Source organism: Leptosomus discolor, chromosome 7 (assembly GCF_034619465.1).
Source record: "Leptosomus discolor isolate bLepDis1 chromosome 7, bLepDis1.hap2, whole genome shotgun sequence".
Taxonomy (NCBI): Eukaryota; Metazoa; Chordata; class Aves; order Leptosomiformes; family Leptosomidae; genus Leptosomus; species Leptosomus discolor.
The window spans coordinates 7,525,852-7,597,940 of record NC_141397.1 but is presented as its reverse complement, the minus strand read 5'-3'; the positions used below and the strand labels follow the sequence as shown (position 1 = coordinate 7,597,940).

General features: G+C 40.1%; 1 protein-coding gene across 1 annotated transcript; it reads left to right on the top strand.

Annotated features, from left to right (window-relative positions):
* Nucleotides 1-41,850: 41,850 nt before the first annotated feature.
* TMEM196 (transmembrane protein 196) lies at nt 41,851-59,297 on the top strand. The gene is made up of 4 exons (XM_009947173.2): nt 41,851-41,997; nt 53,345-53,401; nt 54,764-55,018; nt 59,235-59,297. Exons 1-4 carry the CDS (start codon nt 41,851-41,853, stop codon nt 59,295-59,297), a joined length of 522 nt encoding a protein of 173 aa, XP_009945475.1.
* The last annotated feature ends 12,792 nt before the right edge of the window (nt 59,298-72,089 follow it).

Genomic DNA, 72,089 nt, shown 5'->3' with positions numbered 1-72,089 from the left:
TTTATGTGTTGTTAATTTGGAAACAAAGCTATTATACTTCAGCTGGTGCTATGGGTTTGATAAAGGAAGCAACATGATAGATTAAAATACCCTCCTTTCAGGCATTGCAAATTGCCAAAGCAGTTGTATTTGGGCTCAGTGGGTCATTTATCTTCAAACTACACAGCTGACGCGGCACTTGGGTGGGTTTAGAAGTAAGTGGTTTTGACATTTAGCAGCCCAAGGCTTCTTTTCTCCTTGAGAGGCTTGCATGTCAGCTATGTTAGGTTTTGTCTGCTGCTACTTTTTTGAAGCAGATGGTAAAACCTCACCTCAGCTGGGTGGTTGAGACCCTTGCAGCATTTAGCAAGGCTAACCAATTGAATTATAACTGATTGTGCCTGCGGGTATTGAGTAGCATATGATTTATGATTATGGTGTTTTAAATATAGTCTGTGGAAGGTACCAGAATGTAGCACTGAATATATTTTAATAAATCCAGGGGAAAAAAACCCCAATCATTCACAGAAAACCAAAAAGAATTGTTTAGAATGAGATATGATCCCTTCCATTACGAACAGCTCCATCACAAGCATTTTGTCTACTGTAGATGTGCTCCTGCATATATTTAGTCTGTATGTTTAGTCTTCATTATATCTTGAAATTATTTAAACATAAGATTTGCACAGAATGTAGCTCTTTGCTGTAATAAGTGTGGTTTAGGAAATGCAGATTTCAAAGCTGGAGTCTGCATAGATGCTGAAGTGATAAGCCTGAAATAGCAGAGTACATTCAATGAGGCTATTGCATCGGCACCTCAGCAAGCACTTCTGTTCAGTTAGACATAAAGCCTGAGGGTAAAGTAACGACCATTGTGGGATCAGCAGTTCTATTTTTAGACGGCTCTTTTCCAAACCTCATCCTCTTACAACACAATATTTGCTAAATTGGAAGTCATACAACCCAAGCAATCTGAACAACTAGAGATCATGAGTATTCATGCTGCAACATAACAGCAATATATATGCATTTTTTAAAAAGAACATCCCTTAAAATGAAGTAAAAATGTGTTTATTCATAATGAATGTCTCCAGATAAATGCCTAGCAAGCGATATCTTATTTTCAGCTGTTTGGTAATCCTGCTTAATTATGACCCTGCTGAAACTGGGAAATGTTGTAGAGAAGTGATTAGGAGAAGCTGAGCATTTGCTGCAAGGTACTACTGTGAATACAATAAAAAAAGCTGCCAGTTCCTCAATAAAGGCTGTTTAGTAATACACAAAATTTAATCCAAAGTGTACCTTGCAAATGGCATTTTTAGCTGCATGATCTACATTTGCTTTGCACTGGCAGAAGACAGATGAGGTCTGCAACCTTACAAGAAGAATATAGTGAATGTTTTACTGAAAATAACATAGAGGACAAGTGTAGCCATTTTTAGTTCACAAACCATCAGTGAATGTGTTGAAATACGTGTTTGTTTTTTCTGAACACTCTGATGAAATGTTCTTGTTAGGTAGTGAGCTGCTTAGGAGGGGAGCATGCTGCATGTGCTCGCATAGCATATGACAAGCATTACCAAAAATTTGTCTGCAATCCAGTACTTTTGTTATTCATGAGTGTTCACTACTGGTGCCATGGGTTTAATCATGTATGTTATCTTATTGTTTCTGTTTCCTGCTGAGATAACCAAAGCTTCAAAAATCTGAAATTTCTAAGAATGTTTTGGGAATATGGAGATCTTCAACTGTATTTCGTGAAATCTGCTATCAATTTAGATTCGTTTGTGAATATTTGCTCACATTAAGATTTATGAGTAAGCATGCAACCAAGTGTTAAGAAAACTGTGTGGTTTGCAGGTGTAAGCAAAGCAAACTGAATAAAGTGTCAACAATATTTTTGGTAATATTTTCCCTTAATTCCTACATGTATTCTGCTTTGACAACCTGCTCAAATGTGTTTTGTTTTCCTCAGGGTAAAGAAAGCAGGCGGATGCACATACCTTGCTTAGCATGCTATTCACACTCTCTGAACACGTATACATACCTTATGGGGGCACTTATATTTCTTTTCTTGGAACAGACAGCAAAAATCTCACTATTGAAAATGAGGTCTCAAAAATTGTATGTACCACAAGCAGAGCAGAGGACAGACTAGAAAGGCAGCCTTTCCTCCCCCACCAGCCTCCCTCAAAAATTCTCTGTCTATCTGATCAGGCAAAAATTCCTTCCTGAACACAGCTTAGCACTCAGTTTGACCCTGAATGTGTGAGGAACGTGCTCCACCAGGCAACCAATTTCTTGCTACTGGGAGAAGCATAGGTGCCTCCAGCCAAAATGTCATCTGTAGTTATGCCCTGCCTGCAATGCTTTGCAGCCAGAGCTGGCCTGAGATGCGTATGCAGACCTGGAGTCCTCATTGCAGTTCAGTTTTTGGTTTTGATCTTCCAAAAATATTACGGAAAAGTCAAACAGAAAGATTACTAAAGAATGTGCTGCACTACAGCATCCTACTAGCCATGCTAAAGCTTAAATCACATTATATAAACAAAATTCAGCTATTTACTGTGATCAAAGAAACACATTTTGTGATTGCATCTAACCAAATGTTTTCTCTCAAAGGCGAATGGTTTACTTGTTAAAGGACAGAGCAGAGACTGTTTAAATGAAACAGAACATACTTGCTGATATTTCTAGAATGCTAAACAGCCCTTCCTGTGAAGTGCCATTTGAGAACTGAGATAGTGAACTGTTCTTCTTATTCCTCCAATTTGTTGGTTTTGGAGCAATGTTACAAATGCCATTGCAAGGGACAACTTTAAAAATGAAAAAATTCAGAGAAGCTGAAACACCATTGAAACTGGGAATTTCTCTGAACTTTCAACAGGTGGGGACATACAAGACTTCGGAGTTTCTTTTGTAGCAACCAAAGGAATCACAGAATATTCTGAATTTAAGAAAGGATCTTAAAGATCTAGATTTATACAAGTCATGGGTGTTATGGGCCTCTGGAGGACAGAGAATTTGTTATATTGTGCCACGGTGCTCTTCATCAAGGTTGAGATAACACTATGGTAATGATATAAAGCTTTTTTTATTTTAGGCACCAATTCAATAAACTGTATATACACACACATATATATAAAGCTTATTGAGCCACAAAGTTTTTTTGATTCCTTCCATTTTATCAGTTATGCTTCTCCAAAGACTTGATTAGTTTCAAAGGATAAACAGCACCATAGTCAAATATTTTTCTCATTTCCTCCAGGAAGTTAAACGTTGGCATTTCTGGTTTGGGTGTTTTTGCTTTTTTACTCAATTCAATAAAGCTGGATCTACTGCAAGCTTCCAGACATGAAAAAAACTACCCTGAAGTCACAGAGGCTATAGGTACACTGCCCTTGGTAGGGTCTTGTCTGTGATGTCAAACCCTTAAGGCTTTTGAGGTGGATAAGTCTCGTTTTCCTGCAGGTAGAGGTACAGGTGGCTGCTGTATGGTGTGTCCTTTGTCCCATACCTTCACCTTGACCCATAACTATATTATACCTTGTGTGCAAGCGTTCTGTCTCCCTGGTTGTGCGTGCCCACATCAGCGTGCTGTGAAGTCTAAACCTGAGCTAAGCCCTCTTTGCACTCATGGCTCTGGGGCAAATTAGAACAGATAAACTCTCTCACGGCCATCATCACCCCATGGAATACGGCAAGCCTTGGCAGAGCTTGGCCCTCAGGGATGGAGAGGGAGGTGATGTCCTGCTGTGACCTGCTGCTCTTAACCTCTTGCAAATGTAACTGAAAATTTGACTCATTCCAGTCTCTCCTTCACTAAGCTGTGGTTTTGGCAGCGTGAGATGAGTACCTGTCACATCCTGGGGGAGCAAAGTACAGTGGCTGTGACACTTACAGGAGATGTTCAGAAAGGATAATGGACAATGATTGACACCTCGTCTAGTGCTAGATAAGGATCCACAGGAAAAAACACACAACAACCAAAAACCCCTATTCATCTTGTCAGGGAAAAAAACATGTCTCAAGATATCAGGGAAAATGATTCTTACAAGAATTTGACCACTGAAACTAAAACGAGACTCATTTTGTATTAATCAAACCATTTAGGGAATGAGTCCTGCTAACTCTTCTTTCCTATGTACGTTACACCAGAATATAGTCTACAAGAAAGAAGTAATACTTTTATTAATTGCAAGGCATTCTGCAATCAGGTAGTGCATTATGTAATAATTACAATGTTAAGTGTTAAAGCACATAATTTCTTATGGCTTCTATAAATCATCTAGAGATTTACTTTTTTTTTTTCCTCCTTCAGCTCCCAAAATAAGTTTTAAACTTTCAGTTAAACTGTCTGTGTTCTGTACCTCTTTCTTTTGTGTTACTGTCTTCTATCACATTTTCTTTTTCTGTACTTCACTGGCACAGGTTCATGCTGTTTGCCAGCCCTGCTCAGACATTTGGCTTGACAAAACAGACTTGCTTAAGTGTAACTCAATGGGCTTGACTGGGCTCTGTAAAGTCTTCTGGAGGATACTGTGACCAAAGTATCTATTTTAGTGTGACAATTGAGTAATAGAGACATTTGTATTTTAATTGAAACACACATTTCTCATTTAAAGAGTGTGAACAAATAGATGTGAACGTCCTTAAGAATAGAAGTGCAGCAGACTTATTATGCTAGTGAAGGTACAAATTTTGTCCCTTTAAAGCATTTCAGAGTTTGAGTCCGACTGGTATCTAATTAATACAAAGCATAGATGCAAAACCAAGATGCAATGAAGAAGTATCGGAACTGTTTTGTGCTTGCTACTTATAAAGAAACCAGCTGGATCATTCAGACCTGGAGCTTGCCTGGGAGACAGCGCTGTTCACTGCAGGAGTCCAGAGGTGGTCTGCTCCTCAGTCTTGTGGGAAAGACAGATTTCTGCTTAGCTGTAGTAGTTCTCTCTTGTATTACCTGGCTTTGCTATTTAGATACAAATCACAGAAAATAAAGTTAAGAGGGATTATGAGACCTCCTTTTCATGAGCAAGACAGTGTCTGTTGTTTTCCTGCATAGACTCTTACCACTTTTTCCCTCCACCAGTAAAAGAGAGACAAGAGCATCATCTCAAGAATCTGTTTTGATAATTAGCTATTCAAAGCACGGAAAAGCTTTCTTAGTGTCTAACCAAAATCTTCCCTGCTCCACTTGAATCCAGTGCTTATTTGTTTTATTTGTAGCTTATTCCTTTTCTTTTTACAGCTACCTTTTATTCTTTTGAAAACTGTTACCTTGCTAATAGAGCCACGGTAGATAGAGGAGGTATGGTAAGGTATTCTCCACACGCAGACAGGGTTCCTAAGGAAGAGAGAGAAAGGACAAGCGGAATACAAGGGGGTGCTCCTGTGGTACATGTAGCCAGTTTCTATCTTTAAACCTTTTCTTGACAGAAGCGGTATCTGCTAGGACATGACAGCTGCTCTTGGTTGGCAGCGGGGTTATCTGAAGGATCTGGACAGGTATGCTAGGAGCTGGCAGACTATGCTCAGCATTCTGCTTGAAGGAATCACTTACTAAAAGCAAGCCTTCTCTCTGTACTTGTCCACTACACTCATTTAAGCCCCAGTAGAACCAGACACAAAGTCAGGTTACCATAGCCCTTCTGATCTCAGTATTGCCCACAACTCCTAGCTCCCTTTATTTCCAAGCACCCACCTAGCCCTAGTTTGCACCTTAAAAAATATGGCATTGCCAGCTAAAAGTCAGCATTTTCCCCTAGTTCTCTAAGGAATTAGCTCTGACTCTAGACTGGTAAACCTGTTTAAATTTAGCTCCTTTATTAACTCTAGTTCACAAGCCTGTTTTGAAGCTCAAACCTTAACCTTCCTATTAACCCCAGCCTCAATCTTACGTTTAACTGCAGAACACTGACCAAAACTCAGCATGTTCCTTCTAATCCTGTCATAAATTTAGGTCAGCTAACTTCTACCAAATCACGATTAAGCATGGATCATGAGGCCCTCCTGTTCAAACTCCTAACTCTTAACAATATTTCCAACCCTACTTTCCACTACAGACTCCAGCCAGGAATCTTTCTTTTCTAAAAATACTAGTTTCAGAACCCAAAAATAAATGCTGTATATTTAGCCCTTGTTCTGCTTATTCTGTTTCCAGTCCTATACAAATTCTCTTCACATATTTTACAATCAAGATACTCCTCTGATTCCCTTGAAAAGCTAGTCTGTTCTTTGTGCATCACTATTTGGGCTTGTGCCTATTTGCACAAGTACCCTTTCAGATCTGAAGTAATCGTGTTCCCCATTAAGCAAAGAGAAGGAGCAGCAGTCCCAGTCAGACAGTGAGAGCTGCAGAGCTATGGGCCCTTTGACTGCATCCAGTGCTGGAGGTACATTGTACTGGCCAGTGGGCAAAGATGTCAGATTGGCATCTTTATTTCTGCTAGTAAATATGCACCTGAGGGCTTAATTGTATGGAGCATTTCTGCATGCATAGCTGGGGAGATAGTAATAACCCTGTGCTGGAAAACAGGTGCATTTGTATGGAAAGGGAGTCCCTTTGAGAACTCTTTCCCTCCATGCTCAAAACAGATCATGCTCAAAAACAGACCAAAAAGATAATAAGAGGTTAAACCATGCTATGGTTCTCTATATAGAACACATCAAACCAGTAAATAAAGGCTTTTTTTTCCAAAGCAATACTAATTTCTCTCTGATTGTGATCCTTAATAGAAAAAAGGTAACCTGTATGTGTACTGGCCAAAATGGAGTTGATTTTATTCATAGCAGGCCACGTGGCAATGTGTTTTGGATTTGTGGCTAAAATGGTGTTGATAACGCAGCAATATTTTGGCCACTGCTGGTCAGTGCCTGCACTGCACCAAGGCTGTCTCTTTTTACCACTCTACACTCCCTCCCTCCCCCAGCCCACTCAAGCAGGCTGGGGATGGGCAAGAAGGTGAGAGAGGACATAGCCAGGACAGCTTACCCAAGCTGGCCAAAGGGTTAATCTGTACCATACAGCACCATGAACAGCAGCAAAACTGAGGTGGAGGAAGAAAGGAGGCAGTTGCCTTCCAGCATGGTCATTGCTCATGGCTGGGCATTAGTCTCACTGTGGAAGACATTGAGTGATTCCTTTTGCAGACTTTGTTGTTGTTCTTGTTCCCCTCTTTCCTTCACCTATCGAACATTCTTTACCTTGACCCACAAGTGCTTGGTTTTTCTATTCTCTCCCCTGTCCTGCTAGAGGAAGGAGGAGTGAGCGAGCAGGTGCTTGGTTGATGGCTGGGGCCAACCCACCACAGTACCGGAAGGGCAGGCTGATAATGTGATCAGCTGAGCATGAAGTAATGACTCCTTAAGTTAGTAAACTGAAGTATTGCCATTTCAGATTACCCTTGTAGACCTACGCTGCGGCTTGCCTCTATTTCACAAACCTCTTAATAAACGCATGGGTACCTGTCTCTGGCATTAGCATCTTTTGCAAAACTTATATGCTAGCATGAATATTTCTAGCAAAAGTTACCTGGCAGCTGGACAATTCTTGCAGTCCAGGAGACTAAGCCACGATGAGCACAAAGTACAATTGGTTTTCATAGTAAAACTTAGTATGGATTCTTACTGACTGGATCTGCTTTTCACATGAATTCAACTATATGTGCTTATTTCAGGGCTGCAGATAAAGTGCTACTGGATTAACCTCCAGGGCTATGCAAAAACAAATGTGTGGGTATTATATATTCATATAGCTCAGGATCTCAGATAGAAGAATTTAGAATTAGACTAATTCCACAATGCTTCAGTGACATTCATTCCTAGTAACAGTGAAACTGAGAAAGAGAAACTGGTGGATAGCAATCATAAGGATCAAAAATATTAACGCTTTATTCTTTTTCATTTCAACATTCAGTACTTTATCACTAAGCCTGCCTCTTTTCTGCCTTCCTCTCCCCCCTTAGGCTACTTGACAAACAAAGGTGAGGAATTTTAATGGCATCTACCTTGTCTTATTATTCCATTCAAACCATGCTTTCTGTTAAGTCATTAATACAATAGATACATGATTTCATGCCTCCACATAAGTGGAAAATCATATACAAAATGATTTTTTAACAAACTCAACAGGATGAGTTACTAGCACATCAATGACTTAATCTTGACATTTAACATTATTTGTCAAAGAATGAATGCTTCTGTATAGCTTTTTAAATTTCTCAGGAATAGATGGCTGGGCTACGTGTTAATCTCACACTGAATCTTAAGAAAGTGCTCAGCAATTGTGTTCATAGGATTACAGCTCTGAACTCATTTTTTGAATGGTAGTGAATGGTCCATAAAATTTGCAAAATTGCCAACCTTGTAATTACAAACCTTTCAGCACAGAAATAAGCCAAAAGGTAGAATTTACAGATAACCTCACTGTATCACTGGATTGTGCGGGAGGAGTTCCAGTTCTAAAAGCTTTTATTTTATCTTTAAATTCAACTAATCCTTTAAATTATGCTCCAGGAAGGGAAGTTTACAAACTGTCAAGGACAGGATAACATCATCATAGGTACAATAAGGTGTAATCAGGCAGTGAGAGGACAGTGCCGCTCCTGAAAATATTAATACTTGCTAATGAGGAGCCTGTTGCATGATTTCAAGCTTTGTAGAAGTAATGTAAAATTAACTTCCCCTTATATTGAAAGGACTGCAATCATGAAAGCATTGTAGGTGTATCTTCGTTTTATTATTTGTCAGGGTAAAACAACGTACCCTTCCCTGAGCTTTGTCTGAGTGGAAGATATTCCTTTAATATGACTTTGCTATCAATGTCACAGCTAAGCACCAGCTGCAGTTTTAAGCATGAAGCTCTACATTTAAACATGTAGTCAACATTGAGATATGCTTTCATACCTCAGTCTTTCTACCTGCACAGTTAGACTGCTTAAATGAGCTTTTGTATAAACCAGAAATTGATGTCCTCATTGCCATGAAAGACTTCCCTAATACATAGCAAATCATCAACATGCTTTGATTTGAAATACTGGTTACCAAAGAGCCAATTCCTCTCAAAGCACAGATTACCAGCAGATTAAATTAATTTAAGTGTGACAAGCACACACAACATCTTGGTTTGGTCCTCTGTCACTGCCCCAGGTACCTACCGCACCTGATGTCAGTCAGATGAAAGCTAGGAACAACATCATTCAAAATGAAGCTGAAGCAGGTGCTCCCTCTTTGTGGATAGTAGCTACCATGACCCTGATCTTCTCAACAGCTCCATACAGCACATGATCATGGGCGGGTTACATGTATACAGAATGTATCAGCACTCATTTGTCCAGGGGTACAAGAATAGTTTCAGGAACACTGAAACTAGCACCAAATGTCTGACTTCCAATCTATACACATCACACCATCATCTCTGCTTAGAAAAACTGCAATGCTGTGAAAATACAAGCATGTGGTCATTTTTTGTATGCATCAAGACTTCCGAAACCTATAGAAAGGCCAACTCTAAGGCAATACTTTGAACTATTTAGGGAGAGATGCTAGCTCAAAGAGAAAACATCATCACAGACCTGACAAAATAAACCCTGAAAGATTAGGTCACTGTGGTTTTTGAATTGCCCTAAATTGCATCAAACCATGACACAGGCAGTGCATTCACCCACTATGCAAATGGGAAAATGAAAGACAAGTTCGAGACAACACCGATATAAAAGACTGTGTAAGTAAACCAAAGCTCCTGAAACCAGCTGTGCTTAATTCTGTCAAACAGTAAACTGCAAAACTGCTTGCTTGACATATTTCTCTTAATATGCATATCCTTTAATTTTAATTTTTCTTTTACTTTTAGCTCATGTATTAAATGAGGATGAGGAAGAAAATGACAATGTTTTACTGCTGTCTGTGTGCTCTGCTCTAGTTCATCTATTCTTCTCTGCATATAAAAGACAGCAAAACAACAGACAGATAGTTATTAACAAGACCAGAAAAAGCACTCGATATCTCTTCAAATGTTTGTAAAGAGAACTTACTTACATACATGGTAACTTTATGGCTATCTCTTCTAAAAAGCAAGTGAATTCTGTGTTTACAGAAGTGAAAGACATCCTTCAAAAGGCTGACTGAACTCAGGTCCAGAGAAAGTAAGTAACCTGTGAGATTTGGTAGGCCCATTGGTCCTAAGACACCTGCTCTCTAATCTTTTTTTTTTTCTGGCTTATCCTGTGTAGAAATCATGATCCATGCCAGGTTGCCTTAGTTTGTGAGTTGCATGCACAGGATTGGAACACTACCAGTATCTTGCAAGTTTATAATTTGAAACAGAGTTTACAGAAGAGAGTGGAAACGTGTAGCCAAAAACATGACATGCAGATCATCCCACAGGTTCAAAGCGATTGACTGTGCAGTTTTCTGATATTTTGGCATGAATGAGTTAATTTTTCTGGTGTATTTTGCCCCAGGTGCATATATTTCCTGGAGCAGAACCCAGTTCCAGTTGCTCTCAGAAATCTGTACCACCTGCTTTCAGATATTTTACTTGCATTTCCCTTTTTTTCTGAGGCAGGTCTATGGACTTCATGAATTACGTGGAGAAATGACCTCTGCTATTGCCCTTAGAGAATGCTAGGAAAAATTTCCAGGAAAGGTTTGTTTTGACATACAGAATGAGCTCTTCATTATGTATTCATCATTAATCATCTCTCTTTGTGTGAAATTTCTTGCTAAACTCAAAGCAAGTACATATTCAAAATATGTCTGTTGCACTGATTTAATTTTTCTGTCTTCTGTAGTAAAGTTCAAGTGCCCAAGATACATAACTTGCTTTTAGATTCTAACAAGTGCTTTTTATATTTGCTTCTGCTATTCCCCAGCTTTACAGACTTTTGTCACTCTTCTGATACAACCGGCAACTTGAAGAAAGCACGAAGTTCCTATTGTTTTTAGAAATAAATCAAACCACTCATGAAAGCTGTGAGGAAAAAATACACTTAAATTTGAATCCTGGCTTCACAAGTGCAACTGTGATTGATACAAACACTTACAGTGAAACTGATACACACCCAAAACCACAGGTATTCAAAGATTTGATTGGGATTACATGTTTTATGCTTGTCTTCCTTTTTTTTTTTCTTTTTGCTGGATCATAGCATCATAGATGGAATAATTCAGAGTGCTAGTGTTCCTGTCAGAGCTGTAACCAGTTTGCAAATGCTTATAGTTATGCTGGGCTCCTTGTGATGAAATGTCAAACAAGTCTCAACAATAGTTCTCACAATGGAGAAACATTCCTCACCCAAGCTTTTAAACAAATATTCTTTCAGTCTTTCCTGAATCTTCATTGCTTAAAACCCTGTGTCATTTTGAAGCTTGCTCTGCAATGTGTCAGTTTGTTTTAAAGAGTTTATTCTTTGAGTTCCGCATTGGGTGAAAATTTGCTTGCATCTCTGGAAATGTGAAACCAAAGTAACGAACCTTTTTTTCACAGCTTTCACTGAACTTAATTGGAAAATTATGTCATTTGCTTAATTGGAAATGGCAATGAAAAATTTACAAAGGCAATCCAAAGAAATTAAGCACAAAATCACCACATTAAAATGCTAGCTTGTAGGTGTGTTGTCAGCTGCCCTACTACCATGGAAATTAATGTAGAAGTGCTAAAGAAAAAGATAGCTAACTTTCTACCTTACATAATTTAGTATTTAAATAAACTCTGTTGGCCAAAATCGATTATCACATACATCATTTTAGATGAAAATAGAGGGAAAATTTGATTTGCACAGCACACATTTAGCAGGTCAACATTTAGCTCTGTGTTGGTCTCTAAACACAATGCCACAAACAGCTTGTTTAAAATTTAGAATATCTTCCCCTCTCTTCTCTCCTTTACTCCTGTCACATCCTCTCTATCACTTGGCACAGTGATACACGTTTACCTTTTCTGTGCCTCTCTTGAAAGAACTTCTTTTTTGTCACATGCTTCTCACACGACTCTTTTTTTCCGGACTTAAATTTGCAATTTGTTTCACCAGCCCTTAAAGTTCCCTCAATCTAGTTGAATCAAGCATTTATGAGAAAAATTAAATACAAAAGGGAAAAGGACTTTCAAAATTTTCAAGGTCAGATGCCAGCTTGTGCTGCTTCAGAAGTGCTTCTTCTGAATGGCTAACACAATTAACTTTTGATGTGTGACATCATTTTTATATTTTTCTTTTGGTTTTCAACTTCTGCTCTCATGTAATTTTTATGAAATGGTTCATAGAACTCCTTGAAAACTAGTTCTTTTGCCACTTCTCTGAAATCCTAGCCATATGTCTCAGTAGCTAGTAGTATTTCGATCACATGAGACTCATATATTTTACCCCATCCTGCATAATTCATATTGTCCTAGGTACATGAAGCAAAAGGTTTTTGGGGCAATAATAGAAGTGTTGATAAAAAGATTTTGGTTTCCATCCTTTTATGTATATAGAGAACCAAATTCCACTGGAGTTCACTAGTGAACCATTAACGTAAATGCTTACACAGAGTAGCAGGAAAAAAATATGCTCCTCATTGAACAGAAGTACTAACAGCATCCTCGATAAGAAAGTCAAGTATGCAATTATTTACCACCCCAATATGTGCATCTGTGAAGAAAATAACAATATAAAATTGCTCTTTTTGTGCTATGCTGAAGGCCTGGATTACTCCAAATTCTTGTTTAGCAGAAGGTCCTTCTCTAGAGGCCCACATCTGTTGGCTGCAGACAGCAAGCTGACTGCCTCCAACATTCTGCTAGTCTCTAAAGGCATTTAAAGAAATTGTACACTTTGGTGTTAAATAAGTAGAGCCAGGCAGATATCTCAGGATGAAGGTACTAGATGAACAGAAGAAAAATGGGCATGTCTATACGGCATTGTATACCAAACAACAGCAGTTTTTGGCAGTTGTATAACTACAGTGATAGCCAGATCCCGCAGCACAATAGCGAGAGGATATTAGCTTTAAACTATAATTTAATGCAGAAGCTCAGTAATTTTCCAGAAAACTTCCACAAAACAGAAGCTGGATTACATAATTTTTTACACCGTTACAGCAGAGTTGCATTTATTTCAAGGATATTTTTTTTTTGGTGCAAGAAAGAATGAAATCTGGGAAAAGCTGAAGCCTATATTCCTTCAATGGTGCAAAGCACTGGGAAATTGAATATTTCTAACAGTAGTCTGAAAACAAAAGTTCCCCATAAGTCCGAAATAATTAACGAGACGATACTATAGTTAGACAACGAGGAGTCTTGAGTAAGAGAACCAGTTTACTGTAATCTACATGGCTGATTCTACTGCAGGTCTAAAAAATGTAGCGACATATAAGATATTTAAGAAGAATTACATGAATTAGTCTACCTAAAGGTCTGGTTATTCATAAATTTTTCTCCCTGTAGCTATTTGTCTCCATGAAGAGGGATTGTCAAATGGAATTTGTGATGACAGAGCCAGCAGGTATTAATTTAATAATATTTTATATTTATTGTGCATAGGAAACACACTTTTGCTGGCAATTCAGTGCAGCTGTTCTTAAGGTTTCTGTCCAAAAATCAAGATATCATGATAGCAATTATTCTTGCTTTTTTCAGGATTTTATTTCTGACTTTTGCTAGTAAAGGCTGAGGACCGAAATTTCATTCTGCTTTAGGAGTTGACAAGGAAGTAGGATTCAACTTTTGTCTTAAAATTATTCCCTGCTTTCCTGAGAAGAAGCCAAAACGATCAGGCTCTTTTGAACTGCTTGTCATATTGATTCAATTATCACTTCCTGGGCCATGCCGTGGACTGAACAATGGAGCTATACAGTTTGGATTTTCACCAGCTCGGCTGGTTGAATGTTTTCACTGACTTTGGCACCGTGATGGACAAGTCCCCAAGTAAATTGAAGTGTTGTTCTAGCTTTCCTAAGAACGTTCTTCTGCCCAGAACTATTGCAGTATATTGTGCAACAGCTTTGTCCTTTCTTATGCCATCTGGGGATTCCCTAATGCTGACTAAACTAGCAGCTGCCTACATACAGCAGATGTAAAATCTTTCTATACCAATCTAGTAGGAAAAGGGAATTTAACTGGAACCAAGAATTTTACATCTTTTATTTGTTTGTTCTTGCGAATATTGACTGGTTGGTTCAGCTCAGGTCACGCTTTGGAAAAACAAACCAAATTTCCTGGGTTATATTAAGGCCACAATTGTACTTCAGATATTTTGAATTGGTGTTTTTTTGTCTCTTGGGCCAGATTATCTGACCACTTTCCAACAAAACAGCCAATTTGGGCTGGCCCTGTTGATTAGCCCAGAAAAGCTGTTTGTTTTCTTTCCTCTGGCTGGATACCACTGGCTAAACTATATTTATACCTGATAAAGATGGGAAGCAGAAGGGAGCTCTAATACACTATTTTGGGCTCTTAAAAAATCCTTCTAAATTAGAGCAGCCCTAAGGCTGCCTTAGGTTATGTTCAGGCCAGGTTTAAGCAGCAAACTAAACCACATGCAGTATAGCGTATATACAGTTCACTTTCAGTGATCGCTAACTTCTTCTGCAACAAGTGGATTTAGGCTGAGGAGAGAATCTGACTCAGAGTACTGTACATTATAGGAGTCAAGCATGGGATGGATTCTGCTGGGTAGCCACAGCCCTTCAAGCCCATTATCTTTTCTGTCTTTAACATCTGACTTCTATATTGAATCGCTTGAATGTTGGTGGGTTGGATTTCCTCACTCCAATACGATTTTGCAGTCAAATGCTTTGTCCTCACTTCATTATGTTTGAAACTCTACTGCTTTTAATTTGTGGACAGTAACCACATTCTAAACAGCCCCACCACACTACAAAAATCTGCTGAGGAACTGGCATCTGGTTCAAGTGTTAATGAAGATGCAGAACTAGCAGATGAGGACTCTGGCAGTAACCGTGCTGGCCCGTCCCTGACCAACCCTCGGATCCTTTCCTATCTTTTTATACACTTAGTCAACTCATCATGCCACTTTAGCAATATTTTAACTCTCTTTTTCTCTCCTCTTGCTGCCTCTTTTTTTATTTTATAGTTGGAATACCTGTTTTGATGTTTCCAGTCCTTTCAGATTGTCTTCTGTGGCTTAAGTGCCACAGCAAACAGGTTGCTGGCAAGAAGAAAACCCTCAAACCCTGGAACTCACACAGCACTGCATTTAGGAAAGAGTGACTTTGACACTCGTAGTTTAGGCTAACTGAAGCATTATAAATGGTATGTGAATCTTTTACAACGATAGCCTTAAATTTCCACTTTCAAATATTCATTGCAATGGATTACTCTCCTACATATGAAATTCTCTGGAGTAGCTCTTCACGTTTTCAAGTTGTACTTAAATTATACTACTTTGAAATTAGTAATACTTATATTTCCTCGTGGTAACAGTTTCTGGATATTCAGTAACCTTAGGAAGAAATTATTATAGGAAAATTACATAAGCGTATACCCTTGAGAGCTTGAAACGATTGGGATGATTAACATGGAAATAAAGGCTACAGAAGAAACCTCAAAAAAATAGCTGATACTGATCAGGGTTTTCTACATAAATTATTTTAATTTATTCTTATCCAGAGATTTCTTTAACAGTAAACATTGTTAAAAGACTAAGCCATTCATCATGAGTTTTGTCTTTATTTTTCTTCTGGTGAGATATATAGATATATAGAGATATATAGAGATATATATAGAGAGATATATATATAAAAGTGATAATAAGGCAAATAAAAGCAGCCTACTAACTATATTTGTCTTCATAGTTCCCTCCTTGTCTGCACCATGACCTTCTGAGCTAGAAGAGCAATGAGCTTTGACTCTCCTGCCGTGTGTACAGGTTAGCAGTCATTGAACAACAGCTAAAACTTCTGAAATGAGAAAATTGGACCTCTTAAATGCGAATATGCTGAGGGACTTTAAGAAACCTTCCAACTACAGTGTTTACATTTGTGTCACTTTTTTGCAAATGTTCTGATAAATCAATCTAGTTTCAGGAAAATTTACCAGAACAGTGACTTCCAAGAACTACAAAATACTATTTTAAATGGAAGTTTATCCTTCAAAACTGTAATTATTCATGCCTGACTGATTAATGTACTCATTCAGGAACGGGGCAGAATCATACCATGTGATCTATGTGCTGAATCATCTCAGATTAGACTATTCCAGGGTGAATATTTGTATAATTATATAAAATACTGACTTGGATCTGTTTAAAATACTAAGTGAATCATTTCTAACGCAGTTTGAGGAACTCATGCAGTATGCTTGAGGTTGACAGTTTTCTTTCTAAGGTTTGCTTCCTGTGTGGCGGAACTGTCCTTAGGAAAAAACACATCATGGTAGACCAGAGACCTTTGTGTTGATAAGCGAGAATCTGGAATGAGAAACATTTGCTTACTCATTCTATGAATACATAGTGAACGCTGTCCGAGAATCATAGGACATAGTCTTAGGACTTCAGGAGGTCTCTTGTCGAACCTCTGGCCCAGCTCGGAGATCAGATCATGCTGTTCTAGGGCTTTGTCCAGCCTGGTATTGAAAACTTCCAGCGTGATCAATCTTTTTCTTGTTGTGTGTTATATCCAGTCTGAATAGCTCTCTGAAGTCTCTCATCTTATGCCCATTGATTTTCATCATCCCACTACGACAACTGTACACATAACTGTGAAGAGCCTCACTCTGTCTTTTCAGTAACTTCTCCAAAGGCACTACCAGGCTGCTGCCAGGCCCACTGGTGCCATCTCTTCCCTGAGGTTTACAAGGCCAGTTCTGTCAGCCCCTCCTCAAAGGGCAAATGCTGCAGCTCTCAAGCATCTTGCTGGCCCTCCACTGAGCTCAGTCTGATTTATCAACATCTTTCTTGCAGTGAGGATCCCAACACTGGATGCAATACCTAGATGTGGTCTAATGAGTGCCAGGTAAAGGGGAATAATCACTTCTCTCCATCCACTGACTTTGCTCTTGCTAATACAGCCCCTGCTGACTTTCTTTGCTGCCAAGGGAATGCTCCTGGCTCACGTTCACTGTCTACCAGTATCCCCAGAATTGCTCTGGAGCCTGGCAGTCCCCAGCCATGGTTGGTGCAAGGAGTTAATCCAACCCAGTACATGGCTTTGGCATTTGTCCTTGTTGAGTTTCATGATATTCATGTCATTCCTCCAGCCCACCTAGGTCCCTCTGGATGGCAGTCCTGCCCTCCAGCATGTCAGCTGCAACCCCCAACTTGGTCTCGTCTGTAAGCTTGGTGAGCAGGCAGCACTGTCACCTTCTCCAGGTCACTAATAAGGATGTTAAACAGGACTAGTCCCAGAACAGAAGGCTGCAATACTGCACTTGTTACCAGCCTCCAGGTAGTATATGGCTCAGTAACCACTGCTCTTGGAGCCCAGATGTCCAACCAGTTTTTCACCTACTTAGTCTTTACTCATCTGTAATGAAATGTCCCAGGTTGGATACAGGAATATTGTATCCAAGAGACAATATTCTTGTACTGACAGACAGTGCCAAAAGCCTTGCTAAAGTTGAGGCAAGAGACATCCACTGCTCTTCCTTCATCTGCAAATCCAGTCTTATCTACTCTAAGATGTACATGTTAGCTCAGTTCTGTGACATGCCTTAATAAAAAGCAGAGTAGAATCAACCTTATACACTTAAATTAGAAGTAAATCTGTTGAAATGTTTTTGGGCATCAATGACAAATAAAAATGCAGGTCCGTAAGTGGTGTAAATTGATTGTCAGCTGAAGCATGAGTTCAAATTATTTAGCATTCCATTGTTAGCTATAGACATTAATAGGATATTGGTTGTGTCTTCCTCTTTCTCTATTAGTCTAATTAGATACATACAGGTTTAACACATCTGCATATTTAGTTCTTAAGCTCTCAGTGAATTAGACATTGTGTTATATTAATTTCTGCTGTAACTGAATTGAGATGAATATCACCAAGTGGTACGATTTCATAGACAATAATGGTGTTAATTAACTGTGAATTTCATGCATATTTTTCCCTCACTTCATTTTACCATGTTAGACATAATTCCTTGTCAATATTTTTATGTGTGCTACATATAAAAGACTTACCATGCACAAATGTATGTGTACATATATAGGAGGAACACCTCTCCAGAGTCAAGCTATATTATAAAACTCCATCTGGAGTTCAGCCTAGTCTCAGATGAAGCTACTACACACACAAGACTGCACAAAAATGTATGTGATGGTTTTGGGTAGTGACCCTTGGAGAGATGATACCAGCAATGCTTTCTGAAGTGTGCTCTGCTGTAGTTCAAGATTGATGCATTTAAATATTATTTTATTAGATAATATTTTATTCAGAGACTTGTTCTGCTGTTCAGACCTTTGCATTCATCAGTAAGTTATGATACCAGGAATTCTGCTAGAAACTACAACCTCCTCCTTTTCTCCCACCCTCTTTAAAATTAGGAGCCTTCCATTGTTTAATTTTCCTTCTCCAAAGTGTAAAATCCTGTGCTTTGTAGCTTCGTTGACAGATTTACTGAGTTGGAAGATGTCCTTGGTCATCAAAGTAATGCTGCAAGTTTTTCACTTTAACATTTTTTTTGTAGTTTTGGAAAGCATAGCCCCGCTCATATTGTACACTCAGTATCCCTCACTCAGGTTATCTATTGATTCTTTTGTGACACCAAATAAAATAAAAATTAAGATATATTGACTGCTCTAGGCTGAATGTTATTTATTTTTCTTTAATTCATCTTGAAATGAAGAAATTTCTCGATTTTTTTTTTTCTTCTTAGATATATTCCTCCTTCTGTTTGGGAGATTATGCTACAAACAAATATTTTCTTCCCACTTTTTAAACATGATTAGGACTTCTCAAGGCAAGTACCTTAAAAGCTGAGGCTGGTTTGTTGCATAACATGGTCAGTATGGCCTTGCACACACCATGTACAGAATCTTCCTAGCCAGGACGTATTTGAGAGGGAGGAATTGAGGAAAGTCCCATCATCAGTCAGCATTTTATTCTCTCTTCTTCATCAATAAAAGGTGTTGACCTTAGAAGATCATTCAAAATCCATCCTTTTGCAAGTCTGTTGTGGCAGGTGGAAATCGATGTGGCAGGATATTAAGAAAGCAAGTTCAAATATTTTCTTCAGGATTGAATTTTAGAATTTCTCGGAACTGACTTGACTATTAGAGTTATTCTTCCGCTACAGACAGTGATTAATTTGCACTGCTACCTGGGCTCATAATAGACGGTGACTCTTGGGGTAATGATAAATACCTTGATGATCCACAAAGGAAGAAGGAGCTAGTAGGAAAGTTCTAACAACATAGCTTTATTTTTCCGCCATTTGAGAGAGCTATCTGCTCTCTGCAAATGTTTACAGAATAGATTTTGTTAGCTTGCTGTGAAGCATCACAGAGAACTGATTGTTTCTCAGGCCAGCCTACAATACCCAATCCCTCTGGCTTGTCTCCAGTACTATCTAGAAAGATTTCTTCCTCAGGCAAGAAGACTTCTCAATGTGATTTAAAGCCCAATCTGGCTACCCAGACAGATATTCAGTCTCCTGAGTAATACAGAAAAAACCCTGTCGCCTTTACTCAACTAACCTCCTTTTTGCAGAGGGAACTTTTGTAGGAGTACTATTAGACTGTGTCTAAAACTTTTTATGGTTCCTCAGCTGGGGATGCCAAAACACTCAGCACTGATCAAATGGTCCTTCACCACAGCCAACGGGATCACAGAGAGCCTCTGAAAGAACAGCTCCTGAAAAATCACATATCCTGTTACCCATTTCAGTGCTCTCGGTTAGAACAGTAGGTACTGTAGACAGGTATCAATGTTTATTATTTGCATTCTGATAGCAACCAAAACGTGTCCTGCTGTGTTCACAACCCCATAAAGTCACGGTCCAAGGACTTCTTTCCCATTTTGGTATAGTCTTAATATCATCAGAATTTCACACTGAGTCCTTGACTCAAAGCATTTATTTATGCTACAACAGTAGATTTGCCTGTGCTCAGTACGTATAACAAGCCTATCTTGGGTTGACACTTGGAATTGTGAATTTCACTTGTCTGATTTTTTTTTTAATTATTATTTTATGCATTGACAGCACTGTTAAAGCTCTGTTGTTTGTGAACTGTAATGAATGAAGAACTGGAAGTCTGGTAAGAGACCTCCATCATCATTAGGATGTAGAGAAACCATCTACCCCAACAACTACATAGGATTTGTACTGCGAATGTATTTCTTCTTGCGTTAAAGTAAACAGAAGAATGGTCTACAAAATGAAGTGGTCAGACAAACAAAGAACTGATTTACTGTGTTTGTTCATGCTGATTTCATCAATTTTTAATGTGCATTTTGTAGAAAATATTCCATGAACGATTCCAAACTAGAAACCTACTGTGCGAGAAAGGTGCTAATAAATGATTAGTTAAGTGGGCTTGTGTTTAAATTAAAAATTAACCGTGAGAAAATACAGCTTCCTTCTTGTTCTGTCACCTGGTAGAAAATGAACTGCACCACTGATATAGTTTACTAATCCAGAAAAAGTAAGCAGGTAAGGGGAAGTCGTTTAGCAATTTCACCAAAAAAAAAAAGCGAGAAGACAGTCAAGGTGATCTGCAAGGCCAAGCAAATATCCAAAGAAGAACAGAAGATGAGCTTTACTGAAGAGGAAAGCACTAAAGTGCTCATACGTCAGCACAGCACCAAGCAATCACTTTATTATTTGACCGGATCAAGACTGAGCATGTTGCACCCTATCTGAATCAGCAGCAAACATCCCGCCTTCTCTTCCTGTGCACACGTTGGATGTTTTGGACCTGCTGAATCACCTTTCCCTAAGACACTGAGGAGAAAAAAATTACTGGAGTACTCATTCTTGGTGTGCTTAAAACTGGTTTTAACCTTATGAAGCATATATAGCTTCTAATTTACTTGGAGTTTATTTAAGGTTTTCCAAAAACAACTGTGTAATACCAGTGCGGGTTGTTTCATTATACACATAGCAAACCACTTTCTTATCATCATCATAAGGTGCCTGAAGCCCATCTGTATTGAGACATACTTCATTATGGAAAGGAAGAACTAGTTGCTAACAGAAACAAACAAAAAATTTAAACTCTTCACATACTTTTCCCTTTTGAACAAAGGTAAGGCAAAGTCAGTTTTTACTGTCCCCAAACCCCTCCTTTTGTCATGTACTTTGTCATTTTTTCCACTGTTTTCAGGAGAGAATTTTATAGTGGGATGTCTCTTCCCTCTTTCTTTAGATTTGTCACCCACCAGATCATCTTTATGGCTTCTTGCTGATGTGGAACATTCTCTGAAATACATGTAAGGCTTTATTTTTAAAGATACTTCTTTGTACTTCATACCATCTGCACAGCAATGTCTCCAATTGGACAATCAGTCATGGAAGACTCATATTCTAGAGCTCGCTCTCGGAAAAAAATGAAAATTGAAACTGAAAATTGAAAACTGAAGTGAGTCTTCTCAAACAAGTTGTACAGCACATGGCATTCACAAAGTCTAATAGTAAGTTCCACTATTTTTGCTCAACACTCCTCTGGTCAGCCTTTATTTTTAGTGAGGTCAGTAACTATAATATTTGTATTTAGCAAAATATTGTATTTAATAAAAAATATTGCCATTATTACCTTCAAAGCACCTCTCCTTAAATAATAAAGATGCCATGAAAAAGGAATTCTCAGAATAAGCAAGGTGCAAAGAGTAAAATAACTAACAGGTGAGGATAAATAGAGGCAGAGGGCACACTGGAGAGAAAAGAAAAAACCAAAACACTTCTGATTGTATCTGAAATGGGACAAAGAGGTAGAGAAGTATAAAAATTTATTCTGGATGATTGAACAGATGAGCTGCTGAGGTTTTGTCTATGGTGAATTTTGTCTGAACTGAATCATAGAAAGAGGCTACCTACTGCATATACCTGGGCACGTGCAGTGTTCAGATAAAAAAAAAGAGCAAGGTCTCACACCTTGTGGTTGGAGGAGTTCAGCTTCTAGTTTTGTATAGAAAAGAGGAAGGGCTGGACACATTTTGACACGGATTGCAAAAGCAATATTGGACCGTTGCATGTCTAACAACATGGTCTTCTTCAAAGAATTAATTTCTGTGCACTTGGAAGTAAATAACCCCAACTTGAACTGAAATGAAAATTATATGTCACCTGTAAAACCTTAAATATGTGAAAACATATGGAGAAACATATGAGCATTGCTATTAGGGAAATAATAGTTGTGCTTCTGTCAGTAAGCCTTATCCATATGGATGCATCTTTAAGTGGGTAAATTTTCTCTCAGAGTTTAAGGACCCTGAATATTTGTTCATACCTTGCATGATGCCTGTCATTAAGTTCACCCATACACCTGGTGGTATTTAGACCTAATAAATTATTTCCCCTTTCCTTGTTTCCATCATGAATTGCTGTCAAGTCTACTCTCTTGTATTTTAAAGGAGTTAAAATATACACAAAGCATGAGAAATATTTAGGGAAAGAAAAAAAAAAAGAGTCCTTAGAAAAAAAATGAGCATTACATGGTGGGTTGGCCCTAACTAGCAGCCAAGCACCCACACAGCCACTCACTCCCTCTCCACCTTCCAGCAGAACAGGGGAGAAAATAGGAAGAACGAGAGAAAACTTGTGGGTTGAAACAAAGATAGGGAAATCACTCAAGTCACTATCATGGGCAAAACACACTTGACTCGGGGAATTTAATGTAATTTAGAGCATTTAATTAATGATGCAGGTATTGGGAAACAAAGATGACAAACATTTAAATACTATGGGCTGCAGTCCCTTTGTGGGTGCATCCACTCTGGTGCAGGTTCATCCATGGGCTGCAGCTCCTTTGGCAGTGTCCCTGCTCCAGCACAGAGCACCTCCTGCTCCTCTGGCATTGCTCCTTTAATTTCTGAAATATGTTTTCACCAAGACACCACAAACTCCTCTGACTGGTTCAGAGGCAACGCCAACTCGACTGTTGGGCTCAGCTGTGTCCTGCGGTGGGTCCATTGTGGAGGTGGCTGGAACTGGCAGTGTCTGGCAGAGGGCAGTCCCTGACCTTGGACCTCCTCCTACAGAAGTCGGTCATTAGGGCCTGCCCAACCTTCCCGTTTTTCCTCACACATTAGGAACATCATTGCAGAGTATCAGTTCCACTGCTATGAAGTCATGTTTTTGGAAACCTATTTACCTGCTTATGAAGAGTGCATGGCAGTAGTTGCCCGACCAATGTTCTCCTCGTGAATGATGTTCGACTTACAGGGAGCAACTTGCCAGAACATGAGTCTCGGCTGATTTGGTATCTAACAAGGCTTTATGCAGGGCACTATTCTTCAGCATCGGCCCTGTAGTCCATGAGGGCCTGACTGTGAGCAAAGGAGTTGAGTATTAATGAAACTGGAGACACCAGGTGCTCTGCAGAGCTCAAGAGCTGGCTCAACTGCCAGACAGACCTAGTTAGCCTGACTGGCACCAGCAGTAAGTGGCTTTTGTTCCCTTCTAGTACTAAGACAACCTACAGCAACGTTAAATCTTCCATTGATCTGAAGGTTGCAAAATTCAATGCCTAAGCTGCTGGTGGAGCTTGAAGAGTGTTACTGACAGGAGAAACTGGTATAACTAGTCTCGTTAGGGCGAGTATACACATATTTATACAAATGAACTGCATTTTTCTAACAGTTATGCTATCAAAACTGCTCTGATACCAACTCATGAGCAGGTACCCATTAATTCTCTGCAGACACAAAGCACATCCCACTGGCTAAAATGAGCTGCAGTGCAAAAACGGATTACAAGACCAGTATGTGTTTTTCCAAGAAGCTGACAGACCAAGTCTCTGCAAGAATAATTAGCAGCTGCAATAATTAGCAGCGTTAGCTCTTTTAGACCACAATCAAATATTCACTCAAGCCTCGAGGATCCACTGAGTCAGTGCAGCTAAGGCAGAGCAGGCTGTGTAATGAGCAGCGCGTGGGGAGTTGGATCAGCTGCCTCTCGCTCCTGCGCTCAAAAGGATCGGGTGGAATAATGGTGGGCAGCCTTTCGGTAGGGGTTCAGACCAGTGTGGGCCATTGACAGACACCTTTGCTGCTCTGTCCCACAGGTTAATGCAAAAAAGATTAAGCAGCAGCTCGTTGGAAAATTAGCTTCAGAGTAGCTAAATTTAGGGAAATTAATTCCATGGAAGTGATGAGAAGGAAACAACTTGCTGGTTGTTTTTTTTCTTTTTTCTCTTTTTATAATTTGTATTTCTTTCTCAAGTCCCAGCCACTCAACTCATCGGAGGAGATGAGGTCTCACCCTAACAGCCAATGCATGGAGCACCACAGTGCTGCTCAACTCTGAGGCTTCCATGAGCCAATGGAGACTAGAGCGACCTGTCTACATGACTGTGATGGAGAGCAGAACCCCTCCTTTTCTGAAAGACGCTTAATGTCCTGAGATAAAAAGAAGAGCCAGCAACCGGTCTTCTGGTATCAAGTAGTCCTGTGGTGGAACCAAAAAAAAAAAAAAAGTTAACGTGGAAATAAAGGAACTTTGTTTGTGAAAGATTGTTCCTTACAAAGGTTTATTAAAAATAAGGATTGAAAGGTTGAATTCCATCAAAATACATATTTTTAAGTAGCTGCTACTGGATCTGTGTTTAGGAACTTTATTACCTTTCTGTGAAGCTTTAGATCAAGGGATTTTCCACCTAAAATCTCCTTCTCAAAATAAATAAAATGTCTCCTGTACTTTGCAGAGTCAACATAAAACATTTTTTAAAAGGACGTAGCATGCTGATAAGTGTATGTGAGTCAAATTCTGCACATACTTAACTGGAGTTTTTCTTCATAAACACTCTTCTACGGAATGGAAACCTTTAGACAAAGGTTAACCAGGGTCTAAATAATTTATTACAGTGAGGGAAAATCTGGCTTAAGATTTAGAGGATCAAATACACCTTTTCCTTGCGATTGAAAAGAATAAATATAAAATAACAATATTATGTATCAGAAAGCAGAATCTGGTCCACACCTCCCCTGCCTGTAAGCTTGTTTTGCCCATGACGCACATTCTTGAGGTGAAATGACTTTTTTTCCAATTTTGTGACATTTTAGAATCATTTCATACTTTCTCTGACATGAGCTTGGTGGGTGCAAAGCAGAAAAGAATGAGCTCAAAGACCTATTCTCTGCTGCCAGGCATGAGACTTTACAAGAGACACCAGACATAGGAACGTCAGATGCCTGTCTGAATAATTGACAACTACAACGAAGTGAGGGCAAAAGTCATTCCCAAGCAGACTATATTTAAACCTGCTAACCTGAGCAGGCTTCATATTCTAGGAAACGTCTCAGATTCATCTTAAAAACCCTGCTGTGTGTTTCCAAGTTCAGTCATCAGCTCCAGAACATTTTTAAATCAGAGATTTACTGAGCCAGTTACAGCACAAAACTAGCTACAGGGAAAGCTACAGTGTACTGATGAAAACAAAATATCCTGTGCTATAGTATAGCAAAGCTAACTTAGAAACCATCTGCTGTCACAAAACTTCCAGCTGGACTTATGTATTGAAGAAAAATCAGTTTCATTTATGATCTGAGGTTGTGCTTTGCTCAGAGACCTATCAAGATCTAGATTAGCTGTGGATATAATGTTAAATTCCAGGCAACACACAGGCAGAAGGAACAAGACCTCTATCCAAAGGGTCTGGTGGTTGTGTGCCAAACCACTGAGTGGTCACCAAGCTTGGGGGCCAAATTCTTCACTGCCTGAGTATGCCCTGCTCCTGCCAAAATCAGTGGGAGTGGCATGCCTACATCGCAAGGCAGAGCATTTGACAAAGAAACAAAGATATACTTCTGCAGAGAAATCTTTCTTGTGTTCTTTACAAGTATTGTTTGGAGGGGTTTTTTTATAAGCCTGCAATGCTGCGGGATATTGAGAAAATAGATATTGGATGAAATCCTGGTTCCACTAAAGTCATTGGGAAAATTCCTATTGACTTCCCCAGGGTCAGCTTCCATCTACAGTATGGTCCCTTGTGTATTCTTTCTCGGTGACACCCAAATAAAATGTGCTTTGCTTACAAATCAAAACACGGGGTTTTTTTAAGCTGCTAGCTCTTTCAGCTCAGCATGGTAGCTGAAATACAAGCTGTGCTCTTCCCCACATCTCCTATTATTACCTGTCATAAAGAATCCACAATTAGGGTTTAGCTGGCAATTTTGTTGCTGATACACGAGGCGGATGAAAATCCAGATTGCTCTTCCAGACCTGTTTTAGCTGTATGTTGCCAATATAATAGCTTCTTGTGGTGGTGGTGGAATAGTAAGCAGTTATGTACCTCCATCTGTACTGCCAGATCGGAAGCCCAATGAAACCAGTGGGATGGACTCCCACCTGGTAGAAAATTAAAATACTCCACAATGTTGCTATCATTTAATGTCTGCAATCCTGTAGTTGGGTTTACCGCAGCAGCTATTCCAGTGTACCTGATCTCTGCAGGAGTTTTTTGGATGACTTCAGTGGCAGCATCATCAAGCCTTTAACAGTTGACAACAGTATCTGCAGACACACACAGGAAGGAGCTGATAGTTTAAACTATTTTTTCAAACAAACATGACTTTAAAGAACCCAAAGTAGATGAGAAATATTCATAGATATGAGCATTTCTACAGTACCACAGTAATCTGTTGAGAAACTTCTGTTCTACCTGCTGAGGAGCGAGAAATGGAAGACAAGAGAGGATGAGTAGGGAACAACACAGGGTGTTTGGAGTATGCAGAGGAACTATTTTTCTTTGGCAGATTGACCAGCGGAGCAGGAAATGTCTTGTACCTCACTTTGGAGTTCAAGTCAGGTAATTTCTTTATACACGGAAAACAGTCTTCAAGTTGTAAACAGGTCAGACAAATTAGTTGGCGTATACCTTAATCTCTATGGCTCTCGAAGACAAGCAGGATGATAACTTGTGGTTATAAATACCAAGTTTATTTCCAACCTTGTATTTCTTTCTGTGAGAATTGCTTCTAACTTGATTTCTGCCCTGTTGGAGCAAAGTCAAGTTAAAATGCTTCCTTTTGCCACAGACTGTCAACATCAAGTTAATAGTTATTATTATATATAGAATAATTTCACATCAATCCACAAAAAATGGAAAATAAACTAAGAGGAATTAAAGCAAACAGTTCATATTTTTTAAGTAAAAGGTGTTATTGAAATCAAGTCATTCCCAAGTAATTTGTATTTTGTCAAAAGAACGTTTCTCTTAAAATTGTTTGGCCCTATCTATTTATAGATATGGTTTGTTCTGCTCTTCTTATTTGTTTCTTTTTGCATTACTGCTCAAATAATTTCATATTGTGATTCATGCTTATATGGTAACCCAAAGGATTGAAGCCAGCGACATCTATTAAAATAGCCTGTGTCAGAGATTATGCTGTATTTACCTCATCCTGAGGCATTTTCCTGTGATCTCTTTGAATTAATTTCATTTGAAAAATGTTGTTCTGGAGTTAAAGTGCATTGAATACTATTCAGTTGTTTTGGAAACTGAATAACAAGAAATAACTTCAGTCTTTTTTGTCAAGCTAGTAATTGTTTGGTTTATTTAAATTAAGAAAACTGTATGCCTACAGACATGTTATGAATTCTCAAGACTATACAGCATTCTCTCTGCCCAGCAGCAAAGAATAAAAATAAATTTCTGTAATTAATGTTTCTTTTCACATAATTTTGTAAATGGAGAGCAAAAATTTTAAACCAAAAAGCACTCATTTATTTCCAAAAAAAAAGGAAAGGCTGGTTTGATGGCTCTTCGGTTAATTGAAGGCCTTTATCCTGCTTGAAAAAAGAGCAGGATCCAGGGAGATGGCCTGTCCTCAAGAGCCAGGGTGGTTATCATGAACAATCTCTCAAGGAAACCTTAAATAGTTGGGGACCTTCCTTTTAATGATGGTGCTCCCTTACTGACAGCCTCCGGGCTGAAGCATCATCACGTCTGTCAAAAACCACAGAATACTGTGCCTTGAGCTGGCTACTGATTCAGACCTGGAGTGACAACGCTTACTGCTTGCTTCTACGTGAACAAACGGCACTGGAGTAGGCACAGGGCTGACAGGTAACAAGAACCAGCCGCTGCGAAGGGCATGCTCGAAATCAAATCAGACAAAAAGGAAAGTGCAAAGATTATTTCTATATCTTATGAATGGGAAATGCAGTATGAAAATAAGAGCCTTGTGAGAGGGCTCACACGGTCACAGTGTGCACAGATACCTGAAGGGAGGGTGCAAAGAGGACAGAGCCAGGCTCTGGCAAGACAAGAGGCAACAGGCACAAACTGAAACATCAGGAAATGCTTTTTTATAGTGACTGAGCACTGGCACAAGTCGCCCAGGAAGGCTGCGGACTCTCCATCCTTGGAGATATTCAAAAGCTGTTTGGACATGGTCCTGGGCAACCAGCTCTAGGTGGCCCTGCTTGAGCAGGGGGGTTGGACCAGGTGACCTCCAGAGGTACCTTCCAACCTCAACCATTCTGTCATTTTGTGAATCTATCTCATCAGCAAATCTGGAAAACGGCCCTGCCACTGCTCACCCTCAACCCAATGGCACAGGAAGCTCCTCACTCTGTGCCTCTGAGCTTAAGTTACTTGTGGAACAATTTATTCACTCATTGTTACATTATTTTCAGGGAACAACAGGTTCCTATTTAATAGACTCAACAAGTTAATAAGCAGCAAATATTCTGATTCTTAGATATACTTAGATCTCTTTCTGCTGCTCTGGAAATGGAGGGATTATACACGAGCATATGATGTAGAAATGACTTACCTTGTCACAGAAGTGTTTCCTCTCATTTTTACATCTGCTGATGGAACACTAGTTTCAGTCACATATTCCTGATTTATAGTGATATAAGGGAATACAAAGTATATCTGCACGAGGCTTTTTTGAACTTTAGCTTGAAACATGGCTATGAATTTGGCTTAGTAAAACTGTGGTGTATTTCACTGGCCTAGCAGGTTTTAGTCTGAATGTTTTCTTGTTTATTTTTTCAAGATGTGATGCCCTGTTTTCTTTATCAATATTGTATAGATATGAGCCATATACAAATAGCTTACCTGTCTTTCCAGAAAGGCTTTCATAAAAGGCTTTGCTTAGATCCTAAACGAGTAAGAACATCTTTTTGTTGACATATTTAAATTATTTGAATGCTTAAATGGGACAATCACATTTTTCTCTGGAAGGGCAAATATTCCTTCTAAATCAGAAGGAGGAATATTAAATAACTTGAAGCAATGCTAAAACAGACATAATACAAAAAGGACAGTCTCCTGCAATCAACATGGTTTTTTTTCCCCCTATATTCTTCAAATTCCATATCTTGGTTTGTAATCTATATCGACAGTAAGGGGAACCATAGATGAATTATGAATGACAAGACAATCTTCCAGAGGTGATGGTTTTCCCTGAGGTACTACAGCTCTGAGAAATAGTTGATGAATAAAAAGGTATATGTGATGTGGTAGGAGTAGGCAAAGTTAAAATCCATAATTATTTTGAATACGGGTGTAGAAGACTTTTATTCATATCCATTCCCACAGGTCAGATTCTTGGGTGATAATTCATTGGTTCAGTTCCACCAGATTTAAAATAGATTAATGAATTTAATGCTTCATTTTAAGTCTATTTCAGCCTGTGAATGACAGAAATTTATTTGTTTGATCTATACTGAGTTGCATTTGAGCATGTTAGCTAGGAATGAACTAAAATATGCTTATTTCAATGACTTTTTATCTTTTCCTTCTAATTCCCAAATATCATGGAAGAGTAAGCAGAAAACTATGCTTTTACTTCTAGAGTGCTGTTTAAGGGACATGAGGTACCATGGCTGGAGGGAAAATATATTTTCTGTTTATTATATTTAAGCGACCTCTCTTTTTTTTCTCCAAAATATTTTTTCACAAAAGCATCTGTTTTCTGATCTGTCACCCATTTTTCATTGTAGGCATCTTGCAGACATCATACAATTTAATTTTAAAATAACTTTAAAATATTTTTTTTAAAAAAATATGTACATTTAGCATTTCACTTTCAAAAGGAAAATACTGTTTGGAGGGCATTTAATTTAGATTAAAAGCTAATTTTTGAGAAAAATATACAGTTCCGCTTCATTAAAAACTATTCCAAATACGCTTGGAGTAAAGGCTTATATCAAATGTACTAAAAGGGAAACATCCTGAAGTGGCTGGCAGGTTACAAAAATAGTTTCCACATTTTTTTTTTCCATAGCACTGTTAAAGCAGTCAAAAGATGCAAAGCATAATCAGTGACTTCTGTGAGTATGGTTTAAATTGAGAGCGTTTGGAACGACAGTGAGGGAAATCACGCTTTCACGAGAGACAGTCTGTTCAGGCCGAGTGAAACAAGGAATGTCAAAAGCACATGGGAATGAAGTCTCCCAGGGATGGCTGAGATGGCCTAGGGCAGTGCTCTTCCTCGTCTACCAAAGGTCTAGTGGAGGCTCTCTCTCAGAGCAGCACAGTCCCAGCTCTGAAGGAAATTGTCAGTCTCATGCAGACAACCTGCTCCGTGCCGTCAGAGGCTGCGGTGCACTTTAGGGAAGGCGTGAGAGTGTCTGTGAAGGTTTTTAAAATACACATTTCTTAGACTACTACTGTTTTATTTTAAGATGCTTTGATTCTCTCTCTATACACAAGGAAAAACCCCCAGTCCTTGAACATAATTATGCAGTAATAAGGAGTCTTTAAAGTAGTTTGTCGTAATGATCATATGGAGCTATAACACACAATGTCAAAAAATATATCAGGAACACATGTTGGGGAATGAGCTGTGAATCAGAAACCAAAACACAGCTCTGTGATCACCTTTTCAAGATGGAAAGTGCTAAGCAGAAGTGAAAATACTATTGCAATATGACTGTTAGAATTTATTACAAAATTAGTCTACTATTAGCTAGCACTCACTGTTCTGTTAGCTGGGAAGGTATGGGGTTTTTTGGATTGCTCAACTACAGTAATTGCTGCCAGATGGATGCAATTTTAAGATCATTATTTGTAATCCTTCCTGCGCCCTCAGTATTTTATCTTGAAACAATTGCAATTAACATGTTCCTCGGCAGTTTCTGCTGAGATACGTTCTTTTCTTGCTCACCCAGGTTAAAAAGCTACCAAATTAATCATTGTACAATTTAGCTAAGGAATATGGCTTTGTTGATATGCTGTTATTTTGAATGTTTAATTAGAAGGAGTCAGAGAGCTGATTAGCAGTACAGTATGACAGCACAGATCATTAAGACTCAGATGCAAACCTAAGTGCACTATCTCCTTCCACCACGTGCAGGTGGCAATTACCTCGGTAAGCAGAGCTCTCCCAGCATGAAGCACAGCAGTACCTAAATGAGGGGAGATTTTGACAATGGAACCTGGTTTCTTTGTCAGATGTGTGTGACGTGATCTCACCAAAAGCCTTGGGAACCACATGTACCAAGGGCAACCAGCAGTCCAGAGGACTCAAGGTGTGTCTCTAGGGACGGTTGTTTCAGATATACTTGCTCTTCAGAGCTATAAGGCCAGAATTCTAACATAATGTTACATCTATAGCACATATTCATATAAAGCCCAGATATGATTTTATTAGGCAAAAAAAAAAGAGAGAGGGTGCCTTTGGCCTCCTCCTGCTGTTAACAATGGCCATTTTTGCATAAACTCCCTAATCCCATGACAGTAGACAACTTTCCCAGCCAGACAACAGATCTAGCTGCTGCTGCTAAACCATCATCAATATACAGAGATTATTGACCAAATATGGTCTCAGTTTTATAGGTGGATGTAGTGGGATTTTAGTCTAGCAATATACCCTGTGTTGTTTCAGCTGTAAAAACTATTTGTAAATGTCAACCAACTAACAGCCATTACACAGCTATACCAAATTCAACTTACATTTCATCCAGTAGAAAGATTTCTACCAACTAGACAAAGAATTAGATCAGACTATAGATCTTTAATAAAATCATGTGTTAAAGAAACAAATAATTTGTTGGGTGTAGTCCAAGAAAAACTGGTTTCTTGGCTTTTCCATGATTTCCAGGCATGTTGACAAATCACTCTTTCAACTCTATGCCCTCTGAGCTTACCATTTTTGACTCCTTTTTTACTTTCTCCATACTGTCTGTTTCTTATAAAAATTATTATTACAGTTTGGCAGAGAAAAGGGGTTGACGGAGGCATGTACGGTTGAAGGAAAACCTTTTTGTTAGCTATTAGTTCCTATTTTTGCCTAACATTGAAAAATATGGAATAATTAAATTTTAGTGCCAAAATACTTTCATTTTTATTTTGAAGTTTTTATTTTTTTTTTTCTGATTCTACCTTGGGCAGAAAAGTTTAACAATTGTTTTGCAAAAGTATAATGCAACAAAAGAAAACCCGGTTCCAAATCTCCTCAAGTAACAGCCCAGGTGCCCCATGCCGAAGGACTTTGCTAGACACAATGCACCTCATCAGTGGGAAAAATTACTCAGTGGGAGATAGATCCTGATCTAATTAAAAGAGCTGGCAAAGGGGAAACAACCACGCTCCTTATTCATCTGCAAAACTACCCTAACAGGCTTCGGGTTGGGGCTCTTAACAGGGTTTGTCCCAGCTGTTACCTCTTTCATGACTCATCCGAAGAATATGAGCAGGCAACAGCTGGTGCCTGGACTCTGCCTTTTTCTACAGCATATCGGATGCCAAAAATGGGAGCAGATACTGGTCCTGAGGTTCTCGAGTGCTGCTTTCTGGGTTGGCACTATTCCTAGTCACTGCAGCAGCATAAAACTCCATCATGCATGAGTTATACAGACTGTCAGGCCACTTAACATGTGCGGGTTTGTTCTAGCCCTCGTTCAGGCCATGCTCCCATTTAGGCAAATGTGAGCTTTGTGAATCGACATGACGGAGGCTGCAAGGACTCTGATTCAGCAAAGCCCTTCAGCGCATATTTAGCTGTACACGTGTTAGGTTCATCCTCACTCAGGAGAGCATTATTCATAAGGTGAATTTTGAACACACACTTGAGTGCTGTACTGTATGAGGGCTGATATTACTAAGACACCTTCTAACCTTTATTACTTGAATGCGCTGCAGGATTCTTAAAAAGGATGGCAGATCTATAATGTACTGAGGTTCTAGTTAGGCACTCATTTCATGGCATTTTAGGTTTCAGAATGCTTTATTACAGCCTGGACTGTAAGAAAACATTTTGACTGCATTCAGATTGGAAAGGTTTAATTGAATCTCGATTTAATGGACTTCTGCAGAATATGAAACTTACCCCACAAAGTGAAGGCCAGAGACTGAAAGATGGCAGAATGTCAGAGGGGTTATGTAAGTCATGCAATTCAAACAGCACTTTAATTTACTATCCTGCAGAGACTGTTTATACATTCTGTTTATATAGCAAGACAGTAATGATGTTATCTCACTTTTGCTTTGTTTTGAACATCCAAGGTTAATGTATTAAAACAAAAAAAGGTGACTAAGTCAGAATTATTCCTGGGCATTACATTGAACGAATTATTTGGAATAAAGGTTTGTTTTCCTCTTTTTACTTGGGATCAGTATGCTTAGTTTTCATCCCAACCAGCAGAATAAATTGGTGAAGACTTCTTGCAAGCAGAGACAACATAAATGTCATTTGAAAATGGCTCAGTTTATTGCAGAGGACAAGATGAAAATGAGATGTCTTCAGGAGATGTCAGCGAGATCCTTGTGGCATAGCTGGTGCTAGGAACTGTATCTGATAATTTTTGTATTCTCACACCTAGTATGGTACTCCATTGCTTAAAGTGCAATAGCTACAAGACTCTAGGCAGGTTTCAGACACGGTCTGAACAAAATGCTCACTGTCTCAGTAGATTTAATGGTTACTAAGCAGAGCAGAAGAAAGCACTACAAAGCAATGGCTTTTTTAATTTGTAGAGCTGCTATAAGCATGCTATATACCTCTATAACAATCTCTCCACAGCTTCACAGCTTCAGGAGTGGAGCTATGAGATGTACCATAGAGCTATGGAATAACTTCTCTAGTGGTTCAAAATGAGAGTGAGAAATTCAAAGTGCCTCTATTTAGTGTATTACTGCAGATCGTCTTCTTGGCAATCATCCAGCAAAGGTCCTAGATAGAACCTTTCTTTCTAACTTAGATCCAGAGGTGGTGTGAAATCCTCCTCTCCTGTCCTGATTTTTCCAGAGCATCCTCTCCTACTAAGAAACCTTAAAAGATGCTAAGCTATGGATTGTAATATACACGTCAGACAGAGGGAAGCTGGATAGCTCAACAAGGACTCACTCCTTCAGTATAAGACCCCATTCCTGCCTCAGTTTCTCATAAACAATATACACAATACCTTAAGTCATCAGATTTCTGGGGGAACAGATTATTTGGTGAGATATAAGTAAGATGAAACAGGGACTTAATGGGTCAACATGGATCTCTGATTTACAGCTTAGAGAGTGCAAGGCAGTCTTTGCCCCAAAACATTTTAACTCACAGCCCCTTGGCATCAAAACAAACAATTCCTCAGCAAGGTTTTTCGGAATTTTCTATCCCACATTATTTCTTCTTTTTCCTTCTTGTGGAGAGAACAGCATTGTGTGACTCTTCTCTTCCTTATCTGCTTGAGGATAGGAAGGCTCTGCAGGGGCACCTGGACAGGCTGGATCAATGGGCTGAGGCTAATTGTATGAGGTTCAACAAAGCCAAGTGCCAAGTCCTGCACTTGGGTCACAATCACCCCATGCAGCGCTACAGGCTTGGGGATGGGTGGCTGGAAAGCTGCCCTGTGGAAAAGGACCTGGGGGTGCTGGTCGACAGCCGGCTGAACATGAGCCAGCAGTGTGCCCAGGTGGCCAAGAAGGCCAACAGCATCCTGGCCTGTATCAGCAATGGTGTGGCCAGCAGGAGCAGGGAGGTGATCATGCCCCTGTACTCAGCACTGGTGAGGCCGCCCCTCGAATGCTGGGTGCAGTTTTGGGCCCCTCACTACAAGAAAGACATTGAGGTGCTGGAGCGTGTCCAGAGAAGGGCAACGAAGCTGGTGAAGGGTCTGGAGCACAGGTCTGGTGAGGAACGGCTGAGGGAACTGGGGTGGTTTAGTCTGGAGAAGACGAGGCTGAGGGGAGACCTTATCGTTCTCTACAACTACCTGAGAGTGTAGCAAGGTGGGTGTTGGTCTCTTCTTTCAAGTAACAACCGCAGGAACAAGAGGAAATGGCCTCAAGTTGCACCAGGGTAGGTTTAGATTGGACATTAGGAAAAAATTCTTTACTAAAAGAGTGGTCAAACATTGGCACAGGCTGCCCAGGGAAGTGGTGGGGTCACCACCCCTGGAGGTGTTCAAAAAACATGTAGATGTGGCACTTTGGGACATGGTTTAGTGGGCATGGTGGTATTAGGTCAACAGTTGGATTTGATGATCTCAGAAATCAATTCCAACCTAAAGATTCTATGATTCTATGATTCCCTTCCAATATTCAAAACATTCATGTGTAAGTGCTTGGGTTTGTAGAATGTCCATGCATACTTGCAAGGACAAGCAAGAGACAAGAAGATCCTGCATTACTTTCCAAACACTCTCACTTGCCATTCCCTTCACGCCCTGCTGAACTGTCCCATCTTCTCTCTCACAGCCCCAGCTCACCAAATAACCATTGATTCCTCCTAAACTCCTTTACCCCCTTAAGCACTGCTGATACTTTCCAGCCCTGTCAGTCCCCAGAAATCCCTCCCTGGTCTCCTCCTCACCCTTTTCCAACAAGATAAGCTGTCAGCATCACAAAATTGCATTAGCCATCCCCCAAATAAAGACAAAAGTGGGTAGAAAAATGTAATGCTTGCCTACACTGTTAAGACAACTAGTATTGTCTTCGTTTTCCTTCCCCGTAGAAACAAACACAACAGGTTCCATTGAAATGTTCTCCCTCATCTGACTTTTAGCATAAAACAACAGCTCAGCTCAGAATGATAAGTTGCTGGCCTCCAGTCTTGTCAGTCCCCAGCCCTCTTTGCTTATGCCCCCCCAAAAGGCAGATAGCTCCAAGCCTTTCTTCTCCGTGATAGGGAGAACTGTTTTTTCATTCTTCTTTAATCCTGAATCCCATGGAAACCCCATGTGAAGATCATTTTTCCTTACATCTAGATCTCATTCAACAGAGTACAATCCCAGGCAGATACCATCTCTGAAAACCCTCCTTTAACAGCTTAAATGACTTCCTCCTCCTAAGCAAGGAGAGCTCCTTCTCAAAGGAAACTGCTGGCAGGCTATCACTGGCCCAAAACACTTTGGAAAGTGAACAGTTGAACTCTTCTATGTCCCTAGTAAAGAAGCTGTTCATCCTGTGAAAGAAGGTAAATATCTTAATGATTGTCTGATAAATTACTTCATACACACAGTGTTTGACCATAGAGTTCAAAACAGTTCCTAGAGCAAACAGTTTTCCATTCTGCTCCACACTCCCCAGTGGGTGACATCTCCTTTTAGTGAATCAGAGGTGATAGGTCGACAAAACTCATCCTCTGAGTTACTGAATGTCATTTCATCTGATTTATATTCCCCAGATCTCTATGAAAGCCTGTTTAGCACAGGGCTACTGCACCAAGAAATGCACAAGAACTATTTTACAAGTATTAAATTAATGTTCATAACAGAGGAGTACTTGTTTTAATTAGGCATTTCAGTGCTGTATATTATACTCATGAACAGAGCTGCTGGGTGAACATGGGTCTGTAGATGCGTCCCAGGCTCTTCACTGGCAGGGAATTATCCTCTGCGGAGCCAGGGAATCACAGTTCCTGGGAAAACTTAGTCTTTTCTGATGACCATCCTTTCTTGCAGTTTCCACAGAAACCATATTAATGTAGAAAGAGCGTTTATTTAACAGGACATTGATGTTGGATGAAAGAGACCTTCTTGGTTCAGGTACAGACTTTATGTACAATGTTAGGCGAGTCACTTTAAAGCTCCTGTGACTCATATCCTTGTATATAACATGGGGGTGATTTCACGTGCACTCTTCATTAATATTTTGATGAGTAGCAGGAGACTTAGAATTTGTGCACAGTTTTCTGATCTCTTCTACTTCCATCTAATCAAGCTAGTAAAAGGTGCCTCGAGGGGAACAGTCTTTCTTACAGTTGTAGACAAAAGAGGGTAGTTAAGAATCAATCTGAGAAAAAGTAATTTATATCCACTTTTAACTTGGGCTACATAGAGTCCATCCAATTTTCATTACCAAACCCAAAGCTGAAAACATGAAATTTTCCATCCAACATCAACGACTGCCACAAACCCTCTAACTTCTCTTGAACGAAAATATGTACCAAGTAGTTTTAGACTATGTAATCAGATTTTTTTGTGTGTTATAAGCCAATACTTTAATGACTTGATCCAAGAAAAACAATTGTGACCTAACAACCTTAACAGCCACACAAGTGCCACAGCTTCTAGCTTTGCTGGGGCTGAGCTAGTCATTCAGCAGAAAGTTTGTCTCAGTATTGAATTTTAAACAGGCAAAATCAATGACAGTCCCTTATCTTCTCCCGTACAAGATTCTGATGGGGTTTGCTTCTCATTTTAGAACATCAGTGCATGCTAATTTAGAGTATGAACAAACCAAGGAGTGCAATGTACTAAGAGTTGCTTTTGCACAAAAAAGAGGGAATGTTCCAAAGGCTGTTTTGTACACATTTCTATAGACAGGATGCAATTGATACAGCTGGTTTTAGAATGAAATCAATAAGCATCTCTTTGTAGAACCCAAGGCACTGTATCACCCCAGACACTTTGTTTGTTAAAGCGCTGCTCTCCATTGCTTTTGCTTCAGTCAAACTTAATTGAAGGAATCCAGGTGACAAAACAGTGTAAAGAAACGGAATCTCCAAAGTAAGGTGAAAGCAGAAGGCGTCTGTGAAAAGAAGAGGATTCACAAGCTGCCCTCGAGGCTGAAGTTCTACCTTTCCCTTTCCATTTCCTAAAGAATGTCTTGGTAGAAATCCTTTAGTCTATGTCATTTACTCTCAGATAGCTCAACTGATATTCCTTCTGACTGGCTAGAAAATATATCCATAAAGTAAAAGTAATCCAGCTTTCAAGATCACTCAAATTTCTGTTTATTTGCCCAAGACTGCTACCTTATACCTCAACGTTTAGGAAGTGAGTTCCTCCCATCTTGGAGGTACTTATTTCTCATCTTCTAAGCAGCCATAGAATGGCTGTACAGTTTCAATTTTATTCATGATTTACCTAGGCTAAATTGGATTTGATGGCCTGAATTCTGATTTAACGCTATAGGCCCAAAGATCTTTACAGTATTTTTTTTGGAGTCACGTGGAATTAGGGAATAAGTAAACTCACCACTTTAACAGGATATAGTCAGCTATGAATACATGCTCAAAAGTGTTACATAAAAGCAGTCATTTCCAATGGAAAGGGTATAACATTCTTAGTGTCTCTTCTTTCGGTCATCAGAGACATGTAAAAGGGACTTGGTATAAATGAATCTTTGTACTCTGATTTCTATTTCTTCATTGCCAGTACTATGACATCCAATTAGCCTTCATCCCACTGTGTGACTAGAATTTTTTTGTCACGAACCATTTCTAAAGTCTCCAATGATAAAAAAGAGAAAAAAAACTTTTTCTTCAAAGAAGACAAGAAGAATAAGATTGATGACTTTTGTTCATGAATCCAACAGTTTAAATTAAAAAATCCAATGCCCTCCTGACTCTAATTAATTGTACTTTGGAGATGGGATTTCAATATTTAACTTTCTGCAGTCATAATGAAAACTTGCCTGCACATTGAAGGATTTTTAAGATTTTTTCCCTAGTATTTCATCATAATCTTTTTGTTATGGGAATCACAAGTACAGGAAACCTTTCAAAATGAGCCAGTTGAGACAGCAAGCAGTTAAATAACTCTGGAAAAGAGTGCCTTAATGCTGCAAAGATGTAAGCATGTGCTGAAATGTATGCATGAATAGTCCCATGTGTAAAGTTAATTGCCTAGATCAGCACATAATGATGATGCAGCACCACAGTACAAATAAACTAAAGTGATTACATGGACAAAGACTGTATCTTTTCATTTTAAAAAGATAATGATTAGAATATTACATTTCCTTCCTGTCTTTATTTGAAAGGGTGCAAACCAGAAATAACTCATGCAGCTCCTCCTGGGCAGTCTTATTAACTGTGACTGAGGTCTTGCTTAGCTCTTCACCTCTCTGCAGCCTGCAGATTACAAAGACTCACCCAGAGCTCTCCCCTTTCTGGCATTGGACTCCAGTTTTATATCCTTGTTTTAATAACTGTCGCATGAAGTGATCTCCATCTAGGACACACTTTTCACAAGGTCTCTTCCCCCCTGCCTCTTTCTGACAGCTTATTATGACTGAAGTGGAAATGTTACATAAAACAAGCTGTTTATGGAAATCTTATTTCTGTCACATGAGCTCTATCCTGATATGACAAGCACTCTATCTGGCTGCAAGTATTAAATATATTAATTATATCTGCCATTATGCAATTCCCCTCTTATCACCACTGGTTTTTATAGTCATGGTAAAATATACTCTGAGCAGTAAAATCATTGCACCTTAGCACACTTTTAACGTTTATAACACTCTGACATAATAAGGATACTGTCATTGCAGAAACACCTTCCTACACCCATGTGGGTACTTGAAAATCTGTGCTTTCTACATCCTCCTACATAAATACAGTGGCTTAGGAACTTTTATGCTGTGCCTTGATTTTTAATGATAAGAGATGTCAGGTACCATTTAAAACATACGAGACGAAAGGGGACAATTCAGCTTTAACTATAATGCCCCTTTCCTTTAGATGTAGTCACCTGTTCTGCTTCTGTGAACTGGGAAAAGTGTGACAAAATACGAAACAGCTAAAGTTTTAAACTAAAAAGCATTAAGATCCTGTCTTAGGACCCCTTTCTCTCACTCTCAGATACCTAAAGAACATAAACAGCTTAAGGTGACAGACTTTGATGCCAGTTTAACTCCACTCACAGCAATTAAGTATGCAAGATTTCCACAAATGACATCTAACCTCTGGCCTGTAATGGTGGATCTAACCTTCTCAAGTGTACATAATACCTATATACAGCTTGTTCCCACGTTAGCATCCTGTCTTTCCCCATGACAGTGGTTCAACGGCTGTCTTCTCAAAACACAAGACAGGTTTTGGAGCCCAAAGAAATACATTCAATCAGGACCTTGCTAATCTTACGCTCTTGCCTCTAAATTGCACCATCAAAATAATGGGTAAGTCTAGACTGCTCTTCTGGATTCTGATGCCTGCATGCAGGATTTCTATAAAAGTTAAGAATTCTAGATTTTTGCATACAAGGAAAAATTCTGTATGTTTTGTTTTGAAAAAAAAAATAATAGCCTGTATATAGAGAAAATCCTGCAGGATGCTGATGTTTTTGAATCACTATCTAAATTTTTGGAATACAACTGTTTAAGTACAGATTTTGCCCTGTTGTTAAGGTAAATGTCTAAAGGTTGGTGACCCATATTTAGGAGAGCCAAGGTGCTAGATTGGGTGTTTATACATTGCCATGTCGTGCAGCACATCTGGATTGTAAAACTGCAGTCAGGGTGGCGAAGCATTCCCTGTATCTGAGCCACAGGAACGAAGATTTGTACCAAGCAACCCAGTACAGCTCAAGTAGCAGCTCCGGATCTCTTGTTATATTTTGATTTGTTACTCATTTGCTTCAGGACTGACACAGTCCTGGCCGTTGTCAGAGCGATGACAATGGCTACAGCAGTTGCCTATTTTGGCAGCAGCGGTTTGGAAGAGACCGGAGAGTTTTGCCGTGGTGAGACACGACAGACTCCAGCCCTTCTACAAGAGGAAAACGGACTTCCTCCTGAATTTTAACAGCAGCACCTGGGAGGAGGGGGACCTGCGCACAGCCCATCGCGGGGGGCTCACCTTCACCCATCAGGGGCAGCCCGCAGCTGGCATTGCCACGGCTCTCCGCGTCCCGGTGCGGGACGGAGGAGGTGTTCGAGCCGGGGGGGGCGGGGGTAGGACCGGAGGATGGTGCTGTGCCTTGTGGCCCTGGGGCGGGGCTGCCGTAACGCCTCGCCTGTGCATTGGGTCTCGATCCATACATAAATATAGCCGGGGTGGGCTCGCTGCACTCCTCTTCCCCACCCCCCCCACCCCCAACCCAAGAAGAGAGGCGGGGGAGGGGGAGAGAAATAAGACAGGGGGGAAAGGAAAAAAAAAAAAAAAAAAAAGAAAAAAAGAAAAAAAAAGGGGGAAAAAAAAATCCTAGTGAGGTCATTTCAATGAGAGCGCAGGAGGCGATGATCAGACAAGGTCGACTTTTCCGGAGGAGGCGCGGCCCCTGAGGAGCGTGGTGCTGCATACCGACCGACCGACCGACCGACCGACCGACCGGCCGGCCGGCCGCCGCGCTGCCCCCGCCGCCGCCGCCGCCGCCGCCGCCGGGCCGGCACCTTGGAGAGCTCCGCGGCGCCGGGCGCGGGGGGGGCCGCGCTCGCTGCCGGCGAGGCGTTACGCGGCGCTACGCGTGGCCCGGCGGAACCGGGGCCGCCACCGCCGCCGCCGCCTCCCCCTCGGCAGCGCCCGCCGGCCGCGGATGCGCCGCTCCGCCCCGGCTGCCGGCGAAGGAAGAAAAGTTTGGGGGCGACTTAGGGCGGCGGGAGCGGCGGAGGAGAAGGGAGGATGCGCGGTTTCCCCGGCTGATCGGGAAGGAAGGATGCCGGAGGGAGGATGTGCACCAGCAGCCAGATCATCGGGAGCCTCCTGGTGCTCTCCGTGCTGGAGATAGGGTTAGGGGTGTCCAGCGTGGCCGTGGGGGCGGTCAGTTTCAGCCTGGTCCTCACAGAGCATAAACCTCAGCTGGGAGACTCTTCTCCGGTATGGAGCGGGGTGTGTGTACGTTAGCCATTTCACTCTCTCTTTAACTCTTTATGGTGATGATCAGACCGTGCGAAGGCATCCCCCTCCCTTTCCCTTCCCTTCCCTTCCGCGTGTGCATGCTGCGCCGGGAGCCTCGCCGGGTCCATTGCCGATGTGCATGGGGTACCGTCTGCGTACTCGTGGGGCGAGGGGGGGAGCACGGGGGGAGAGATGGACGTGTGTGGTGGGGGGGGCAGACCCCTTCTTTCTCGCTCTTCTTCATTTTTCAATTTTGCGGTGAACAATTGAACTTTCTGTGAACCCGTGCTCACACCTGGGGAAGCCCAATGCCTCGAGTGGAACACGGGCCGTGGCTTGCAATCTTTAGATTGACTGTGAGTTTTGCTTTTAAAAAAAAAAAAAAAAGAACAGCCCTGTCCCTTATGATGAGACTGTCAAAAGGTGTTTTAGAATAATGTCAAGGGTATGTCAGCTGAGTTCTGAGCTTTTGGAGGAAAAAGAGAAAGAGGAAACGGGAAGGAAAAGGAAAAATATGTTCTCATGATCTGGGCACTCTGAGCTTCTTGTAAAATGAACAACAACAAAAAAATCAAACACCAGTAACGGGTTAATAGAAGAGCATGTTCATGCCACAAAGCATTTCTCACTTCTCAAAAACCTTTCTTATTTTTTCAGTTTGAGATATGCATGTTTCTAGGAAGAATTTTCCTCCAAATGGTTGTTTATATTTATGAAACAAAGAGTAGGGAATATTGAATATTCAGCCTAAACATGAGTGGGCATTTTTGAACTCCAAAGCTGGTTTTGGCCAGCTTGGATTGTACAGCAGTATTTCTAAAAGGATTCTTTGATTTGCTTGAGATAAGATGAAAAATGCAAAACACTCTCAGCTATTCATCAGCGTAACCTCCTGTAATTTATAGATTCATTCTGACAAAGTGCTTCACGTAATATTCTCACTGTCAATGATTATTGACAACAGTCATAAACCTTTTTGGCAGTATATAAACACATGTAATTCTGCACTGCAGAACAGGTAGGTGAGAAATGAGAATGAAGACCAGATAAGACAGTGGCCAACAGGTAATAATACTATCAAAATCACTTCAAAGAGGGAGGTTTCTGATCATTGCTGAGGAAGAAAAAAAGATTACTCAAAAACATGGGTGTACCTGAAGATTTAATGACAGAGGGCAATATCCTGGGCTTCACTGAAGTCAAAGAGTTTTGACCAGGGAGATCAGTATTTTACGCAGCGATTGCATCTTGTGACAACGCTATCACAGCTGATACCATTTCATGACGATGCACATTTCCTGCACAACTGCCTCGTTCATATTTATGGTTCTTTTACCCCGGAGTTTGCACTAGCCATAGATTAATATCCTGTTACATTACATGTTGGCTCCAAGGACCTTATAATCAAAGCAACAGAAAGATGTAGGATAAAAGGATGTAAGGGAGTATAAAGAAACAACAAACCCAAATTGATTGGTATAACAGGTGGTTGCTTTAACACACCAGCAGTCTGGCTGATTCCAAGCTGTTTGTAGGTAGAGTTTTAGAGAGGAATAAGACAGAGGACAATGGAGAGATTTTGCAGATGGTTATAGGAAATCCTCCCCATATGTGAGCGCAGAGGCATGGAAGGGAACCCAAAGGGACTTGTTTGAAAATGTAACAAGTGGGTGAAGGATGCCCACAACCAGAGCCAGCAGAGGCAGGCATCAACTGCCAGGAGCTGAGCAAATAACTGCAGGTTGGGTAGGCAGAGAGAGGCCACAAAGAAACTGTAAAGTGAAAGCAAGCAGCTTGTGCTTCATGTAGTAGAGGAAATGAGAAATCACAGCGGTATCCAGAGCGGGGTGACATGGTTATAAAGGCTTACTTACTTTGCCTTGAGCTAAACATCCTTGGTCTAAATTGTCACCATTATGTCACCCTCTTTGTTCCACTCCAGCAGTTCAAATTGTCTGTTTGGTGGTGTTCTGACTAGAGGACTAGCAGGTGAGACAGGACAAGAAAGGGGCTAGAGATTTACCATTCTCCAGGGATGCTCAGGGCCATGGGTAACTACTTCAGGCAATGGGAGAAAGGTTTGTTTGCACAATCCTCAGAATTGTCCTGCTGCAGAAATGGCATAAGCCACCTTTCTGCTCGCTGGATCTTACACTGAGCTCCCGTTGCCTGTATTGAAGAATATGTCTTTCCAATTCACACTCTTGAATCAAGGTTTTCCTTTGAGAAATGAGCATTAAGTAAAGAAAGTGACATTAAAGGAAAAACCAATACTTTGACATGTCAGGATGCCAAACACTGGAGTGAAGTACAACAATGTCATGTCTCCTGTAGTAATTTACCTGGAAATATAGTGAAAACTTTTGACCCTGTTTTATTCTTTTGCGTGGGTGGAACTCAGCAGAGGCCCAAGTTCATAAGGAAGTAGATGAAGATAGCATCACCATGGAAACCTTAACCTGAATTCCTAAAATTTGGGTGTCTTAAAATCATGCACAGTTCTACCTCCTGTACTTGCCTGCCTATGATGCTTTGCATTTGATGCACAGGAGCCTCTTCTTAAGAGTTGTTCTTATTGTTCACTGTCTCCATTCAGCCAGATAACCAACTAACACACCTAACTTCAAGCATGTGAATCCCATTCGTAGGATTAGAGATACAAGTGGAGTTAAGCACAGGCTGAAGTACTCTGATCATTGCATGCCTTGCACTGTGTATAAGCAAGCCAGGGAAAGTGGAGCAGACAAGAATGAAGAAACGCAAAGCCTAGACAATGTCTACTTCGGAAATGCATGGAAATGGGAAAACAGTTTCTAAATTTGTTGTTCTCATTGGATGTGAGCTGTATTAAGACAGAAAGATTCGTTTAAAAAGCAGCCAAAAGAGAACAACTGAAGGTGTGACTGACTTCTCCAACTATCTGGAGCATGTGGAGTTGACTATCTAATTTATTTTACATCATACCAAATCTGTTCTTTTTAAAATAGGCTATGGCAGCTAAATTGCAAAAAATACCCACCCAAAACAGTCCCATATATTCTGAAGTGGTGAATACATTCTTGTTATAAATGAGATTCTCTCACAGAGAGAGAGAATGAGAGAAAAAAGTCACATCTTTAGTCAAATATGCCATCTATCTCCATAAGCAAGAGAGATACCTAATGATTCATTTATGGCTATGCCCCTCAAGAGTAATAGTTTCTTCCCTTATAGAGCCAAATATCTAAATGTATTTGAGAGATATGCATCCTCTGGATGGTAGCCGGTCAGTCTGTCTGTCTGTCTGTCTATAGGGGCAGAATTATTGTTTCCATGATTTGTGATTTCAGTACAGTGGAAGTCTGCCTGCCCATTAAAAATCTGCATTTACAGTTTGGCTATGGAAATTTGCTCCAAGTTGGCACTTGAAATATTTGATTTCACTGACTTTTTCTTACCCATGATTTGAAGGAAAAGGGTCAGTCAGTATGGAACTCTCCCAAAGCAAGAACATCATTTTAGACTGTTAAGTCAATGTTGGTGGCCTAAAATTTTAAAACATTAAATTTTGCATCTAGTTTTTACTGCTGCCAAGTTTCCTTTGGAAAGAATAAACTATCTTTTTTTCTTTTTTTTCAAGAGAACACTAAAAAAATCACATTATTGTTTAGCATGCAGACAAATCGCAGATGTGATCCTACTTTATTTTAACATGTGCATTGCATTTTCGTCAAACTGACTGTATCTGGCTGGCTCCTGCTCCTGATGAAACGAATCGTAGCACTGTCAGTGAGCTCACTGGAAGCTGGAGAGAGTTCTGTACCTATAGATGAGGGAAGATGTACCAAGTGTGGGAGCTTCTTGCCTTGAGTGGAACCAGGACAATTCACTCCAACTGCGAAGTCTTTCAGTAGGTTTTCTTTGTCATTCAGACACCAGAAGCATAAACCAACCTGACAGATGGTCTGTCCAAGGGGACTTGTAGTTCCTGGGTTGTATCGAAGAGGATCTGTTGACTATAAACTGACTTAAGCACATGCTTAAATGTTTTGCTGAGATAAGACTTCAGTTCACCTGCAGGGAATACTCTTCCATTCATTGCTTTTTGAGACGAAAGCAGTCATAGTCTAAACCAAATATTTGATACAAAAACTACAAAAAGCATTATTTACTATTTGTTATTCTGATAGGCCCTAAACAAGTAAATAAATATTATTATTTTGTGCTGAGAATTTGAGCGGTTTTCCAGATGACCAGAGGTTTTTTGAATCACTGATGGCAGGAATACTTTCAGGTACAGAGACCCACTTCTAAATTTCCTTGAGTGTTTGTAGAAACCATTTCCCACTTTTAAATCACCTCTGCAGGCCTACAACCAGATGAATAGAAACACTAATCACAGGGGCTGGGATGGAATTTAAACTGCTTGAACATGGCTTGAATTGGTGGGAATTGTAGCACCGCCTCAGCTGATGTGACCAAATAGCACACAGCCAGATCAAAGTATTAGCTCAGATTAGATATGTTTTAACACTATGTCTCACTTCAAATAGCAGAGTCCCCCCGGCTCTCAGCGTGACAGATTTGGTGGGACATAGGGTTGGGTTGTGGCAGTGCTGTTGCTTCTGGTTCTGGGTGACTTGTAGCCAGCGAGACAGTCCTGTCCCCACAACCCCTTGCATGGGACAACAACATCATTAGAACTTCTTAGAACTTTCCAGCCCCCTTTTGCAAAGATTGTGGTGTTTCCCTATGGAGGTAACAGGCAAACCTACTGCCCAGGCTCGCTTTTTTTGCCCGTTGTAATTCTTCTCTAGTTTGATGCCTTTGTTTTCATGAGTGGATACTGTGCCATTTATGCCTGCACTAAGAAAACTTAATCATTGTCCTGAAATACTGCTTTGACGAAGATTTACAATTAGAGATACCTCCTCTGCTCAGTTCATCCATTAGGCATTGCAGCTTTTTTCTCATTTGGATGGAGTTGAAGCAACAAGATTATTAAATAGAATGGTCCTTTCTAGACATTACTAATTTCAAATTCCTGGGGCATTTATTCTCATGGCAGTCTCATGTTTAGGGTAAACATTTTCTGGTTTACCAACTGATAAGTGTAGACAGAAGTGAAGCTGTTGATTCTGTCTTGATGGTTTATTCTTCCGAGTAGAGGATTATTTGAACAGGTATGATATGCTTGCATTTTCACTGTGTTATATTCAAATCTGGAATAATTTGCCTTGCTCTATTTCATCAGATACATATGGATGACCCAGAATGCTGGAGGGCTTTCCACAGAGTGTATGTAGTTTGGGCTTTTTCTTTGTTATGAACAATAACTAGGGATCAAGCAGTCCTTACATTCAACAGATTTTCTCTACTATTTTCTTCAGCTTCTTTCCAGAAAGATTTTCCATAGACAGTTTTCATTTTTCCCAGGGAATTACACTCACCATTGGTTTTGCCTCCCCAAAACAGAAGAAAGAAAGGTTTCTTAGCTTCAATACATAAAATAAAAATAGTTCCTTTTATTCTGCATGATGGAAACCAACAAATCTTTGGCTCACTGCAGATATAACTAAAATGGAATCTTTTTTCAGACTACCAGTAAGAAAGCTCCCTTTTTCCAGGAGAAAGTGAAAGAGGCCAAGTCTTTTGTTCCAGAAAATATGAAATAGGGATGGATCCAAACCACAGAACTTGAATCTAAATTGAGATTTCAGCCTCCTTAACTGAAATTTCTGGGTGTTTGGATCTGAGGTTTTGTTTCAAGCCTATATTTAATATAAAGTAAAATAAAGGAGGCTCAAACTAAACATTCTGCTTTTCTGGGAGGTCTTCGGTTCTTCATTCCAAAGTTTAACAGACCAAAAGAGAGATTTTCAAATATGCATATTGAACATAAGCAGCCACAGCTGCAGCGTGAATGGCAAAGCCTCCACAGACAAGTAGACGCTACTGCATCACCTTGCAATCACACTAGTGCTATCAGACAGACTCTGGCTCCGCTAGGTCCCTGGCAAATCCTCATTGAAAGGGGGACAGAGGCACTCACAGCACACTGAGCCTCTAACTAGCTTTCGTGCTTTGTAGTTTCTGTCTTTGGATTTTTTGCCAATCACCCAAGAGTGGTTCTGCCCCTGTCTATTGTTGGATGATACATTCAGTTCCTGCCTCCTCTGCTAGTCCTGACACAAAACATCATGTATCATAGGAGGTATGAATAAGTCTGCAACCAAAAGTAACCCCAGAAGCAATGGGAATTGGTTGCAAATAGTGAGATATGTAGGTTTTGACGTCAGATTTTGGATCTTTTAGCCTTTTCTGATTTTTCTGGTGAATAATAATTAAGACAAAAGTCCAACAGCAAAACATATTTCAACAAGTCCCAGCTGAAGGTTCCCCCTCTGGCTCTCAGGGCATTTTGGAGGGCTTGTTAATTTAGCTTATCTTTCACGGAATTTTTTAGCCTTATTCTCAGCATGAGTTGTGAACACTTTAATAGTTGATCGTTCTTTATAAGAAGTTTATCTTCAGTGGTATATTTCTTTTCCACTCCTGATTTACTGTATTTTCAGCATAAGTGTGTTTGCCTTAACCTACTCCACGTTTGACATGGTTAGAGAATGTAACTACATTTACAGAGCCCAAGAGGTTGGCAAAAATTGACTGAGGATAATCAATGATCAAGCAGAAAGCAGCAAGTCCTCACCATGACAGCATTAGTTTGTCATGGGTAAACTGTAGTCCAGAGTAGCTCAACAGTTACAAACCAAGTTTAACTGGCATAACATATTGACATGAAGATGAAGTCTTTCAGGATAGCCAAGAACAGACAGAGGGAGTGGCAAGGCAACAGAGCCCCTGGTGGCTGCATTCCAGTTGGAAGTATAAAATAGAAGAGCTCAAAATTAAAGGACAAACAGGAACAAACAGAAATTTCTTTTGACTCTGATTTGTACTCGCATCCTTTTTCTGCTACAAAGAGCTAGTGTGGTTTCTCCCATCTGCTTTTCACTACTGCTGACCATGACACTGAGACATCAAAAATTTTACAGGAAATTACTGTAGCACCAACAAAAAAAATTCCTAAGTCCCTAGTTATTCTATCAAAAAGCAATGATCAGAGTCAACTACATAATGTCCCACTGACTTCCTAACATTTCTAGAGGTGTCCAGATTGAGAAGCCTGGATGATCAATGTTTCTGAGCCCTGGGTATTGCTAATATTCTCTATATAAAGCAGGTTTCCACTGCTTCCAGCGAATCAGAACCCTCTGCAGCCTCAGAAGAGAGTGGTAAACTTGGCTCATCATTTTCAAAGCTTTGCATGAGGTTTAATTGCCTGACACTGTGGCTCAAATTCATCCATTGGTTTTAATAGCAAAATGCCTGCTGTCATAAATAAATAACCACACTGCTTTTCAGGCAAGCCTTTTCTCTGTGAATGTTACACACTGTTATCTAAAAAAAAAAACCAAATAATGTTAATCCTTTGCTACTGCCCCAGTGCTTTTCTTCCAAGGTTTTTAACATGTTCAGGCACACTAGTGCATCCATTTTCACAGCTTGCTTGTCTTGTAGTCATATGGATTATAAAACTTGGCCATGACCTTCTCAAGCTCACACAGAACGTGGAAGAACCAGGAATACCCAATTCCTCTGAGTTTAGAATAGAATAGAATAGAATAGAATAGAATAGAATAGAATAGAATAGAATAGAATAGAATAATTTCAGCTGGTTCTCTGTGAGATCTTTAGCTACCAGATACCTTATTCGTTGTCTATATGTGTAAATATTGTAGATGTACAGAGAAAGAAAATAGATACAGATTATACATACAGACCCTGACACAATAAAATACTACCATAGAATATCTCAAGTTGGAAGAGACCCATAAGGATCATCGAGTCCAACTCCCTGCTCCTCACAGGGCTACCTAAAACTAAACCATATGACTAAGAGCATCATCCAGACACTCCTTGAACTCTGACAGGCTTGGTGCTGTGACCACTTCCCTGGGGAGCCTGTTCTAGTGATCGACCACCCTCTCAGTGAAGAACCTTTTCCCAATGGCCAACTTGAACTTCCCTGACACAGCTTCATTCCATTTCCATGTGTCCTATCGCTGGTCACCAAAGAGAGGACAGCACAGAATCACAGAATCACAGAATGTCAGGGATTGTAAGGGACCTTGAAAGATCATCTAGTCCAACTCCCCTGCCAGAGCAGGACCACCCAGAGGAGATCAGCACCTCCCCCTCCGCTGCCCCCCTTGAGGAAGGTGTACACTGCGATAAGGGCACCCCTCATCCTTCTCTTCTCCAGGATGAACAAACCAAGTGACCTCAGTTGCTCCTCATAAGTCTTGCCCTCGAGGCCTTTCACCATCTTGGTCACCCTCCTCTGGACACACTGTAAGAGTCTGATGTCCTTCTTATATTGAGGTGCCCAAAACTACACACAGTACTCAAGGCAGGGCCACATCAGTGCAGTGTAGAGTGGGACAATCACCTCCCTCAACCGGCTAGCTAGGCTGTGCTGGATGCACCCCAGGACACGGTTGGCCCTTTTGGCTGCCAGAACACTCATATGCAACTTGCCATCAAGCCAGACCCCCAGATCTCTTTCCATGGGGCTGCTCTCCAGCCTCTTCTCCCCCAGTTTGTATGTATAACCAGGATTGCACCATCTTACGTGCAGAATCTGGCACTTGCTCTTGTTAAATTTCATATGATTGGTGATGGCCCAGCTCTCTAGTCTATCTAGATCTCTCTGTAAGGCCTGTCTATCCTCGAGGGAGTCCACAGCTCTTCCTAGTTCGGCATCATTGGCAAACTTAATGTACATTCAAATTCTGCATCCAGATCTTTACTCCAGGTAGCCCCTCAAATGCATTAACAACTATGGAATACAGTAGCCACCCCTTCTTTTTGAGAAGCCAGTACCTTAGGGCTTGCAGATTAGCTCATTCACTATTCCTTGGATTCCAACTGGGAAATACCTTCGGTAATATATATTTAGATGGCACTACGTAAAGGTGCTTTGGAAGGGTGTGTGTCTTGTCCTTGAAAAACAGTAAAGAACTGCCCAAACCAGTGGGTTCTAATGCTGTGTGAATCTGTAATTTGCTTGTTGCTCCTTTGGTCATATGCAGGGCTAATATAATTCATTCATTGCGTTCCCTTCTGGCTAGCAAAGACTGTACAATGGAAATAGAAAGTCTTCTTCAATTGAAATCAATGGTAAAAAAACCCATTGACTCTAATAGGAGCAGAACAAGAGCATTCTTGAAAAAAATGGGTGACCTATTCTTTCAGCTTTGAAGGTAAATTATCAAACCTCCAGTTTTTTAAACTAGTTAACATACATTTGTTGCAAGATGAAACTATCTTTGATGGTATCTTCCAGACCCTTTCTGTAAGCTTTTCCAGAACTCATAAATATTTTTCTTTATACAAAATTTGCTTTTCAATCCTATTCAACCACTACAGAGAGAAATTATATTAGTAATCTGCTTTATGAAGTCTGACTGAATAGAACTTAATTCCAGTGATGTCTTCAACAATTTTTTTTTTTAGGTTTAATCATTAATGTTGAGAAATACAAAACATCACATGTGCAAATCTGAAGCACGCCTTCAGCTGAAGGCAATCTGTGTTGACAGGACTGGGAGTGAAACTCCAAAACTCCAAAACTCCACAGAAAGCCTGAGTGAAAACTTACAAGGCAGGTGTGATAGTTCTGAGCTGAAATCTCCTCTGCCTGTGGGAAAGGGGCAGAAGGAGCCTTACCCACTGGTTTTGTTTGTTATTCCAATGGATGAGCTCTAGTAGCAATTACCAGTTGTATATCCTGGTACGTCCTGAGCCATTCAGTGCATGACCTAGTCCTCTCCATAATCAGATTGGTACTATGTCCACATCCCATGCTTAGTGTAGAGGTAAATAATATACAAAATGTAATCATATTCATTGTGGGGAACTGATTCAACAGGGCTAACTCAGAGTAAAAATACATCTCAAGGCTGATGCCTAGCTACATGCATGAACTACTTTAGTTGGAGGGAGATAAACTATGTATGAAGGCGTGTCCTCAACCGAGATACTGAATTTGCAAAATCCTGGAGGGCAAATGAGATATACATGCAATATATTACATGGACCTTGAATGCTGTATAGGAACTGCTTCATTTTTTTTTTTTTTTTTAATTTTCTTATGTATTAGCCAGGTTTGTTCTGTGATTTAATCCTAAATCAAGGTCAAGCACAGCCTTTTGCTAGAAATACCATCTCAGTGCAAAATGGATGTTGAAAAATCCAGTTTTAAAACTATAAAATTCCTTCCCAGTAGGGGTGTAGGGTTAGCTTTACTGAAAGTAAGTAGCATAGATTTCTTAATAAAGGAGTTCACATAGAAGAAATCTTTGATGGTACTAGAAACACTTGGAGAAGGCGTTATTGCTTTCATGCAACTACTGCAGTCCTTACCACGACTGCTCCCTCAGGGACTATTCACTGTTTCCCTCATTAAACTTTTTTGTAGGAGTAAAAAGAGACATCAGAGAATGTCATCAGTCTTTGACGCAGGTCACTAAAAAGCATTAACATTTATTCACATCAGCTGATAGGGTGTGTTTCTGGTTTTGTTAATTAGTTTTTGCCTAATGCTCGATGCAACAATTAGCAGATCAGTTTGTGAAAGGGAACTACATGAAAAAAGTACAGATACCTTCATGCTATCTCTTGCAAAGGGGGCTATCTAGAGTCTGAAAGAGATTTTCCTGCATGCTCAGAGTAGCCAAACCAACAGATGTACCTGTATTTACACCTGCACCTACAGAGGTGACTGAATTGCATTCTTGCCCAGAGTTCCACCGTCCCGAGGACAACAATCCATGTGGACCCCTCAGTCGTTCAGATGGTAGGATTAGGGCATTAAGTACCTCAGCCATGCTTGAAAATAGATTATTTGGATGACCGACTACTACCTTGCTAAACTGTTCTAAGAAAAAAACAGAGTAAAAAGGCATCTTTTGCTTGCAAAATTGGTTTTTTTTTTCACGTTTTGTTTACCCAAGCAGCTTAAAAGTAAGATAATTTTTTTCTTTTTTTTTTTTTTTTGTGAGTAATCATCCTCAGTCTGACTTCTCATTCCAGTTTCTTCTTCTCAGATAAGTGTGTTTATGATTGAGTTATAACTTCCTGAAACATAAGGTTTGTGATAAAAATGCTGACAACTGTAACCATTGCCTAACCTACTGTCGTGGTCACCACTACAGCAACACAGCAGGTTTTAAACTCGAGACCTTAAATGGTGAAATAATTGTTGGTTTTTTCTTCTTTGCAGTTTCTGCTTTGTGGCATATGTGGAATATTGTGCGCCAAAAAAAAATCCGGACTTGTTGTAAGTTTTTCCACTGCAGATACAACACATTAGTATTTGAAAGGCATACTTATCTAACTTGAACTTCCTGGGGGCTTTCTGTGTCCAAGTGTTTCTGATAAAATTCAGTTAAAGTGTTAAAGACATGATCCTATTGTAAGTGATAACGTCTGGCTTAATTTTCTGTCAGCTTGACTATTCTACCATATACAGATGGAAGTCACGTAAAACCCATGTAAATGTGAAGGGAATCAAGATCTCTCTCAGATAATTCTTGAATATCAATGAGTTATCCTAAACCCTGTTACAATGACAGTCTCATTTCTTAAAGTACATGGACCATAACCACTTTCTAAAGGCTGTCTGTTCTGGTGGTCTCGTAGAATAGTCAGCTCCCACTGGATTGCAGCATACAGCCTGAATGCCACATTCCTGATGAAATTCTCATCCCCGTTGTGTACAGAAGTGGTCTGTAAGGCTCCATAAAATGTTCCTACCACAGTAGATAAGTACATATGCAAAGCCATATTGAGTAACATCAAAGGCCCATCTAGATCAACATCTGACAGGCCAGCCGTATCAAGGGAAGTGAATAAGGCAGTAATTTAGCAGTGTCTCCATAATAAGGTCTTTTGCCCTTGAGTCATTTGTGGCTCAAGGACATCCTGAACCAGGGTGGCACCTTTGTGATTAAAGCGATAGGAGCTCTTTAAACATGTTTCATTAATTGCAGCTTGTTTCACATCCTTCTAAGTTTCCCAGAAACATTTTAACCAAGTTAAAAACAAACAAACACAGAGTCACCACACTGACCTTCTGTAGAGCTGCATCACAGATTTCTTTGTTGTTTCCCTTGCTTCTTTGTCCACCACATTCACCCTCAACACTTTTGAAGTCCCCACAAAAAGGCTGTAGAAAGCCTCCAAACTGCTGTCTGACTAAACAGGAGGCAGGGTCAGATGGCAGACAAAGCAAGAGAGTTTCACTGCGAATACACGAGGCATTCACTCCTGAGGAGAGGGGAGAAACCGCACAATAGAAAACGACAACTGTCATGTTACTGTTTTGAATGAAAGGCTGGAAATCAGAAGATTCGTGTCCTTGTAGTCCTTCCATTGACTAGTCCTTAACATGACCAACACATTCTACCCAACTTTATCTTACATGCAACATCAGTCTTAACACTTGTACGCCAGAAGGTATGCTACTCCCTTGGAGGAGCTCTGTGGGAGCTGAGGGAGTTAAAAATGAGTGCCTGTGCAGTGTTTTGAAGTCTATGACACTACCAAAGCATTGAACTATGGTTACCCTCATTTTTTATATGAATGAATCTGTCTCTGAAAAATGTTACTGTGACATAACCTCTCTTGTCTTTCCTGACAGATGATACTTTTTTCTGCCTGTTGCATCTGTGGACTAATCGGAGGAATATTAAATTTTCAATTTCTTCGTGCTCTGACAAAGAAGTCGTCTGCTCTCTATTCTTTGCACCTTGCCTCCATGTCTCTTGCATGCATTGGAATTGGTGGTTGCACCCTTTCTTCATGGCTCACTTGTCGGCTAGCCAGCTATGAACAAAGGCGAATGTTTTCAGAAAGAGAACATTCATTGCATCACTCCCATGAAATGGCAGAAAAAGTGAGTTGTGTGTCCTCCCTTATTTGTTCTGCTTCTCCTAAAATGCTACTGTATGTGTTAACGTTTGCAATTGGCAAGAGATGTATTCCGTTTTCAGTTTTATATGAGAAAGAGCTTCTGGGAAATGAAATGCTGCCATTCTGAGTAAGCTTTATTTTGCTGCATTATATGGAGCTATTTTTAGGTACTGTATATTTGCAGTACATCCATTTCAATGAAGTACATCCATTTTCAACATAATTCCATTGTATAGCTATTCAAGGGCTTAGCTGCTAAATATAGCACTTCATAAATAATTGGAAGCCTTATTAATATGGATTATCATGTATCGTACTGTGAAAAAGCACAGAATGCTTTCTGTAACCACATCATTGCATGCTTCCAGGATTTAATCAATTTCTTCCTCTCCCAAGCACTGTTTATAAAGTAGGTTATTTAAACACAAAAGCCACAGTTCACAAACCTAGATGACTGAACCTAAGCACCTAAAGGCATATTTAGACACCTAAATGAAACTGGTCTGATTTGTGGCAGCACTGAGCATTTACTGCCTTTCTCCGTCAAAAGGAAGCTTACCAAGGTGGCTGGGTCTGTTTAGGTGCTGAAACTTAAGCTCCCAAAGTTGAGTGCATAGGGCCAAAAGAATTACTTGAATAGAATTCTTGAAACCAGCTCCTTGGATTTACAGATCTGATTAATATTTGAGGAGTAAAATATTCACTGACACCCTGTGCTTTACGTTTGGACTTTGTATCCAATGCCTTTCATTTGAGAAACGAGCAGAGAAGGGAACACAGGTCAAGTGGACTGCCCATCTAAACCTCCACGTGCCAGTTTGCACTAGTTGAGTTCAACACTCTGTATCATATCTACTGAGACCTCTGAACAGCAGAGAGAGGATTAATTCACTCAGACTGTAGAATGTTTTCAGATTCCCTGACAAAACATTATACAGCAGTTAATTGGCCATTACGTAAAAATTACTTGTCACTATTCTTTGGTTTCTTAACTGAGACTCCAAGTAGAAATGTAGACTGAATTAACCTTAGAAGATGTTTGAAACACGTTTTAAAAAGTTAAATAGTACAGGTTACAACAGTAACATAAAGCAGGGTGACAAAATCAAGAGAAAAGATACATTTCTCCCCCACATTTTAAGAAGCAGCAGAATTCTGATGAGCTATGTAGGCAAGTGTGACCATGGTGTTGCAGATGATAGGCTGCATCTTGTCTGTCAAAGAGGGTCTTGCCTCAACGAGGACAAAGACGAAGCCCTTTTGAGAGAAAAAGAGAAAGGGAAAGAAAAAAGAAATGGACTGGGAAGAAAAACCTTTACGAACATCTGCCAACCCTATCAATTTGGGCTGAAGATGACCATGTATAGCAGTAGTTTACTGCCTTCTTTCCTAGCCTGTTGATCTACTGAGCTTTTAAGACACTTAGCAGTAAGGACTGCTAGGTGCCCACTTATCTCGGGTGAAGGGCCATGATGCATGTGCAGAGCAACCCTATGGCACATGCTCAGTGAACGTGGGATGCGCCTCACTGATGGTGGACTCCCTGCATGTGTGTTGTAGAACCTAGGATGCATGCACAGATGGTCTGATCTGGGACTTCTTAGACCTACAGCCTGTGGACTGCCTGCTGCTGGCAGGTTTGAGTACATTAACTCAAGGCATGCCCCTAAAAAATAATGACGGCTACTTAAAAATTTACATTAAATTAGGCCCTGATTTAGAAAATAGCTTTAAAGTGTTTTATATATAAGACTATTTGTATATTTATACTGATATACAGTAATATAGACATGTGCTGCATGTGCATTTGTTTGTGCTATATTTATTGTATAATTGTTATATTTATATTAGAGATTGAGGGGTATTGAAATAACCGACCTGCCCAGCTGCCCGGTGGTTCCCCCGACACCAGAGTTACCTCCAAGGTACGCTGAACACTAGGGAGCTACCATGTTATTATGTCACTTCAGGAAGGGCCACCTCTAAGAGGAAGTCATAGTTTCAGCTAATCAAAGTTGGCTGATGCTGTGATGTCACTCTGAGTCAGGAATGGTGCTTCCAGGTAGTGACATAATTCTACGTGGTGAACGCTGCAGTCTGGAAGTAAGTTGAGTATTTAAAATATTCACCCTAGTTATACACATCCAAATGCTCCTGTTTGGATGTTGCCACCATTGACTCACTCTGCTTCTAATCTGTGTGCTCCTTCATTTCTTGAATTCAGCAACATTTTTTATTTTATTAATACTTTTATTTTTGAAAATAGAAATATTGGGGAAAATAAACGGTTTTCAGCATTTTCGGAAATTATGATGATATTCTAATAGCTGATGTCTGCAGAGGATTCAAGTGCTAAAGCTGACAAAAGGAAACCTACACTTACTCATGAGTAGCCTTCTGACAGATTATTACTATCAACATGTGGCTGACTGATGTTATTAAATGGCTTTGGTTTCTTGGTCCCTTTCCCAGCTGACTGATATCTTCAGCAACAAAGGGTTTAGACACCTACAAATAGGCAAAACATAGTGCCTTGTTTCAGAGCAGACAACCCCCAAACAGGGATCCAGAGTCCAGTGTTAGGCATGCCTATTCCTCTTCAGTATACGAGGAGAACAAGGCACCATAAAAAAAACAACCAACACCATCACCTGCCAAATGGAGAGCCGGGTGGTAGAAAATGCTTAAAATTCATTAAGTTTAACACCTTATTTTCTCTGAAGTTTACACTTGATTCAAGAGTATTAATTGGCAAGGCTACTTGGTTTGATGGCCCTAAATTTACCTTGTAGAGAGGAATAGGACATCTTTTCTTTCAAAAACTGTGCAGGGAACAATTCAGCCTTGTGGTCTACTTAAAATGTAGCTGGTAACCCCTAACAGAGGAGGCAGCAGTGCTTCCAGACTACATTAAACTGTGAGTTCTGGTCTCCGCCTCCCAAGATATTTATAAATCAAATATTGTGGATTAAAAGAAGAGAAAGAAAAAGTCAGACTAGGAATTTTCTTCTCTTTACCAAGAATCTCAGCTACTATGCTATAGAGTCAGGATCACTCTTTCTGTCTTTCTCTCTGTTTAGCCCAACGAATCTTGCTTTACTTTCTTCATAGAAACTTCCACAAGAAGGGGGACAAACTAATCCCTTTTCTTCCACATTTTCTCGAAGTGTACCTAGGAGGTAGAAGAAGTGAATTTAATATTCTCATGCAAATATTTTAGAACTAGCCCAACAGTGGCACCTCCACCTCATCTAACTGAATTTTAAAAAGAATAGCCCAAACTGCAATTTTCTGTGTGCCCATTCCTCTTGGCATAGTTGGACGTTCTCTGGCATCTGTCACTGGATATAAGCAGCAGATCATTTCTGCATCCGGATTCAATTTGGTATGAAATAGGCCTAAGACTGCTCAGAATAAGGCAGTTCTGAGCATAAACGCTACGTGGCTTTGCAGCCTTGAAGGTCAGAGAACTGTTTAATTAATGTAGCCATCTCCAGGCTTTGACAGCTTCTAAGTAGGTTTTTGGATTGCAATTTGAGAATTAGAAAATCTAACTCCAAACAAAACTTGGTTTAGGTGCTTTAGGATTCTGACTCACGATCAGGTCAGCTTACCCCAGGATGACTCATCTGCCACTTGAGTCGCAATTGCTGAACCTCTAAAAATTGTAGTCTGGCATATTAAGGGAAAACCAAAATCAGTCCCATCCCAAGGCGAGTAGTCAAAACCCTTAGATCCTGTTTTGATCTAGACCTGCTTCCCAAATGTCTATCCCAGCTAGCATCGAATGGCATCTGTCTGCAGCATGTCAGCGCAGAAAAAGGTCTGAATGGAAACGAAGACTTAATTGCCACCTTGTTCCTTTGTAGATTCCTACACAAGCTTGAGTTGATGCACTTTCAAAGGACAACGTCACAAAACTTGCACGGATGCCATCAATGCTGTATATGTGGTCTGAGAGTAATGTCCAACTCAATCAGTATCAATGAATCTACCAGCTTTCAAATGTACTTAATTTATGTAGGAAGAAATGTGATTATTTTACAGTGAGATTTATTGAGCCAAATAAAAAATGTAAAGTTTTTCTGAATGTTTCAAATTCAGAGTTTGTCACTTTTTTATTACAACCTTAGCTAACTGAATTTCAAACACCATAAAGTAATTGTAATTTTAATCAGTGTTTTCTATTCTTGTTGCAGGAAATGACAGATAACCTAAGCAATGGGGGCCCACATCTGATTTATAATGGAAGTGTATATTAAGAGATTTTAAAAAGTCCCATGGAAAGAAGCGGGTTTAGAATTTTCTTCAGGAAAAAAATAGACTCCAAGAAATTGAGAAAATGGGACTATCTTAGCTTTTACGGCTCAAATGTCACAACTGCAGAACAGCACAGTTGCATTTCCCATTTAGAAACATGTTCAAAATTTGTCTCCTAAACGTTTTGCGGATATACAATATTTATTCACTTCCTGGCTACTCTCTTCTTTTTTTTTTTTTTTTTTTGTCTGAATAACTTTTCAGAATTGTGACAGTATTTGAAACAGACTTCTCAAGACTCTTCTTTCTCATGAAGACTCAAAAACCAGAAAAAAAAAAAAAAATAAACTGGACCATATTTAGCCCGGTCACAGGATTCCTAACGAGAAGAGAAGAGGGCAGAGGAAGGATGGCTCAGGGGAATCATCTTCTCCTCCCCACTTAGCAGCATTTGGTGTAATTTGATGGCTTCAGATCATGTGGCATGGTACCAGCAACGCATCTGCACAGTCCCACTCCTCACACTGCAAATGCATCCAGCCTCAGTTTTCCCAGTAGATCGTATCAAAAGAGAGTGCAAATTACTCTTCCAAAGGCTCCCATTTCACATTCAGAGTGTAAATGAACAGTGTGCTGAAAACAACACCAATGTCTTTGTTTTGAAAGACGGAATGCTCTAAGAATGCCATAAATCAAAACCTCAACAATGCCTTGTTGTAAAGAAATTGTAAATATTTCCAATTTGTGAATGAAGTATATTTCGTAATTTGTTCATAAAAGATGACAAATAAAATGAAATCTAAACCTGAGATTTTAGAGAGAGCTTCTGGGGTTTTTTTCCTGTTAGAAAGATCTTGCAAAGCTGAACTATCATGCTTGCAGTTTTGAAAGGTTCTTAAAGGGGTGAAGCAAGCTCAGAAAGGAGAAAAACAAAGGCTGAACAGAGGCATGGTCAAGGTCAGAACATGCTGGCAATGCTGCACACCCACAATAGAGTTTGGGGTCTGTTAAAGCAGTGTGTATGTTAAGGCAGCAGCTTGAACTGACCCCAAACTTTGTTGTAGGACATACTGGCTCATATAGCCATGAAAAATGGAGACGTAATCTTTCACAGAACATATACAGCATAATATTCATGTAAAATATTCATATCAAATCACTCATATGTTACATAGTGAGTCTATGACTGCTGTCAAGGCCCAGCACTTCACATGAGTTTGAGATATGAGCATTATTGATGACTAGCAACATTTGGTGATTATACCCATGCTCCCAGACAAGTGTGAATAGAATCTTATTATTATTCAATCCATGCCATAAAAACCTCTAGAAATGATATTAAATTGTTTTGTGAATCTATACGGTATAAAAAAAAATCTTTAATTCAATGATCTTAGGATTTTCCAAGTCTGTAAGGGAGTTTTCCATGTAATTACAACATAGGAAACATCTCCACTGTGATTAAGTCTCTCATTTAAACTTCATGCAAATCAGTTGGATGGCTACGCTTGTGAGTCAAAAACTGGTCCACCTTATAAGGCTTCTCTTCACTTGCCTACTGTCTCAAAGGGCTTTTGAATCTTCCTAAAGCCCCTGATACACTAATACGTACTATGTACATTAGCAATCGCTAATGAGACTGTTCAATCTCATAAAGAATATAGATTCTGTCATAGCAAAAGAATTAGATGTTAAAGCACCTCTGCTGAAGGAAAGTGCTCCCTTTCCCAGGTCCTACCAGCCTTTAGACTGTCTCCTCTACTACATTCCAGTGTGTTCAGGCTCTTTATGAGTGCCATTGCCTCTTCAGCATGATGCTCCTCTTCCTCATCAGCACGAAACATTGGATATATCTGTCCCCATTAGGTGCCCCTTCTGGGAGCACTTTTGCTGCAGCTCTGGACCCCACCCGGCAAGGCAGGACTACTGTCTAAATGGGCTGCAGAGTTTCATACAGCTTGAAGAAATCCGCACTGGACATAGAACCAGAGGAGGTGCTTCTCTAAGATTTCCTTCCTCATTGCACAAGTGCAAAGCGTGTAAAAGAGCCTCATGAGAGATAGGCAAGAGTAAAATAAAAAGTTACTCAAAAATTCACCTCAGAACTACCTGGCTGAGGTTCACCACTAGCTCTGTAGGACAACTGTAAAATCATGGTTTGTACAGAGGTATCTTGGGACACCTCAGGACTAGGAAAGGTAGCTTCAGATCCTAGAGAGCGGTTTGGAGTTGCAATTCAGAAGCTGCTCAAGAATGACATGAAAGAACAGACCATACCACCATCCATTCACTCATCACAAACACTTCATTTCCTGGCATGGTAGTAAAAGCATGGGATGGTGCAGGGGAATAGCTGATTCTTCTACATCCAACACAGCAGTAGTCTAGCGCAACAACCACTTTCTCATGGTTTGGGAAGGATACATTCTCCAAGCTCACACTGTTTGAAGCCTTACTGCAACTTAACCACACCACTTCTGCTGCTTTTCAGGAGGTGCTGGAAGGAGAAAGAAGAGATCTGGGCCACACAGAACAAAAGATTCAATTGTTTGGGTTTTTTTTTTTCCTCCTCTTTTGCTGCCAAGCCTGCAGAATGCAGAAAAACTGGATGGTCCCTGCACTAATAAAAGCCGTGAAAACGCAAAGCTGGGATTCAAACAACTTAGGAACAAATGTGACAAAGACGACTGCTCCTACCTGAGAGATGCAAAGAGGATCAGAATTTTTAAATTCAAAGAAAATTACCGTAATCTATGGATGTAGTAGGGGAATTCTAGGAAATATTTCACTTTGTTCAATGAAGTCTTGTTCCATAACTGCATACAAAGTTCAATTGTAATGGAAATATTTTCTGCACGTTTTCTTTACTGGTACAGAATGGAAGAATACTCATTCCACTTATCCAACTATATGAAAAACAAAACTTTCAGTTTTCAGACTGTGACCAGCCAACATATCTACAACAATAGCTTGAATGCGGGGCACCAAAATCCATTTTAATCTAAATAAGCAGCAGCATGTACTGTCCTTGATGCACTTATATCTGATTCATGCTGCTGTAAAAGCAGATGCTGGCTCAGATTCTCTGAGATATTCAGCAGTTATTTACTAGGTCAAGCAACACTCTTCCTGAAGGGGTTTACTTATTGAACTTTGTGCGTGGGACCTCTCTGGTAAGTGCTTAATGTACGTTTTAATATTTTAGGCTATATTTTAGGCTATGTTTGGCATTTCATAGAACCTCAGCCTACAAGAAACACACACATGTTTTGAATTTACAACAATCAAACTGTTCTTATTGCAAACTGTGCAGAAAAGTGCATATAATGTGTTTTAAATCTTTGCCTTGCACAATCTTCTCATTTGTTGCATTAGGACATAAGAATTTCCCTTCAGATGGTCTGGGGAGGTATGAAGGACAGTGAAGCAGGTCAGACGCAATAGGAAATCTATATAAGTAAGCCATAATCACAAATAGTCATACCAAAATTTTCCTTGAGAGCATGATTTTGAAGATAGAGGGAAAAGAGAGTACAATGGTTTAAGCCATTTTTAATCCTTTCAGATTCCAGTCCCAGGCAGACTAAAGAGTTAAAAGGAACCTTTTATAATTAAAAGCTTAGAAATATCTAAAATCAGACTGGTATTAGACTACCATACCATTGTAGACATTGCTGCATAATCTTTCTGCCTAAAATGACTCCAGCTAGCTTTCAAAGTGGCATCTTTAGCTCCAGTATAAAACTCCAACAAGTTCCACAATGCACATGGTGACAGATCTGGAAGAATATTTTTAGAATTTGTATCAGGGCTAGGCAGATAGACCCACAATCTCCAACAGGAGAAAAAAAAAAAAAGAAAAAAGAAAAAAGAAAAATGTTTTTGGTAAAGTGTAATTCAATTGGAATGAAGATGCTAAACTCACCCTAGTTTAATATGGTCAGCCTGAGGAAGTCTGAGTGAATTTGTGAAGCTTGCTCAGGAAGGCCTTTTTTCCCCCTAATTGTGAAGTTATGAGAATGCGATTCAGTGTTTTGAAGGAAAAGAGGGAACTGGGCGAGATGAATCAGAAGCTGGAATTTCAGCAGAAAGTTGTGTGCCTGGAGAGACTTGTTTGGCTGTGGAAGTGTTATTCTGCTTCAGAAAGCAGCAGCTTTGATTTGGAGCAAAAAGTCCAGAGGGCTGCACCCAGGCCTCTTTCGTCATCTCTCTACAAAGAAGCCAAAGAAACATCGAAGACAGAGGACAGACACATCCACTTCTGCCAGGGAACTAACAATAAGCTGTGCAGAGCAGCCTCACAATTGCTCTGTGGTTCCTTCAAATGAGGCTTGAGCATATATAAAATTGGCAGTTTGTTTGTTTTTTTCCCCTTGCATTACATTTGATTTGCTGTAAGGTATCTTTTATGTCCTTTAACCACCAAGACACAGCAGGCTGCTTTATTGATTTTCACATCAGCGTAATTTTGCTTTGTAATGAGTAGAAGTCGTTTTGTTTTTTTTTTTTTTTTTCCCCAGAGATCCTTTCTGAAACCTAGTTTTAATCCTGCCATAAACTGCAAAATGTGTCTTTCTAAAAATATGTATAGTTATGACATGTTGGATAGGTTGACCATGTGCATTAATTAAAAACAAGTCTTCATCCACGAAAATAGCTGTTTTGATGGACTGGCATAATATGCAATGGGAACAGGCTAGGAAAGCAGGCAGGAGGAGGAACCACAGGCACAATTGAAAAACCTGATCTGCAAAGTGTCACTACAGTGCTCCATATAATTCCACTGATAAAAACGAGGTAGATGAGTCAACATAACTTCTCTTTGTACCCTTCAGAAAGCAGACACAGATCTAAAAGGAACTAAGAGCCATTAGGATTTCCCTCCCTCCTCCTCACGTCCCATTACTAGTAGCTACCATGAGACAAACCAAATGATGTAACTGGGCCCACAGACTTGTGCAGATCCTCTCCCACATCACCAGGTGAAGCCCTTTTTCTCTCCCTCCCACTTCACGTTGGTTCAAGCTAGGAGGTCATGTCTTAAATCTTCCCTTATCTCTTCTCTTCTGTTAAAATACAGCTGTATCTTTTAAAGTGTTTAGTACTGAATAAATTCTTACCTTCCGTGCCCAGAGAAAGCAAACACAGATCATTGCCTTCACTGTACAGAAAGACTGCAAGCAAGGCAAATCTAAATCTGAACCGCGAAGTTCAAACACCCAGACTGACAGTATGAAATTCCTGCGGTTTGCTACACTTACAGATATCATTGCTGTCTTCCCCCCTAAATCCAAGCATAAATTCCAGGAATGCTGACAGCTAATGTGTTTCTGAGGGCTATTTATTAACCATGTAGCACCCTAGGAAAATACATGTGTCACAGTTCCTTTGGTAACCATGGCACAGAAAGGACACCGGGTTAATATTGATACCCACACTGTGGCAGCAGCGATCCTGAAATGGCCCAAGAGATTCTGGATCTAAAGACCACAAAAGTCATGCGATTCTGTATGATCATATTTATGCAAGGGATTGTTTTGTTTCTATTTTATACTTGCTAAAAATATTGTACAAAACTGTGAATAACACTGTTATATTTATAAATTGAGACATTCAAACCCGAAGAAATACCTGACTGGATTTTAAGACTACAAAGCACCTTACAACCAACTAGTTTTTCCTTCTGTATAGCATAAGACATAATATCACTTCATCTGACAATTCTTGTATCAATCACGTAACATCTGGGTAAGCAACATGTATCTTTAGAATGAAACCTGATCTTCATTTAAAGACTTCAAAAGATGTAAACTATCATCTCCCTTATCCCAATGAACAGAAACTTTCCCACTTTAAAGTAATTTGTTTCTATGCAGAATTTGTGGGCTTTATTTCCCAGGCACTGGCTCTGACTACACTATTGTCTGCTAAATTAAGAAGCCTTGGAGAAACTGGGATCGAGTCATGTCTTAACCTTCTCTTGGTGAACTTCTTCAATTCCCTCACAGGGAGGCAGGTTTCCAGACATCAAATATGTATATATTTTTCAGTTATTTCATAAACTCTGTCCAATTTTTCTACATAAATTTAGTCTTTCTTTCCTGTGCACAGGAATTACGGCAGTATCTTTAACTACTTGTCCCATTCTTCCCTGCCTTACCAAAGTTACATCGGATCAACAGCCAGAAGGCTGAGTTCCCATCTCATCTCTTTCCCCGATTGCTTTGAACTAGTTTTTATAAGTATAAGGATTTTTAAATTGAATAAAATTTCATACTCTCTTGGCTTTCTTTCCCCAGTTTCTTCTCAGACAAACTGTCTATTTTACCCCTAGGAGTAACAAGGAAAACAAGGAATTCTTTACAGTTTAGAATTTGTCTCCTTCCCTGATTTCCCCCAATGGACAGACAGATCTTTTGTGTGAGCTTCTGCCAGGCTGGCATGTTTGCTTTAACACTGATGCCTGTATACCGTGGATTCCAAAAGGTTTACACCACACAGTGAAGAATTCTGCAGAACCTCCGTAATCCTCAGACATGGAACCAGTTGCAACGTAGTTGTATCAGACACCCTTGAGCTAATTAGCCATGCTTGAGAGGTAGGGCTGACAGACCTGAACGCGGAACCACACACATACAAATATATGGCTTCTGCACGTTACAGATGACGTACGGCAATGCACTGCGTGGCACAGGCACACCTATACTGCTTCAAACTCATGTCTAGCTCCGCTGAGAGCCCCCTGCTTTCACTAGCTTTCAAAGCCAGCTGTCAAACAAAGCAGAGATTACATTTCCATCTGTCAAAAGAAAGATGCTTGCCTTATGCTAAATGGCTTGCTCGAGAAGGAATGACCTTTCTTCCCCCCTCTTATGATATACGTTGGCTTTTTCAGAGTCTGCTATGGACTTGGGTCATAACTGCTTCTTGGCAAGTAATGCAGCCAGAAGGAGCGAGCATCCAACAGAACAGCTTCAAGGATATATAAATACTAATTTGTTGCAATTTGCCATTCGAGAAAGTGTTGCAACATTCTGAGCTCTGTGGTAATTCCACGGCTGCAGCAATGAGCTTGTGTAGGCACAAAGGAACCAGTTGCATCCCTGTTGCAAGACAGGAAAATTTGGAAAAGAAACCTAATTCTGAGAAAAAGGGTTTAATGATGTATCGGCACATCATGTATCTATCAGCAGGAAAAAAAAAAAAGAAAGAAAAACACAGTCATTTTTTTTCAATGTGTCTTTAAATACTTCACTTTCATTTCAACAATTTTTTTGTGTTCAGTTTATTCTTTTATGCCATACGCTTCGGACTCCCCTATGCTGTATAGTATTATGTTCAATATTTGGTTTCAAATCCCCCCCCCCCCAAATAATTAAAAAGATTTAAAATTAATTGTTCATGCTTTATGTACATGTATCTTGGGGTCCAGCTTCTCAAATACTAAATTAATGTCCCTTTCAAGGACTATATATAAGGAACTGCTTCCACTAAGAACAACTGAATTAAGACTTATGTCCAACATTAAACCTGGACAACTGTCTCAAACAAGGATTCTTTTGTGAACAGCCCAACTTTGAGATGAGTCCAACAACTAGCAACTACTCTTGGTTTGCAGTGGTGTCAATTTGAGCATCAGGCCCTTAATCTACATCGCCCTGAATGCTGCAAAAACAGCAACTGCGTGTGCAGACCAAAGGCACAGAACTGATCAATCAGAATAAATTAATTTTATAAGTACAGATTTACTAAAGGAGGGGGGAAAAAAAGCAAAGAGACAAATAAAGGGAATTTTAGTGCCTTCTCCCCACCTTGCCGTTAGCACCCAATAGTGAAAAATGTCCATTTCTATCAGTCATTGCGATCACAGCTGCTTTGCCTGCACAGTGCCCCAAGGTAGACTGCCCCATCCTTCAGTCCTCACAGCACCTACATTTATAGTTTGCCATACTTACAAACCTTTAAGATGACTCCTTTTAATGGTTCCCCCAAATGCACAGCTCTTAACCCCAAATAATGTTCATGCTTGAACTCCAAAGGTCTGTTTGGAAGGATTTACTTGGGTTTAAAAAAAAAAAAAATGTACTGGGGACTTTCAGGACATTCATTGGATCTGTCAAGGAACTGAAACACAACAGATGCCCACCATCTTACCGGCAGAGTGAAGAAGTTCTGTCAAAACAGCAAATTTATTTGGAATTAAGAATCTAATTTTAAATCTCCTTCATTGGTAACACTCATATCTCTGGCATTTACATTTCCAATGTTTATACTACTGTCTTAAGAACACTTAAGTAGAACCTTTATTTCCAAATAAAGTTTCATAACTTGGCAGGCTCAGGCTCACTTTATAAGAACTTTAAATCCTTTTCCATATAAACATCTGTAATATTTCCTACCAAAAGTGTGTGACAGCCAAGAAGTTCAATTATTCTCAATTTATCAATCTGTGCAAGACAGCTCATCCCAAATAAAGCACCAGCCCAGGCATAATTATAAATATACATGTCCAGTAAAGGTAAATAAATAAATACCCTCTAAGTATGAAACAGCAGCAACCTGCCAGAAAAATGATACTGTATGCTAGAATACCCCATAGGTTCACTGGAATACAGCTGTGGTGAAAAATAGAGACCTTTTCCTCCTAAGAGTGTCCACAGTTCTCTGTCAAGTTGGAAATCAGCAAAAAGTGAGGAAGACACCCCAGGTTGTCCTCTTCACCAGTATGCACACAGCCCAGTCAGAAGGAGGCTGCCAGGGTTAGCTGTTCAGTTCCTCCTGTCAGCAAGCATCTGTGGAGATGGTCCAAAGATGTGCAACACTGACGTAGACACCTTGCCTTCTGCTCCAAGACACAGAATGAAAGCAGAACAACAAAAAAAAAAAGTGTATTTTTCCAACCAGCGCCCTCAGGACACAGTGCCACGTGAACAGCCCCACCGATTGCATGGGGGTGACTGCAGCAGCAGATGCTACTCACCGAGGTTAAGCATAGTGCTGGTTTAGCCCAGATTACTTAACTTTTTGGATAGGTCAGCAGCAAGAGATTAGGAGCAGGCCTGAGCATGGGTTTAAGTGTGCTGAACCTTGTGGCCTTCACTGTTCACAGCTCCCACCAGCTGTCAGCTTTGGAAGGAGTGACCCTTGGCTGCCTGGGAGTTAACCAGGCTGCACGCACTCACACCACACCTGACTCCAGTGGCCATGAAGGAGTTGGGAGCACACCATGTCCTCACACCACCCTCCTCTGGAGTTTGGCTTGAGCCTGGTTGTGCTGGTGAACCTGAGTTTGACTTTCTTAGAAAGCCTCCAATGGGAACAGTGTAACATCGACTCAGACTGAGGCTAAGCACAATTTAAGGCCATGTAAAGTTAAATCCCACTGATGAGACTAGTACAGATTTAAAAGGCATTAGATTCTGGTAAACACTTTGGGTAGCTGGAAACTAGGCCTTGCAAGCCTGATATCTTATGTGCCTTGCTCTCAAAGTGGAATATCCAAAGTTTCTTTAGATATTTGGCTAGTCAGGGAGAAAGGGGTGAGCTTTGCCCCTCAAGACGAAACATTTCCTGCCCTCTGCAGGGATCCAGAGCTCTGAATCTTTAACTTAAATCAGGAGCCTGTGAAGGAACCAGGCACTTAAACTCACGCTGCCTTGATAGGACTTCATGGTTCTATCCCTTAAATCACATTTCAACAGCAAGAGCCCATTTTGCTCAGCCTGAATGCATTCAACCTCCTATCCCCATTTCTCAGGAGTGTTCACCAAATATCTTGCTAAAGGTTAAGCTGGGAGGCCCTCTTCTGTCGAAACGGAGCATGCATGATTTACTGCACAGAGCACACAAAGCAGCACAGCTCCAGGTACTACAGATTAAGCGAGTCAGCTACAAGCCCTGAATTTTGCTGTCATCTTGTCACACTGTTTCTTTCAGGGTTGGGTGTTGGGGGTGGTGGTTGAACTGATTCGTTCCTCCTCGACTGACTAAGCAAACCTGAAAGCAGAAGCAGACTACAGAAAAAAAAAAAAAAAAAAAAAATTAAAAAATCAGCATTACCCAATGCTACCTCCCTCTCCAGCAGCTGCAGGACACAATTTTTTTTCCTGTCCTCCCTCAGCCATACAGCTGGGTTGTTAAAGCTCTCCCTGATACTGCATCTTCTCCAGCTGGGAGGGGAATCAAAGCCACTTCTCAGCTCATTCTTCTGGCCACTGCATAAAATAAGGGCTTGTCAACCACCCACATTTAAAAAAAAAAAAACAAAAAAAAACCCCTACAAATGTGTTGAGGGGCGCAGGGAGCTGATACTATCCATGTATTTTTACAGGTATCCTCATCATACACCAGTTGGGGCCCTCAAGACCTGTTCTGCTTAAGAGGTTGGCTCCTGGCAATGTTTAGGATGGAGCTGGAGAAGCAGCCTTTTGGAGTGAGGCAGGTCAGCCCAGTGCTCCCCACTGAGCCTCAGGCAGCACAGAACAACTCATACTGAGTTTTGTCCTGGGATTAAAATGGAGTTTCTGAATTGGCACCTAAAATCCATCTCAGGCCCATTTTAGCTGCTTAAGTCTTTCTTAGGATCTGATTCTTTTTGTACAAGACAGTTCAGACCTTTGTTTCACCAACATAATACAGTCCAACAACAGTTCCTGCACTGGTATATCCAGGCATGAACCTGTACAACATCACTGATACTTTGCCCTTGCCATTTTTTTAATCCTTCCCAGTTGAAAAGGGACCAGATAGATTATTTTTTTCCCCACACTGTTGTAGTGACAAGCTAGTTTTCCCCAAGATTTTGTGTCCTATTGTTTCTGTGGCACCACCTGATTCTTTGCATGCTGACAACAGTATGAATCCTCATGCTGACTTTAGCTGGCAATTTTCAAAGTCTGATGTTCTCCTTATCTACATGTAATTATGTCCCATGGTTTGGACTACCATGAAAAAAATTTGGACTACCATGAGAGAAAAAATCTCATTGTGTAGACTTAAAAGCAGTACAACTACTGTGACATGGCAAAGCATGACTATTTTGGTTATTCATATGGTCTTTTCATAGTGAAATAAACTACCTTTCCTTATTAGTAACAAGGCAGTTGTAGTTCAGTCTCTCTTACTGATGAGTACAGATGTAATCACCTTCAAATACTGCAAAGGGAGCCATGACTACACAAAATCATTACTTTTATATGAGGAACATGGAAAGATGGGGTTCAAATTCTATTTAAAGAATCAAATATACATGCCATGTTACTAGCTCAGTGGCTGAAATAACACCGTGCAAAGATAATAAGTAAAAAAGCATATTTCAGCTAGTAATGTCAAAGTACTTAATGAGCATGAATTAAGGCTTACAACATCTGTGTGAGGTTGATATTATTGAACCAAACTGATATGTAATCTGAAGTCAAGATAAATACAGTCAAGCTGATGGGCCCAAAGTCTCAAAAAGTCTCAAACTCTATCACTGTCAGGGTCCTGAGCACATTCCCTCCCTCCTAGGGGCTTGGCAGCTTGGGCCAAGACCTCATCTCGACAAGCAGCTGTCAGGCCTTGAAATGGTTATGAAGAAAGATCTCTCTGGAGCTGGAAGAAGCCTCAGCACCAGGTCTCCCCTTTTCTTGGGAGATGCATTTAAGCAGAAGCTCATCCTTGGTCCCTGTTGCAGGTCCACACATGCTTAGTGTGGACTCTGAACCTGACACTTGACTTTTAGGCTTGACCTCAGATTTGCCTCCTCTTTACAGACCTGTTGGGCTCATAATGGACCCCAGATGACCCTGGTTACCATCAAGGACTGCTCTTCCAGCTCAGGTCCTGCGGAACGGTGCCCTTGCTGCACCCTGGCAGTCACTAGGGGAGATAACTGAATGAACCAAACACTTAATTTTTACTCTTAATTATTAGGCAACGTGCCTTACAGACACATGTACATACATTCCAACATAAACACAAAGTTAGGCTTACAAAAATGGTATAAGAAACCACCAATCCCATTATCATAACTTTAAATGGAAAAATAGCTGTATTTCCAGAGCATGAGGTGTCTGAGAAACTCTTACAGCAACAGCAGAAAGAAGTGGTTTACTTCTATTCTTTACTTCTACTTATTAATCTAACAAATACTGATAAAAAAAAAAAAGGAAATCACACCCCATGAGCCTATTATTAATCTCAAATAACACTATAATAACAGCAGCCAGCCCCAAGAGGAATGCTTTTTAGTTGACAGAATACTCAAACAGCTAAATGGCATGTTTAACTGATGTATTTCAGGAAATCAGATCATTTTCTTTCAGCATATTTGAGTTCCTTTATTGATGGGAGCACTCGCAAGTACCATAAATACCTGGAGATATTTACAAGAAATTAATTTAGTTAAAGAAAACAAAAGCAAATAGTTTCAAAGCCATGCAAAACACACCAAGATAAATGTTTACAAAGTAAAATCATGGACAACATCTGTGAGGTAAGTGCAAATTATTCTAATTGCACAATTCAATCAAGCTGTCTGAAGATTCAAATTCCTCCTTAAAAGACATACATATTCTTAAATTCTTTCACTATTAGCTCATTACGCTCCAAATATATCAATAAATACACTTAGCCCTTCAGCTTCCCACTCACATCTCTCACATATATCTAATATGCACAGTCCTTATCTTTGCAAAAATGCATGTAACAAAGAAATACTCTGTGGGAAGTTACACTGTTTTCTTTTTTTTTTTTTTTTAAGTTCTTATTTATATTTCCTATAAGAATATATAAAGGGAATACAGAGTCCATAT

Excerpts from the sequence above, each read along its gene's own strand:
- TMEM196 (XM_009947173.2), top strand. The coding sequence starts at position 41,851 with ATGTGCACCAGCAGCCAGATCATCGGGAGCCTCCTGGTGCTCTCCGTG. Across the intron at positions 41,998-53,344 it reads AGCTGGGAGACTCTTCTCCG|TTTCTGCTTTGTGGCATATG; the intron begins GTATGGAGCGGG and ends TCTTCTTTGCAG. Across the intron at positions 53,402-54,763 it reads AAAAAAAATCCGGACTTGTT|ATGATACTTTTTTCTGCCTG; the intron begins GTAAGTTTTTCC and ends CTTTCCTGACAG.